Genomic DNA, 72,089 nt, shown 5'->3' with positions numbered 1-72,089 from the left:
TAGGTTAAAAACAGTAAAGCCCATAAACAAGCCTGATTTAATCACTCAGTCTTTGCCCATTCAACGCCTTACGCATGTGTTTGCCAAATTCAATTCATTTACTCCCGTGATTGGATCTCTTTTACTATAAAATATTAAATCAATTCTATTAAAATATTCATCTTCAGTCCAAAATTACAGAAAGAAATTTATTTTTATTTTTATTTAATTTTTTAATCTTTGAGATGCCAAATCAATTACCATTTCATACCTTTATTTAAAGTATCATCAAACAAAAAAATATAATATTTTTATGAATTAAAATGGTTTGTCTAACTTATATCACAAGGTATATGTTAAGAGTATTAATTGTCTCATTTGAGCAATTTCATCTAAGAATAATGTCTTAGTTATACTGTTGGATATAGTGATATTTTTTCTATACAAATTAATATAAATAAGAAAAAAAAGAATATTTAGAATAATCTTTTTTAATAAAGTTATTTAAATGATGTAATTATTAGTGACTCTTAATATATGACTTTGTGGCATTGCTTAGATAACCCTTATAAAAAATATAAATATTTAATTATAAATAAAAATATATGATAACATTAAAAGAAAGTGATGATTTATTATCTAAGAATAAAAAGGATATAATATAAATAGGATCCAAATGATAAATAAAACTTCTATTATACGAGTGAAACAAAAAAAGTACGTATTAGCCTTTTATTGAAATAAATTTAAATTATTAGACATTTTTTTTCCAATTGCACTCTTATTCAGTTGGATTATTGCTTTGACTTGATCGGCTTGCCCCACATAGAGATGGCAATGGATTGTAGACCCGATTTGGATCTCTACAATCGAATCTGTTTTGGTGGGTCTGATTTATATTTTTTAGACCCGTTGGATCCGAATTGGTCTAGATCATAATATTTGATGGATTTGACCCAAATTCATGGATCTTGAGGATCCGTTTTGGGGAATTTTTATTTTCCACAAACTGATGTATTGCAATAATAGGACAAATTCGTTTACAAGACTGATTGTGGGAATGTATAGAAAATTATTTTGGTATTGACTATTGAGTACTTGTTTAAGTTTTTTTCACAATTAATTAATAAGTGGATTGTTTTGGAGTTGTGGGTTGAATGATCTCTCAATTTTTTGGCTATCATTAGAAAGGTATAGGAATATTAGAGTTTATTATTAGCTCTGCTGCTTTATGTCTACTTTCATTTGAAATCTTAAGTATCACTCTATCACTATCTACGAAACAAAATTCAATTAAAACGCAAATATAATTTAAACCCATTTTATATTTAGACCCGATCTTGGATCGAATTTAGGGATGGCAATGGGTCGGACTTGGCTCGGATTATACATACTCCGACTTTGCTCCGGATTTTAGTCGAACTTTTTTTTTTCAGTCCATCTCCACTCGGAGTCGGATTATGCATACTCCAACTTTGGCCCGACTCGGACTCTCGGACCTCTAACAGAGTCGGATTATTATCAAACTTTATCGTTTTGATATTGTACTAATGATTTAAAGCATACGAAGTTAACAGAATATATATTTCAAATACAATTTAACAAAAAATTATGTACTTTGAATTCAAGTTTAACATGAGAAATATTCATAATACTACAATCTAACAAAATTTCTCGCATTTTGATTTGGCGTATTTTAATTCTCTTGATCTGATTTGTCGTATTATGATTGATTGATCTAAATAAAAGTACCAAGTAGTATTTCAAAATCAAAAATTACAATTAATATGAGAGAGAGCTTGAATTAGTCACATACAGAGTTTTAAAGGAAACAAAATATTGGGTTAAAAGTCAAATTCAAAGTCGGATTTCCTTCAGAGTCGAAGTCGGGTCGGAGTGTCGGATTTTTAATAAGGTCCAACTCCGGTCCGTCTCTAATTCGGAATCGGATCGTGAAGTCGGAGTTGGAGTTGGATAACCTTTTCCTCAGACTCGAATCGGATTATTTTCCTTGGATCGAGTCGGACTAGGATCGGATTCGGACTGAATTGTCATCCCTAATCGAATTTGGGATTGAGATTGAAAGTATTACTGAGTACTATTATATTTACAATATTATTACATGAATTGAACTCCATTCTTTAAGATTTGAAATTCTAAAACCAATCCTTAAACATCGCCACCCTTTTCATTTTATCGCTACTCCCAATGAAATTACGAATTTGCCCTTAAACTTTAAAAAATTACAAATTTACCACTGGACTTAAAATTTCTTATTTATACTCTAACTTCACTAAATAACTCCTTTATCACACTTAAAAAACAAAATTACAACATTATATTTTTGTAGCAAAAAACTAAGAAATTCAATCCGCAAACAAATAATCGAGGTAATTTTTATTCGAATTGTATCATTTTAAATTTAAAAAAAAAATGGGCCAGTCGCACGAAACCCGGGACTCGACCGCGGCTCAGTCGCACGTTTTCGTGCGACTGAGCCGCGGTCGAGTCGCGGGTTTCGTGCGACTGACGCGCAGTGGGCTCGCGGATTTCGTGCGATTGGCCCATTTTTTTTATTTTTTTCGTTTTTTATTTAATTTTAAATTAATTTTATTTATATTATTATTATTATTATTATTATTAATATTGTTATTATTATTATTATTATTATTATTATTATTATTATTATTATTATTATTATTATTATTATTGTTATTATTATTGTTATTATTATTATTATTATTATTATTATTATTATTATTATTATTATTGTGATTGTTATTATCATTATTTTTAAATTTTTTTTGTTTTAATTATTATATTTAATTTATTTTTTTAAATATTTATTATTATTATTATTATTATTATCATTATTATTATTATTATTATTATTATTATTATTATTATTATTATTATTATTACTATTATTGTGATTGTTATTATTATTATTATTATTAAATTTTTATTTTTGTTTTAATTATTATATTTAGTTTATTTTTTAAAATATTATTATTATTATTATTATTATTATTATTATTATTATTATTATTATTATTAACTTTTTTATATTCTTTTAAATATTATTTTTATTATTTTTGTTGGTGATGTTGTTGTTATTGTTATTGTTAATGTTAGTAAATTTTTCTTTAATTTTATTTTTAAATATTGTTTTTGTTATTAGTGTTATGATTATTATTATTGTTTGTGTTATTATTGTTATGATTATTATTAATGTTATTATTTTTGTTAATATTATTATTATTATTATGATTAGTGTTAATTTAGAAATTAATTACAATAATAATAATAATAATAATAATAATAATAAATGTGTTCTTACATTATATTTGTTGAGAATGATTAGTTAAATATTGTTGTTTCTAATTAATTATTGTCTTTTGTTCATGTGTTTAATTTAACGTAACGTTAGATTATGTTTATTTATTAATAGTAGTTAATTAAATTATCAAAAATTGTAGTAAATGGCTGGTACTCACAGGAAAGGAAAAGGTTTTTTTAGAAACTTGCTGAGCGGGAATAATTCAAGGCATACCCTTCTCAGAGGGACCCTCATGAGAGGGGGGTGATGGATTCTACTAGGAGGGCTAGGCAGGAAGAGGCTGCCAGACACAGTGAGGCCCAACGGTCGAGTACGCTGAAACAAGTGCGTACTCGTTTCGATGACCAGGCTAGCAGCTTCCATAGTAGTTGGGGGCTTTCTAGTGATGATGATAATGATGCTGATGATGTTCAATACCAAGGTCCTGATCTTCGCCCAGTGGACTGGACTGTTGTCCAGGGGCCCGACGAGAGATTCGCACGTGCCGACCCTAATTCTTCAGGCGCATCTGAGCGTCCGGACATAGTCTCGTTGATAATGAGCCGCCACGGGGGCAGAGTACAATGTCATCGGTGATCCATCCAGTGAATATAAGGAGCAGATCCATTGCCGTGTGAACCAATTCTGAATATAGCATCGTCTAACGACTCCTGCGATAGATACAAACTTAGGTATTGGTCTCTGTTCATTTGCATTTCCATACACATAGCACGTCTTAAAAGAGGCTATGCCTCCTCGCCTCCTAACTCTGTGGCGACAATAGCTCTAAATTCACAGTTACCATCATCTAAGACATCAGTCCAATCAACAAGTAAGGAGGAAGAATGTGCGAGATGTAATTAGGCCATAGAAACAGTGAAAAATCACGACCTCCTGGATCATCTGAGGTTTGTGTACCGGATACGTTGAAGCTAAAATTAATTCCAACTGAGGCTTGTGTTTCCCAACCACTAGATCTACCACTTGATCTCTTGCGGGATAAAGATTTAGACCCTCGATCACGAGAAGATGATCTACTATATTCAAACACTCTTTTATTTCTTCTAAGGGTTTTGCTTGTGGTTGGTCTTCCCTTTCTAGGTGGACTTGTGTAAGGCTCAGGTATATCGGCTCCATCAGGGTGTAGTTCATACTCAAGTACCTGAGACAAGCGTCGTAACACTGCGGGATCAGATTTTAAGAATTCATCGACAAAAGATAGAAATTACTCTTTGTCATCGGCGTTCGCGTGTCGTACTCCTTCGTTGGTGTCATCTCCAACCTCTGTGTACGTCAAAGTACTCCAGAATGGATGAATGTCATCCAAATACAAAGTATCTTGTGAACCGATGGACATATATAAATAACAAGCACACGACAATCATGGGTGCGTTGAAGTACACAACCGCATTTGTTAAGTACATAATCACCCAAATCTAACATACAGTTATGCTCAAGCCGCATCTGCTCCAAGGCATAGATAGATACATGGTGATATAAAGGTCTAAAGAAATGTTGTCGCAACGACCTTGCTACAGAAAATTCATGGATTCGTGTAGCACTTGTCGAATCTTGGCTTGCTGGTTTGTAATTTGTACGTGTGCCCTTTTAAACAGGGTATCAAATGAGCTATTACCGCTACCAAGATAATACTTGAAAGACGAGTGTTGGCTTTCAACTCTGCTGTTAGTCTGGTTACCCATGTGTAAACATTCATTCGTCCACGCACGCACAAATTTCTCTCTTAGTGGAATCCATGTTCCAGCAAAATACCGAACGACCTTTTTTTTCCTAACCGACCAGGTAGTTACGATCGATTGCCATCTCTGTTCAAATTCGTCAATTGTAGAACTTTCAACCAAGGGGTTCCATCTACTTTTCCTGAATACCTGCCCTTGTTGATTTCTTTTCCCGCCACACAACTTGTCCACCATGTTCTCAACGTCGTTTGCAATATGCCAAATGCATAACAAATGTCGCACATCTACATTAAACACAACATTGAACGTAATTAAGACATATTCAATAAATAGAACGAAAATAATTAATCAACAAAACCTTTTTACCTGTGAAGACGTCACGAATAGCTACAGATAAAACTTCATCTCGATCAGTTACGATGACGCTAGAAGGATGAGCTGTGCAAAAAATATCTCTCAATCCCTACAACACCCACGAATATGACACAACTGCCTCATCTCGCATCAAACAGAACGCAACCTAGAAGTTGTGATTGGTTGGCTTCATTCCGATAACTTCACACAGTGACCACTTTTGTTTGTTTGTTTTGTACGTTGTATCTATCAACACAACATACAGTCACGTACGTATCATTTGGATAGAGGTAGAATTTGCAACTAATAATCTGCTCAATCCCCCTTCACTCCAGACCACGTAATTAAGTTCTGTGGCCATATAAAGACAGTGTTGAAGGGGAGTCCTACCCTCCATCTCTTCCCTCCTTATTGATTGCCTAGCATTATAAATCTGATTCATACTAGTAACAAAAAAAGAAAATTTTCTCTAATAGAAGTCATGATAAAGGTCGGTTGCACTAAGTTGTCGTATGTGCTCTCGAATATCAACATTGATCCTATTTGCCCTTACATGACCATCTCTGTACACTAAGAACGGGTGATTATGTCTTCCTTTTTCACCAGTACACACCTTTACCGTCCAAGGTCTTTCTTCTGGTTTACTACTATTTGCTACAATTAAAAATTTACACCCACAACTTCTACTTTTAGAACCAGGTCTGACAGCATTATCTAGATTATGTAAATCACCCCTAATATTACCATAGCAGTGACATCTTAAATACACACTAACTCTAGAACGTCCTTCTTTTTGTTTATAAGAAGCACGTGTAAATTGAAAACCAATTGTTATTGCTATCACATCGGCCCAATTATGTAATTCATCTAAAGAATCAAATTCCCTATCCGTAAAAAATCTACCGGAGTAATTTATGTTGTCTTCTATGTTTTCAAAGTCCTGCAAATTTGAAATATGAAACAAACCATACATAAGGTTATTAAAAAATTATATACATACAAACATTAATAATAAAAACATTCAATAATAAATAAAAATTATAAATTACTTTAATAATTAATATTTAAATATTAGTAATACAAATTAATATTAATTAAAAATTATAATTTACTTAAATAATTAATATTAAAATAATAACAATACAAAAAATATAATAATAATAAAACAAATTAATATTAAATAATAAGTAAATAATAATAATAACATATAATTATAAATTATTTAAATAAATAATAACAAAATAATAGTAATGTTAATGATATAAATTACTTTCATAAATAATAATAATAATAATAAAAATAATAATAATAATAACAATAATAATAATAACAAAAATTAATAATAAAAATAATAATATTACTAAAAATAATAATAATAATAATAATAATAATACAAATAATATTAATAATAATAATAATATTATAATATTATTAATAATATTAATAATTTACTAAGACGTATAATAATTTAAATAATAATGTAAATAAGAAAAAAAAAACAAAAAAAATAAGAAAAAAAAAACAGTTGCACAAAAACCGCAATCAGACCACGGTGGAGTCGCACAAAACGTGCGAGTGGACCACAGTCCAGTCGCACATTTTGTGCGATTGAACCGTGGTCCACTCGCACGTTTTGTACGACTCAACCATCGTTCACTCGCCCAGTTTTTGCGACTTCCATTTTTTATTAAAAAAAATACACCGATTCAAATCAATTAAAGTACGTACCCAATCTGATTCATAGTCGCTTTTGTTAGCCATAGTTAATCGATTCCAACTAACAACTTGTTTAAAATCGAAGAATGTTTTTAGAGAGTTTTTAGAGAGATAGTACCGTGTTTGAATTTGTATATCATACAAGGGCGCGTCTGAAAATTTAATATATATATATAAATGTTCGGGATTACGTTTAAACTTTAAATTTAATATTTTTAAAATGATAATAGTATTATTAAATGCGAGTTGCATTTATTAAACAAGTTTTAAGTTTAAAGGCAAATTCATAATTTCATTAAAGGAACGAGGATAAAATAAAAAGATCCACAATATATAACAATTTCCATTCTTAAAGGGAAACTTTTATTGGAGTCAAATCATGCAGAATTTATCTTTAACTTTTGAAACTGAATAGTTAGCTACTCTAACTACTAGGCAGTAGGCGTACGTGTACGTTTAAAATCCGATAACAGAATGATTTGAATTTAAAATTTTGATATTTAGTTTTTCAGAGAACGAAAATCATTTGATTATTCAAAAAATTGGATATTTGAAATTTGGATATTCAGTTTAATTGGGATTGAAGACTGAAATTTGGGTTTTAAAATTTTTGTACTTTTGCCTTATTTAAAAAAATGCGTTCTTTTACATGTAAAATATTTAAGTTCACTTTGTTTTCTTTCTTTAATCAAACTCATTTTTTTAAGTTTCAAAAATAATAAATTATTAATATTGTTAGATTTTCAAAGTCTAAATCAATTAATAATAGATTAATTATGCAATTTAGTTGTAATTGAAAATTTTAAATATTAGTATGTTCAACAACCTAAATATCTGAAAAATTGAATATCCGATCCAAATTGTCCGATTTCTAAATTTGGATAAATTATATTTTTGCAACCCCCAAGTCTCCAACTACATATCATATGAAAAATTAATATATTAAAAAAGTTATCGGTTGTAATTAATGGCTATGAGTTGATTTTTACTTTTTTTTTATTATTCAAAAATTACCAAAAAAAAAAATTAGTAAATAGCTTTCAGCCAATTAAAATTCGGCTATAAGACAAAGTGAACAAGTTAACTTTATTAGTTTTTTTACAGCTTTAATTAGCTTGTTGATTCCATGTTTTCTCCAATAAACAACTAATATAATACCCAATTTTACCAACATCTCCTATGGCAGCTGACTCAATCAGCTTGCTTAAAATAAAAACAACCAATACTTTTTACTTTTCAAATAAAGTCAACTTAAAAAGTTAATAAATATTTGCAAAACAACCACAACTATAAATTTTAAAAATAAGAAAATAGCACAAAAATTAAAGAATGATAAGGAAATCTCAATCATGTGAATGCTATTAGAAGAAAGGAAAATGTGTGAATGAGATTTAGGAAAGTGATAGAGACAAATCCACAAAAGAAAATATAAAATTAAAAAGACTGATGAAAATAGATAATTTCGTTAATTTAAGGGATTAAAGAAGTACAACATTGGAAATTAAAAAAAAAATAAAAAAAAATAAAAAAAAAACTAACATTAAGGTTTTGTCCATTTTAGAAATTGAGTTTTCAAGCAATGTAAGACTTTGGTGGAGATTTAAAGTTATATGCTAATGAGAATATTGAGAGGCAAGATATCCTAACGTTGACACCACAACAAAGTGGTGTTGCAAAACCGCTAACCAAACCTTTTTAGAGAGACTCAAGTACATGCTCTCCAATACATGACTTGGGATATGTTTTAGTGAGAAGCTGTGATGATGTAGTGAGTACGCTTTTATGAAAGATATTAACACATTGTCTAAATTAATAAGAAGAGGCTCCTACAACCATGGTGATCAACGAGATGTGGATTGTGCTCATTTATGCCATCTAAATCTATAGGAATAAGTTTGTTTTTGATAATATTTCCCCTTCTCGTGTAATTATCTCCAGAGATGAGATTTTAAAAGTTCTTTCTCATATTACTTATAAGATGAGAAAGAAATCATTAAGGATGTAATCCAAGGTAGGTGTATGTTTCAAGGTTTGTCTTTTCTGGTGGCTTGATGATAATAATCAAGCATTGTGAGGGGATCTTTTTTAGGTTAACATACTCATTTTTACTTGCTAAAAAAATACATTTTCCCTCAATATTGAAATTTGGGAATTTATTTACCATCCTACGCCCATAGAACTTACGGTGTGCTATGATATTTGATTGCTATTTGCTTAGCCAAGGAGCATATTCATCATGAACGAACTAAGTACATTGTGGTCATGTATCATCAATTACATATGGACAAGAGAATGAAGGTAAAATATATAGGGACTATTTACAATCATATTGATTTGTTTACTAAGTTGGTTCCATTCGACAAGTTTAAATCTCTTGTTATGATCATTGTTATGATCATGAAGCCTCGATGAACCGTCGAGTACGGGCTCAACGATACAACAAGCAAGCGGCGCATGCCTCGTCGATTTCTTCATATCTTGGTTTGCGCACTTATATTAAACTGCCTTAAATTTATTTCCGAAATTAAGCTCTTCTAAATTTAAAATTCTTTGTAATATTTTTCTTTATATGAAGACTACTTGATCTAGGTTTAGAGGACATCTGAGTTTAATTATTAAGAGATTCATTTTTAAGAGTTTCAGAGTTAAATCAAATTATCTCTTTATCATCTTGTAATTCGTTCTCCATAGATAGTGAATATTATTATCTAATCTGATAAACAAAATTATCACTTTAATAGTAATTCAGTAAATTTTTGCGTCTTCTTTTAACTATTATGAATTATTTATAATCTATTTTATTATATTTTCTATTTCGCCACCACTTTTGGCATCTCCAATTGGTGACCAAACTACTCATGTCAAGTTGTAACAAACAAAATAACATGAAATGAAGTACTTTAGGAAGAGTAGGCTCTACCAAATACTCTAGAAGATTTAACATAAGGTCTACCAAATAGTGGTTTACTACTACTCTACCATTCATGTGATATCCATCCATAGCAAGGACAGTCAAACTTGGAAAAAGATATATCTGCTGTTAGGTCTCTTTCAATTTCAAATGATTTATATTCAAAATTAAAATCGTTGATTTATTGTGTTACTTCGTCCTTAAGAATTTACATCATATAATCAATCAAAAATACTTTCATAAAAATTAATTAATGGATAAACTCAAAGATACGGAAGATAATACGATGTTTGGCAATATAGTTTATTGGCAATTTTAGCTTATTTTAATACAAATAGATAATTGAGTCGTTAAAACATCCAATGCGAATGTTTGGTAAATTATCTGGTTGAAACAACTTGTTGCTATGAATAAGTTGTTTTTGAACTAGCTGCTCATAGCAGTAAGTTCAAAATTAACTAGTCAAATTAGTTATTAAAATCAACTATTGTAATTAGCTATTACCTATCAGCTATCAGCCATTTGTCAAATATTATCGGCTTTCATTTTGTGAATTTGGATTTGTTTGGTTGAAATTGGAGAAGGGTAGAACATAAAGACAATAACTAAAAGATAAAACAAAGTAAAAGCAAAGGCCATAATTATTTGACAAGGGGGTCATCACTCTTCCTATTCCACAAATTATCTCATATTCTTGCCCTACAATACTATAAATCACCCCTATATGAGTTGTAATTCCCTATCATTTCTTAATAACAAAATGTCTTCCTCCTAAGTTTTTATACTATTCATTTCAACTTTAACTAACAAAAAGGAGAACTAGATTATGAGACTAATTCATTATGGTTCCATTTGAGAATCATAATTTTATTTGTAAATTTGCTTAAAGTCAAATTTAAATTTAAGTCGATTTTACTTTTATTTTAAATGATTAATTGTCAATATTAGCCTTTAAATTTAGGCCTTTTAGAAAAAACAGTTTTGAAGTTTTTTTTTGGAACAACAACCTTCAAATTAATTAACACGATATCGATATAACCTCTTCATTGGGTTCAGGTGAGATGACCTGTTAAATGACCGTTGACTAAGTTATGACCTTTGATTTTCAATCAAATTCATTAATCTAACCTAATTATCAGATCACCCAATTGGACCTTTATTCCCCAGCTTCTTTCTACCCCTCCACCAATTACCCCCAAATTGTCGCTAACCCAATCCCTTAAACCATGAACCAACAACTCTTATTGTAATAAACGCATAATTTAAAAACCCACAAAATATACCATACAATCTTCTGATCAGGAGAAGACAGAATTGAAATATAAGTAATTTAACTGAGACCAAGTTAATGACTGGTTTATGGTGATTGTGTTGGGTTGGGAAAATGGTGGTATTAGAGTGGGAAAAAGCTGGTGATTGGAAAGGGAAGAGAGGGGTTGGAAAAGAAGGGTCTAATTGCGGTTAATTGTGTAATTATGTTAGATAATGAATTTTATGAAAAGTCAAAAATCACTACCTTGGTCAACTGTCATTTAGCAGGTCATCTCATCTGAATCCGGTGAAGTGGCCGTATCAATGTCGTGTTTATTAATTTGAAGCTTCTTCTTTGCAAAAAAAAAAAAAAAAAAAAAAAAAAAAAAAAAACTTTGATTCTTTTTTCGTATAAGGCCTGAACTTTAAGACTGTAATTGTCGATTAATCTTATTTTACAAGTAGTTAAGCTAAGAATTTGAGACTGACAATCAACACCTTGTCATTCTTAATTTGACTTCATAATTAAAATCTATAATGTGAAATTAATTACTTATTTTCAAAACGCTTATAAAACTTAATTTTATGACTATATTGAACAAGTACAAAGATGATTAGTTGGGATTATTGAAAGGAAAATGGTACAAAATAAGAGCGACGAGTAACTCAATACATACATACTTCATCTATTCTCAAATTCTTGTTAATTAGGGTTATTAATACTATTAATTATTCAAGTTTATTTTATATCTTGCAATTAATATGTAAGAAAAAAATATAATTAAGTAGAAATTCATTAGATTTACATAAAAAAAATTAAATATAATATATATATATATATATATAATGGAACAACAGAAATACAATTATATGGAGTAGCATTATTTTGTGAATAGAAAAAGAAGGTTTAGAAAGGTAGTATAACAAGATGCAAAACAGAAACATATAAGAGGATAAGGAGAGCTAAAAAGTAGATAGAAAGAAAGAAAGAGATGGGGAAGGGTCCCACTTGTGTTGAAGCAACAAGTCAAGGTAGCTAAGCCAAGAAAGAAGGGTTTAACCTTTTTCTATTTTGAACTTTTTAATTAATAAATGTAATTCGTAAATCACCATTAAAAAAATATAACATTAAAATAAAAGAATTTTAAAAAGATAAATTAAAATAACAAAACTCTCACTCTATCACATCATACCATATAAAAAGAATTTTTTAACATTACAAATAACCATTATTTATTAAAATCTTCTATTTCCAAGATATGGCTTAAATAAATTTGTACAATCAGAAACCACTTTGTAAAACTTATTACAATCCTGCCATTATGAATACAAACAAGAGAAGTTAGAGAACAATCAAGCAAACATTGCCTAATTTCTCTCCCCAATAATTATAGTGAAGAAAAGGAGGGAGAAGATGAGCACATGGTAGTCTTGACAACTCTTTTTATGGAACATACAACATATTACATATATATAATGTTAAGTATTAGATTACCATTATTTCCACTATTTAACAATCTAACATTATTGAAGGCTCCATCAACCAAATTGACCTTTGGATACTTCTACTACTATTTTCTTATTCACATACTTGGCTAATTTGGATCTTCAAAGGTTACATTTGGTAACCATCAAATTTCACTATTTCTTCTTTCTTCTCTAATTAAATTATTTATGGTTAGACTCATTTTTGTTTCCCATAATTTATTATTTTTTTATAAGATAAGCTAACAAAATGAATGAATTGGGTGAAATCGAACACAAAACCTCATTTAAAGAAAGTAATATTTATTTCAATTGAAACAAATTCCAGCTTATTTTAAATTAATAGTCCATTAGTTTGTGGCATTACTATTAACAAATAATGAGAAATTTTGTACTAGTACTAAAAAAGTGTACTAACCAAATGTTACTAATACTATTAGAAATTTCAAATTTTTCTTTGTTCAAAAGATCTAAAGAGTGTTTAGTAAATGATTTTTGGTTCATCAAATAGTCAAAATGATTATTTTATAAGTAACTTTTAAATTAATTGAAAGACCGCTTTTAAGCCAAAATCAATAGACAGTATTTTCATTGGATTTTAGCTTTTTAACTCATTTTTTATCTTAGACTTAACATCATCATCATCATCATCATCCTACTCAGTATATTCCCCGCATAGAAGACTAAAGCCATGGACGGCAGCAACTCATACCCATAAAGGAGAGCGCGACCAAAGGAGTCCCCCGGCTCGAGGAAGATAAAGAGACGTGATAACACGCGCAAGATAACTTAAAGACCTAAAAAAGGGGAGCTACTACAGAGGAAAATATCTTAGACTTAACAACCAACAATAAATTTTGCAAAATATCTTCGTTAAAAGTTGACATATAAGCCGACAACTTTAACCAACAAACAATTATCAAACACATCCCTAGTTTAGCTACTCCAAAGTGCCAACTAAATAAATGAAATTTACCTATCTTTTTTGTTTGGTCTATCCCATCAAATATAGCTCATTTTGATTTTTGGCTATTACTCATAGTTCTCAAACTTCTCATCCATAATTAAACATACTTTTTTATAAAATATTATTTTATCTACTTTTCTTAATTTTCTCACTAAAACCAATGAGACAATTTTCTCGAGATAAGGGAAGAATAGTTGAAGAGCAATTAGAGATATTTGGGTCATCGAGTGGATTTCGAATTACGTGTTTCGAAGCAATTTAATATCGGACCTTATGTCCATATTGATTTTTACATTATTTTCATTTGGAAGTCGGATCAAATCGAATTCGATTACAAGATCTGATAAATATCGAATCATCGAGTCTATTTTGAACACCGCTAAAGGAAAGTCTTATGATCAAAACTGAAAAAAATATGAATGTAAATGACTAAATGAGCATTGAATATACTACAAGTACATGAAAGATTAAAAAAGAAATTTCAAAATTTCAGAAAACTGTTAAATAAACAATAATGGAGGGGGAGGAAGGGGGGCCAGAAGCCTGTACTTGCACAACACTTTCTGAGCATCAATTAATGGGGGCTCAGCAATCAAATTTGATCATTCTACATCTAATGAAAATGAAAAAGAGACAGATACCAGGCTCTCAGCCTCCCACTACTCTTAAATCTGGTCCATCCCCATGAATACTTCTGACATTTATTTCCCATCTCAACATAGCTAAATTTTAAAACATTTAATTTTAAAAGTCAGGTGCTACTAGTCTACAATACAATGAACACATCTCATCCTCATCTCATCAACAAACTGTTTCTTTAACAAAAGGGAAAATTGAAAGACCCCCATTATAGCATAGCAAACCACCATCTTTGAACCAAAATTTGAAGCTTTAGGTCATTCGAAGCCTTAATCGTCCACCATCCTCATCGTGCTATAATCAATCCCGAACTTATGAATTTGTATCACGAAAAAAAATGATACAGCTCATTAATTCAATCGGCCTTTCACAGTTCTAATCTTCCATCTCTAGTAGAGCCTTGTCTCATACAGTGAAAATGAATGCACAAAAGAGTAATAAAACATGGAAAAATAAAACTAAAAACAAAGGGGAGGGAGTACAACAACCGCGAATGGTTCAATACCTCGAGAATGACCCTTCTACTATACTCTGCAGGGTTAACCGAGCCCTCCACTCGTGACAATTTGGCAATTGCAATAACAGCTCTATTTCAACGCTGGAATTCAAATCTGGAAGAGAGCTGAAAGCAATGAGCTGCATGTTGCAAGTGTGTAGAAGGGAAGCTGGTCATTCTTCAATGCAGTCAGAGTAACCAATACATTTCCAAATATCACCCTACAATATCCTCACATGTGCCGGGGCGTCATCTCTTGGACCTTGAAGAGATCGATACATGTACAATGTATCAACATATTCATCTTTATCTTCCACCGGCAGCATTTCACTAGTAAACACTTCAACTACTAAATGTGGCATTTCTTTTGCAATCTGCCTACAAGCAGGAAGGGTCAACCTACAAGCCGACATCCAAAGAAATCTCATGTTGTAGAAATGGTGCAAACCAGCGCGTAAAACTGAATCGCCAAATGGGCTATCCCGGACCTCAAGTTTCAGCAATTTGGGGCAACCCTCCAGAACATACTTTAATGCCATGTCTGTATCCCCAGCAAAAGCAACCGACAATGTGCGTACCAATTTGCCATATCGGCCAATGTACTCAAATGCCTTATCAGTTAAAAGCCCCGAAACTGCAAGACGGGTGAGTTTCTTGCAATTCATTACGATGGCTCCGAAGCCTTCATCCATAGGCTCATTTGTGACATGGTCAGGACGGTGTCGGCCCATGATACAAAGCCGAAACACTACAAGATCGAGACAATTTTTTGACATAGCAACCACAGCCGCGTTTGTCATCCTTTGACAGAAATATAAAATTGATTGCAACTTTCTACAGCCTTCTGAAACAGCAAGTAAACCCACCTCAGACACAAATCCTTCACTATCTTCCCTAGCATCAATTGGAAACACTCGAAGCTCACGAAGATCTTTGCAAGTTGCAGAAACAGCTTGAAGCCCTTCATCCCCGACTGTATCGAGCACCTACAAGGAGCAAACCAAATGAGTCTTATATAACAAATTCTCTGTTGATACACTATATTAGCCAGAAAAAAGACAACATAGTAGGAAACTCACCCAAAAAATCTGGAGTTTATGGCAGTGAGAAATCACTGGTTTCAACTGTTCTGCAGTTATATTGGCATAGCTAAAGTTCAGTGAGGTGAGGTTGGCACACACAGGTTGTATGGAGGGCAAGAATGTCGATACAACTTCTCGAAAACCCGATAAACAAACAAGGGATTTACAACCAGCAAAAGCAGCTCGGTAATCAAAATCTTCCTGAGCTGGTAGCCAAACCTCAGAAGGACTAAAAGACCCGGTTCCTAGATGGGTTAGCTGAGGTGCTCGAGCCATCAAGCGACGCAATTGATCAATGGACACAAAACGATTCACCCTAAGCTTCTTAAAGTTAGGGGATCTGGTTAAAAGCTTCTCCAATGCATTGAAATTAATAGGGAAATCAATGCAATCAAAGCTAAGAGATTCAAGACAGGTCCCAGATTCAGGGAAGCAAGATATCCAATCCACTTCATCATCATTGACTTCAGCCTCAAATAGATCCAGAACTCTCAATTGTCTGAACAAAATTAACAAAACTAATTTGGAAAACTAATTTCTAAAACAATAATAAATCACATCATATTTAGAAATCACATATACTAGTTACTACACTTTTCTATCATTTTCATCAATTCACTAAAAAAGCTACTAAACGTTTCCTTTTTAATTCCCATTTTCAGATCTAGGTCCGTTTTTGACAATATTACCAAATCAAAACACAAAAGTGAACACATACTCATCTAGAAACAAATTTAAGGACCACCCAGATAAACAAATACAAAATGCAAACAGAATAGAAACACAAACCTGCACTTGGAAGCAAGAATAGCAAGGCCACTAGTACCAAAACCCTCACAACAAACAAGTGTAAGATCCTTGAAAGAAGGAAAAGACATAGAAATGAGCTCAAGATCATTATCAGTAATAGACATACGCTTGAGATGAATCTTCTCAAGCCACGGATAAGCTTGAGCAAAAGCAGAAAGCCAGCGAGTAGAGTGAGCTCCCCAGTTAATAGGCATAAGTCCAAAATCAGCAAACCTAGGCTTACCCTTGATCATCACCGATCTAATCCTCCTAAATCTCTCTATTGCACGGGCGGGACCCACTGCATAACAGTTCCCAATGAAGAGGTCGGATCGAGTAAGCGCCTCCGCACGAAACCATGACCTACAGACCAAGGACGCAGCGTTTCTGTCCCTCCGGCAAGTCAAAAAGTGAAGAACGTTCTCAAGAACATTCTCTAAAACTTGATCCGGACATGGCGGGGTGTAGAAAGAAGAAAGACCCAAACCACCGTGCCCAACAACAGACCCGGACCCGATCGAAGGATCTTCGGGAATGTTATTGTCACTCATCCTCCGAGATCAGTCTCGGGGAAAGGGGGAGATTTCAAATGCAAGTAAAAAGAAAATTAAAATTAAAATTTAGGGTTTTAGGAGAGAGAAAAGGAGGAAGAAGAGGATTGGTGGGATGAAAAAGAGGGAAGTGAGAGAAAATGAAGAAGAGAGAAGAAAGGGAAAGCGGGTTTAATAATGGAAAATTAGGCAGTTGAGTCAGGTGTCTGCTTCTTCTACTACTGAATAGTGAATACTACTAGCCTACTAGCTTATTCTGATAGCTCATAATTTATTTTGAATTTTTAATTAGCTTAATTTAACTAGTTTATTTTATATATGACAGCGTGTTTAAAATTAAATACTTTAACTAAATAATTTATCAAATACTAGAATTAAATAATTTGACTATCTAACCGTCGATTTGTTTTAGTTCATTAAGTTCTTTTGCCAAACAATCATGATAGATTAATTGACTTATTTTATATTAAAATAGTTTAGATAAAAAATTAGGTCATCTTAAGTGAAATTTTTTTTGGATAAAGTCTTAAGATCAATTCTCGTGAATAATACTCCCTTCAATTCGCAGCAACTGTCTCATTTAGTTTTTGCTTATATCTAATACATTAATTTAATCTTAATATCTCTAATTGTTCATAATAAAATATTATAAAATTTAAATAAAATTTATATTGAAAAATCAAACAATTATGTCACTTGATTATATTTTGACAACTAAATTAAGAATAAGAGTGATCGATAAATAATGTTAAAAACAAAACGATACATTTACTCTGAATCGGAGAGAAAAATCTACACCAATTTTAGACTTAGTCACTAGTGGAAAAAACCACATTTGCTGCCCAATATGTGCTGCGGTTAAACACAAATGCAGCATAAAATAATTAGGCAAAAAAACTATAGAGCATATGCTACGGTTCACCGCAGCACATAACTGTTTAAAAAATTTGAAAATTTTTAAAATGCTGAGTATATACTACGATTCCTTAAAAACTGCAGTAAATAAGCTTACAAATGTTCCGGTTCCACATAGCCCACAACATAAAGCGTTTTTTTTTCTAATGAAAAACCCGCCTTTTAACGTTCATAAACCCACAAAGCTCTATTATTGAAACAGTCCAAACCAACGTAAACAATATAATAATATTGTATACAAAGCATAGCGGAAGACTTATAGAAATCTGGGCTGAATCCAACCTGTAGCCGCAGTAAACCAATGTCGGAGTATTTAAAACTTTTTACATAATTAAGTGATTATTTACAAAACATTATAAAATCATTACAATTTAATTATACAAATGTCTAATTTACAAAATGTATTTCCAAAAGAAGTCCTCGCCTCGTCCGAAACACATAATACATGCATCCTTTCCACTACAGAGCTAACCTGAAAATGAATCTATCCCCCGTAAGGGATAGTCCCCATCAAAGACTGTCAACAATTGAATTGTTGAGTAATCCAACAAACTACTATATTTTATATACAAGTTGTTAACAGACATCTTCAATTAAATTCTTTATTTGCTCAATTGGTAACTCTTTATAAAAGATGAATTTATCAAAACCCAAACTCTTTTAAAAGACCGTTTGGTATCGACATAAATATGACTAAGAACCTTTGGTTCATAGTGAATCAAAATACGGCTATAACTTTACAAGTTAATAGCGAAAATCAAAATGCGACTATTACTTTACTAGTCAATAGCGAAACAATACGACAAATGAAACATATGATTTCATTTGTGAAACAAACAAACCTTTATATACCAAACGTATTTATTCAAATCTCATATTAAAACTATGATATAACAATACTTAAAAATGTGGGAATATATGGACCGTCAGGAAGTAGGCTTGATCTAAATCCTAAGAATACGGGTGATCATCATCACCGAAAATACGGTTATTGCAAGAACGAAACGGGAACGGGGTCTCGAGACCGATTCGAATAACCATTACCTATTATCAAGCTATAGGATTTCACAATAATCCGGATATAATTATCCGTTGCCAATTTCTAAAAACGGACATTTTTCAATGTCGAACATTTCAATATAAAATGAATCAATAAATCACTTGATTTTCTTTGAAATTAATAACCATAACTCATTTTCATAGTACAATATATTTAAAAGTTCATATTTATAAAGTTGTGAACTTACAAAACATAATTTTGATCAAGGACTAGAAGCAAAGTCAAACGAAGTCAAAATCCAAAATTTCGAACACTAAAAATCAAATTAGAAAACCAAAGAACTTCATTGATGCATTTGAACAAACAACTTGTGTACATCAACTTATAACGCCAAAAGGTAACAATCCAAGCTTCCTTTTTCATCACCATCAATAATACTCAACAAACTCATACTATCCATAATTACCCAATAAAGAAACATAAAATAATCTTAAACACTTGATTAAAGAAATACCCAATTGAAATCCCAATTTAAACAATTAATCTCATGATTGGTTATTCTCGATTTTCATGACAGTCTATTAGTATTTTGGTCATAACTCTCTCATACGAACTCATTTGGGAGTAATTCAAGTGGCTACGCGACTCTGACTCAAAGCTCTACAATTCTTATGCAGACAGTAAAACCTAGAAACAATCAGAACGGCCCCGAAAATAGAAAAACAGAAAGCTTATTGTCAATTTTCATGACAGCCTGTCAGTATTTTGGATATAACTCCCTCATACGAACTCATTTTGGGGCGATTCAAGTACCCACGCGACCGCAACTCGGAGCTCTACAAATAGTATGTAGACACCAAAACCAAGAAATAATCATAACTGACCCGAAAATGGCCAAAACAGAACGCTCAGTTTCTGTCAATATCCAAAATACTAAATTTTATACCAGAAACCAAATAACCCAATCAACCAATACTAATCAACACTAAAAACAACCCAATTACTAATTGAATTCATATACTCATCTTAAAGTTAAGTTGATACTTAAATTTGAATCAAAGACCCAAATTGAATCAACAATTACTAAACTACTTTAAAACATTCAATTAATACTTAAATAGAATAGTTTGTGGGTTACCTTTGAGCAAATTCTTCTCAACACTTTGTAATCCACCCAAAATCAAAGATCTACTTCAGTAATCCAACCAAAAAGAGCTTCTACCAAAAGAACCTAACAATTATACTACAAATATCAAATTAATGGTTCTATTAACCTTTAAATCAACATACACATAAAAGGAGGAAGATGAATATGAACTCACTATTACAAAAAGAGGATGGAGATGAGGTTTTACTTGATTTCTTCAATCCCAGAATTTCTAATTTCCAAAACAATCCCAATTAGTTTCCACTTGCTCAAGAAATCAGATTATTCAAGAAGAGTAGCTTGAGTTTCTTCAAACCCTAGCTATTGGGGATTTCTAAAATGCTGATATTCTATGTTTTTGTTTTCCAGAAACTTGAGATGGTAGAAGAAAGAGATGAGTATTGCTTTGTAAACTTTATACAGATTTCACTTAACTTGAGATGATTCATGAATATTAGATGAGTCATAGGTTTTGGTGGCTAAATTAGGAGTGATATGGCTTCCTACACATATTTATCAAGTATGAGATGTATTATACACCCATATTTTCCGTCGTATAATTTATTTTGTCCCCAAAAATAATAAATCTAATATCTAAAAATCGTAGTAAAATTTTACTTTTAAAATGACAAACTCATTTTACTTATTAAAATAGTAATTTTTAACAAAGACGTTTTTATAATTGTTTCAATTATACTTTCATAAACCACAAATAAGTTATTGTTTCATCTCTTGTTCATCTTCTTGTTCATGAACCCTTTGAAACCCACGAATAGGCTGCTCTGTTCATCATCTTCTTCTCCCACACAAACCTCTACTGTTCACAAAGCTGCTCTGCTCTAGTCTTCATCTTCAAAAGGCACGACATTATATTGTTCTTCAAAACCCTTTGAAACCTTTAAGTATTTGGTCTTGTTCATCTTCAAAACCCACGAAATTAAGGTATAATTTCTCTTTTTAATTTCTCAAACCTTTAAGTTTTTGCAAGTTCAAAACAAACGAAAATTAGGGCTACTTTTTTATACTAATTTTGTTTTTGTTTTTCATTGTAGATTATATTACATAACCCACGAAATCAAGGTAATTTCTATTTATTTTGTAAATTTTCAAGTTCATATTTTTATTGTTTTACTTGTAATTTACTAATTTAGTGCTAAAGATATCAATTATTTGTGAATTTTACATTTTTCAAGTTTATGTTAATAATTTGTTAATAATTTGTGTATTTTGTTAAAAATGTGCGTTGTTATACTTATGTCTTTACTTATTAGAATTAGAATACATATATTTTTAGGGTTAAATGATTTAATTTTATTACTTATATTTTGAATATGGTTTTATTTACAAATATAGTGCTTAATATTGAAGTATGAAGTATAGAATTAGAATATGTTTGGTTATATAGAATTAGAATATGAAGTACATGAAGTATGAAGTATACAATGTTAATTATTCTGAATGATTTCAGTTTTAGAATACAATAATGTAGTGCTTATATAGAATTAGAATATGCAGTATGTAAATTTAGGGTTAACTAGATTTGTTATAAATAAGTGTATATTTTAGGGTTAAATATGTTTGGTATAAATAAGTATATATGTTAAAAAGTGATTATTAATTTTGTTTTGAATTAATTAATCACGCTTAGGATGACAAAAGATTGTTCTTGGATGTATGGCATATTAGAATTTTGTAGTATTGTCGTTGAACATCAAGTTAGAACGGGAGGAGTTTTGGATTTTATTGCCCATGTGTCAAGTGTGGCAATGTATCAAAGGTAGATAGTGTTGATATCCTTAGGGAGCACATACTTTGACGTGGGTTTAGGCCTCAATATGTTTGGGTTTGGCATAGTGAGGAGGGAATTTACAAAGAAAAAAAGTGTTGTTGAGGATGTCAATAATGTGGATGTCAATGAGGATATAGTAGATTGTGTTGATGGGTATGAGACAGATGAAGAGAATGTCGATGAGGATGTAGATCGTATTGATGAGATGTTGGAGGGAGTCGAGGGTGAGTTAGGAAAACATCCCCGTGTTTTTGACTTGTTGACAGAGACTTCTCAAAAGCCTTTTACCATGAATGTATAAAGTTCACCAAACTAACAGCCTTGTTGACAATTTTCAACTTTAAGTCAAAGTTCAATTGGAGTGACACTAGTTTCACAATGTTATTAGAAGAGTTAGGTGAGATGCTTACTGAGGAAAATGAACTTCCAAAGTCGACATATTATGGCAAAAAGCTCATGTGTCCTTTCGGCTTAGAGTATCAGAAGATTCATGCGTGTCCTAATGATTGTGTATTGTATTAGAAGGAAAAAAAGAACTTAGAACAGTTCTCAACATAATATTTGGCCGGTACTGTTAGTGATCTATAATTTGCCACCTTGGTTGTGTATGAAGCGTAACTACATTATGCTTTCGCTTCTTATCTTGGGTCCTTAACAACCTAGCAATGATATAGATGTATATCTTGCACCTCTCGTTGAGGATTTTAAAAAGATGTGGGATGAAGGCGTTTCCGTGTTTGATGCGCATGCTAATGAGGAGTTCACCTTACGTGCAATGCTCTTATGCACCGTTAATGATTTTCCGGCATATGGCAACTTATCACGGTATAAGAACAAAGGGAAGAAAATGCCCAATATGTATCGATGACATGGAATCCACGTGGATTCCTAAGCGCAAGCATGTTTTCATGCACCATCGAAAGTTCCTCCCACAAGATCATTAATATCGTAAGAAGAAAAAGATGTTCTATGGGGAGGTTGAGGACCATGTAGCTCATTGACTGGTTATAAGGTTTACGAACAGGTTAACAGAGTTGAAACTGTATTCGGTAAAACAGGGCTAGTGCAAGGGGGTGAAGACCGACTATGGAAAAAAGAATCAATCTTTTGGAAGCTTCCATATTGGAGAGATCTACAGGTTAGGCACTGTCTTGACATTATGCATATAGATAAAAATGTATGCAATGCCATACTCGGGACGCTCATGAACATTCCGGGTAAGACAAAGGATGTTAAGTCGTGCGAGATTACTTTGAATGTAAGGGTATTCGTCCGGAGTTGTGGCCACAAGTTAAGGTGAGTACGAAAAAAAATAGAGCTGATGAAGTTGGTGGCAGTAACAAGGAAAAGGGCAGTAAGAAGAAGATGAGTAATGAAAAAAATTATTTGCCTCCAGCTTGCTACACATTGTCCAAAGCAGAGAAGCGAGTATTTTGTGAGTCTTTGTATGGCATTAAGGTTCCGTCCGAGTACTCATCCAACATGAAGAGATTTGTGACCCTAAATGGTGAGTTGAAGTTGGAAAGCATGAAATCTCATGATTGCCATGTAATGATGCAAGTGTTCTTACCAATTGCAATCCGTACTACCAAAACATGTGAGATATGCTATTACCGAGGTATGTTCGTTCTTCAACACAATTTGTAGAGAAGTTCTTGATCCCTTTAAACTTGATGCTCTTCAAGTCGACATGATTGTAACTTTATGCAAATTTGAGATGTATTTTCCACCTTCTTTTTTTGACATAATGATTCATTTTATTGTCCATCTCGTTCGTGAAATCAAGCTTTTGGGTCCAGTTTTATTAAGGTGGTGTTATCCTTTTGAAAGGCACATGGGAGTTTTACAAAACAAAGTGAGGAACCCAGCACAACCCGAGGGGAGTATGATTCAAGGCACTGTGAGCGATGAGATTAGTAACTTCATAGCCAAGTATATGGCCATGGCAAAGCCTATTGGGCTTCCCACCTCTCGACATGAAGGAAGGCTTGAAGGATAAGGAGCAATTGGCTTTAAATCGATCACACCTCCTCGAGACAGTCTTCTACAAGCACACTTATATGTGTTGCATCATATTCCAGAAGTCCATCCTTTTTTGAATGAGCATTTTGATATATTGCACGCCAAATATCCTTCTAAAGGGGATAGGACATTGATGCAGTTGTATAATAAGATGTTTATTGATTGGTTTCATAATCGAGTAATATGTGAAGAACTCAAGGGTGTATCTGAAACTGTTAAGTGGTTAGCTTTTGATCCTCATGATGATGTCAACAAACATGAGAGTTACGATGTCAATGGGTTCACATTTTGGACTGAGGGTCAAGATAAGAAGTCATCTTATCTGCAGAATAGTGAGGTTTCTATTTTGGCGTCATCTACATTTTACGCGAGTGCCAAGGATCAATCACATGTTGATGCTAAATTGGTATACTACGGGCAGGTACATGAAATATGGGAGCTTGATTACTCTAGTTTCACTATTGGTCTTTTCAAATGCAAGTGGGGTAGCTAGTAATCGACAATGCGTAAAAAATGATGACCCTTGTGGATTCACTCTTGTAGACTTAACTTGTTTGCATGATAGTGAGGAGCCATTTATATTAGCCATACAGGCCAAGCAAATATTCTAAATTGTAAACCCGTCTAATAAAAAATGGTATATTGTTGTACCGGAAAAAAGAAGTATCCTTGGTATAGATGATGTTGAGGATGGAAGAATATGATGCTTTTGAAGACTCACCGCCCTTAATCCAAAATCTGTGGATGAAGATGATGTAAATGTTGGTTATACGCGTGTAGATCACACAGAAGGAATACATTTGAATTAAGTGACTCACAAGGTATGAAGTATTTATGCTTTTTTGGCATTTTCTCGCTTAAATTAGTTCAAACTTGGTTTGTTTGGCATGAAACTTGGCACACAACACTATTTGGTATATATTATTGTGTTTTAATGGTTAGAATTGAAAACAATAGTCATATGCTTGAAATTACGTGCTAAGTTGAGTTTTTAAGGTTTTTTAAGCTTTTTTGACACTTTCACGTATAAAGTAGTTCAAATTTGGTTTGTTTTGCATGAAACTTGGTACACAACACTATTTGATATATATTATTGTGTTGAAATGTTTAGAATTGAAAATAATAGTCATGTACTTGAAATTACATGCTAAGTTGCGTTTTTAAGGTTTTTTAAGCTTTTTTGACACTTTCTCACATAAAGTAGTTCAAACTTGGTTTGTTTTGCATGAAACTTGGCACACAATATTATTTGGTATATATTATTGTGTTGAAATGGTTAGAATTAAAATTACATTCCTATGTTGTTCTAATATATTTCTATTTACATACATCCAGGTACTCATCTACAATGCACCTTTTTAGAGATGAAATTGTCCCCGAGATTGAGACTTCTTATAATGAGCACCATTGTGAATCGAATAAGGACTATGATTCCGAGATGGAAAAGGACATAATTGATGATGATCATGACTCCAAAGTGAGGGGTGACAAAGAGGATGACGACCCATAAGTTAGACACGAGAGTATGGCTGAAGACGCCCCACCATATCCCTCGGATATAGAAATAGTACCAATGAATGTTACCACTACCACTACTAGCGTTGGTTCTAAGAAGAGAAAAGGAAGAGGTCCTACGAAAAGCCTCAAAGTCACAGAACTCATGCACTTGGAATACAATGCATTGGGTCAACCCTGTGGGCTGTGGCAAATAGCGTAGACAATATGGAAAACAAATCGGCATATGTATCCGTAAGATTTTCATATTGTACGCATGGGACGAGGTTCCAAAGGGTTTGAAGAACTCTCTATTGAATGATACTGTGGTAAGCAACTTTACTATTTTTATTTATTTAGTTTCATTTTAAAATTAATTTAATTGACACTAATAAATATAATTTTTCTTTTTTGTAGAATCTCTTTCATATTGAGAATGACGAAGAGAAAAAGAATGTTTTTCTTCCAGCTGTTGCTGAAAGATTCAGAGATTTTAAATCTAAGCTTGTAACTGGCTGGATGAACAAAAAACGTGCCCGTAAGACCAAGAAGATCAAAACTAGAAACGAAGGTGGAGATCAAGCACCTGCAAAGATGCCTATGAAATATGGGGTCATATATCGAAGAATGAATAGGAAGCGTTTATTGGCCAAAAAAACAACTCCCACCGTAGTTGTAAGTATTCTATTATATTATAGCTTTTGATTTAATTTTACTTGTTTTGAATCAATCATTAAACTAATATATGACATTTGATTTCTATTGATTAATTAGGAAAAGCGTGGTAAAGCTTCTGAATCAGCAAGCAAAAGAAAGTTTTACCATCGCTTAGGCCCAAAAACGTACGATGAGGCCCGAAAAGAGTGGGTGAATGCGGGTTTATACCCCAATCAGAGTCCCGCGAACTCATCTACGGCTAGCTCTACATCCGTGAATACTCCTGCTGGAGATCGGGTGCGAGATTGGTACTGCGGACTTCATTCACGAGATTCAAGTGGTATTTTTACCAATACTGATCTGGGAATGAAAAAAGTTGTTGATGCTGTGGTGAGTTTTGAAATTATTAATTATATGCTTGATTTGTTTTATATTTTTTGACTTTGATTTACTATAAACTAATTGTTATATATGTCACTTTTTATTTGAACAGATGGGCTGGAAAGAAATGTTGATGCATTGCATATGGTGTTAGGGAAAGACCATAAAGGGCGGGTAGTCGGAAAAGGAGGGGCCCGCGTGGGGTTAAAGAAGGAGTTCGGCAAAGAGTATGTCGCTACTCAATCAAGAACGATGCTACCTGAAGAAACTACGACCCTCATAAGGGAAATTATGAAGGACGTACTCGGAAAAGTTGTATTCGTTTGCAGAAGATGGGAGCACCCACTGTAGACTTGGCAAATATGATTGTCGAGGATCAGCAAAGTCAACATGGGGATCCTAAGGCTTCGGTTGAGCGAACACCCGAGCTTGTGGTAAAGGTACATAGTTTTTTAAACATATAAGCACCTATTAATTTAAATTGCAACGTGTTTTATATATTTTGATACTAAGTATACTAAACGACACCATTTTTAGGAGGTGACTCCTTGTTCTCTATTGCTACCTCAGTTAGGTGTGGTCAAATGTGGCGACTTAACTGAGGTTGTATATGGTGTGGTACAACCAACCAAAGAGAGCCAAACAGTACATTCCATGCCTATTACAGGTGGCCACATAAGTGTGACCGTAGAAACTATTTTAAAGGGGTTTGAAGATTTCTCAGTTCCGGTTCCAATGCCAAAATGAAGCCTTGAGAAACTATCAGACGCCTATGGTAGTTTCGCCACATGGCCATATGCTTGGGTCCGATTTACTACCAAGGTAATAATCATTTGTATCTTATTTATTTTTATTATTTTAATTGCATGCTTACACTAGTAAATTGTATAAACTCAAATAGCAAAAGAGTCCAAAGGGCTCTAAGAGAGAGATCGGTTCCCCATCAAAGGCATCGGCTGGTTCAAAGTCGACGGCAACCAATCCAATTTTGACTGATGCGGAGCTAATAGATCTCTCTCTAGATTGCAAATGGCGACACACATGTGCATCTCGCATGTGTAAGGAGAACCCAATCATGCTACCCCCTACAAAAGGACCTAATTCAGCTTTGTTGAAAACCCTTTTGTAATTATTGGTCCTAGTGATATTGGACAACTTTTTAGAGGAGACTTGTTGAATATAGCTCTTATCCATGTTTACATGAGGTGATGTTCATTATCTTACAATCTGGGCTTTATTGTTTAATTGTTTTCATAATCGAATTACTAACAAAAGTTTCTTATTCGTGAGTTTAGTGTGGCTTTTGAGGAGCTAAATTGTTTCGAACCTCCAATAAAAATTAGATGGTTTTGTCCAGAAACGATTTCAGGTATTAGATGCGTAAAAGTGCCAGATGATGTCAAAGCATACAATGAGGTTGTTTTGAAAAATTCACTTGCATCAAAACACATGTTCATTCTGGCTCCATATGTGGAAGAGTAAGTTTTAGTTTTGACATTGAACTTATTTTTTAATTTTTATCTAAGTTCACATATTTTCTAACTTGTTGATTTTAAATTTACGTTTGTAGTTTGCATTGGATACTTTTGGTCATATGTCCTTTGACTAATACCGTGCACGTCTTCGACTCATTACATAAAGCTCAAAGCACGCCTCGCAACACAAGATTCAAAGCTTTGTTGAATACGTAATTTTATAAACTTTACCAATTTCATTTAAGTGTTATATATATATATATATATATATATATATATATATATATATATATATATATATATATATATATATATATATATATATATATACATATATATACATATATGTACATATATATACATATATATATATATATATACATATATATATATATATACATATATATATATATATACATATATATATATATATATATATACATATATATATATATATATATATATATATATATATATATATATGTATATGTATATATATTACATTAATATTATTACATACATTGATATATAAATAGTTATAATTTTCCTATGCGTTTCAGCACAAAGAAGAAAGTGCGAGGAGAAATGGAATCTAGTTCGAGAGCCACATATCCGAAATGGAAAACAGTAAAGGTACACAACACTATTCGAAATACGTGTTTTTAAGCGTTTTTGGCACTTTCTCGCATAAAGTGGTTCAAGCTTGGTTTATTTGGCACGAAACTTGGCACACAACACTATTTAGTATACATTGTTGTGTTGAAATGGTTAGAATCGAAAAGAATAGTCATATGCATAATATTACGTGCGAAGTTGCTGTTTAAAGGTTTTTTTAAGCGTTTTTGGCACTTTTTCGCATAAAGTGGTTCAAACTTGGTTTGTTTGGCACGAAACTTGGCACACAACACTATTTGGTATATATTGTTGTGTTGAAATGGTTAGAATCGAAAAGAATAGTCATATGCTTGATACTACGTGCTAAGTTGCTTTTAAAAGGTTTTTAAGCGCTTTTGGCACTTTCTTGCATAAAATGGTTCAAACTTGGTTTATTTACCACGAAACTTGGCACACAACACTATCTGGTATATATTGTTGAAATGGTTAGAATCGAAAACAATAGTCTTATGCTTGAAATTACGTGCTAAGTTGCTTTTTAAAGGTTTTTTTTAGCGTTTTTGGCACTTTCTCGCATAAAGTGGTTCAAACTTAATTTGTTTGGCACGAAACTTGACACACAACACTATTTGGTATATATTGTTGTGTTGAAATAGTTAGAATTGAAACAATAGTCATATGCTTGTTATTACGTGCTAAGTTGCGTTTTTAAGGTTTTTAAAGCTTTTTTTGTTACTAACATCTATTTTCTCTTAGTGCTTTCAACAAGATAATGGTGTTGATTGCAGATACTACACTCTTAAATATATGGACGATCTCTTACAAGCCGTGAAGAACGTTGAAGTCGAAAATATAGATGCGGTATGTATATGTTACGTTTCTTAAATTATAATATTATATATTTAATATTGGTAAAATCTAATGTATATGTATTCTATAAACTTTTTTAATTATTTCATATCATATTTACGTTTTATACGACAATCCAAAAGAAACACGCACTTTGATAGAAGGGAAAATGCGCGAATTGAATAATAAGATGGTCGTGTATCTTTCTAATTTATGTGTTTGGTAGTGTGATTAGTTTAGATTTTGCACTTTTATTTTTAGATTTTAATATACATATACTTTTGCCATTACAGACACACACACATGCATATATACACACACATACATACATATATATATATATATATATATATATATATATATATATATATATATATAACTGCAACATATGGTGAACAAAAAATAGCAGTATTTGAAGTTAAATCCACTAGTAGAGTAGAGAGTAGCTTCATTTTATTGTGATGATGATGGTGGTGGTGATGAAAGGGTGGTGTAAATTGCCATACATTTTGACAAGAGTTGAGTTTTGGTTTCTCTCTCCTCTTTTTATGTTTTCCTCCAGCTCTAAAGAAAGGATGAATAATACTCCCTTCATGTTCCTCCATTATTTGAGGTAGTTTATATTAAAATTTTTTTTTTTTCTTCATTGCTTTCATTTTCACTTGAAGTGGTTGTATGAGTTGACCGTTTTTCTCTTAATTTTCTTTTCTTCGCAACCACTAAAGGGTGATTGTTACTTTGTTTTTAAATTTAGCTTTTTAGTTGGTTTTTAATTTTTGACTTATTGGTTTGTGAAACAATAAAAAAAGTATTTGGTAAATAACTTTTAAATTAAATGAAAAGCTGATTTTTAAGCCAAAATAAAAAACTTCTCTAATTAGATTTTTTTTTTGTCTTTTGGCTTATTGGCCTACTTTTTCTCTAATAAAAAGCCAACAGCCAATACTTAAATGTACTAAACATCTCTACAAATAGCTATCTTTTTTCAGCTAGTTTAAAAGCCAATAAAAACAACCAATATTTTCAGCTGGTCGAATAAACAAACTAAAAAAGCCAATATTAACGGCTTACAGTCAGTTGCCAAATACCGCCGTGTGTTTATAAGTCATATACGTAAGCTCTACAATACCTAAAAATAACCTTAATTGCAGGACTTTTTAGAAACAATTGTGATCCTAATTATTTGATGATTATTAAATTTATATATATATAAAAATAGAATTAGATTTTAGTAATCCAACTTATTATTTGTTCGAAAATAAACTTACCTCTTAATTATTAATGAACTCAATTATTAAGAGTGTCTACTGAAAATGTATCCACCAGCTTGTTAATCAGTTGTTGTACGTAAAGGTTAGTCGTTGAAATGTTCTTCTTCCTTATATGTTAACAACAATCATTAAATCAGCATCAAAGCTACCAAATTTTTGAATAATTTTTTTTATTTGTTTTTAAAAATGTGAATCCGCTTAATTTTATGTGATTTATTCCACTATTTACCATGAAAATGGGAGTTTATTTTTGTTGTAATGCACATCTATAAGATCTTTCAAAGTCGGATTCTATATAGTAAGCTCATGATATGTTTCTTTTAAACTCAAAATTAGAATTCCCACTCACTTTGTTAGACAATTAATTAGATCACTTTTATTTACCTTTTGAATCCATAATTTATAGATATTAAGAGTTATTGTCAATATAAAAACCGGTAATTCCAAATATCTTAGACTTTCCATTATAAACTTTACATCAAATTAACTTATAGTAATTTTTAGTAGTTTAGATATAAAAATCCACTTTTTTTTTTTTTTTTTTTTTTTTTTTTTTTTTTTTTTTCTCATTGTGACATATTGAGTAGCGTAACTACACATATACTGTAAGCTTGTTGTAATTATTGTCATATAAAAATTAATAATTTTTGGTATTTGACCCGCAACTACACATAAACCATAAGCTTGCTGTAAATAAATTTTCATATTAAGTTTTTGGTGATGTTCCTTTATCAAGATTATTGTATTTTAGTTTGGCTAAACTAACAATTGAACTAAAACAAGTCTAATTTTCAGCGTTAAAACTTTTAATTTTTAGAATGAAATTTTAGATTATAACTAGTGAAATAAAGCCAAAAACAAATTACAAGAATATAACAAGTAAAAAATAAGCATGGAAATTCAATAACCAAGCTCAAAATAAATTACTACAACTTTTAAAGTGGTTAGTGGCGAAGATTTCCACAAAATGGAACATGTAAATGAAACTAATGATTGACGTACGGAAATGAATAACTTCAATTGAATATACCTAACTTACAACTTGGAAATCCTTCATGGTTCACAAAAATGTCCCTAAGACCTATAAATCTATTTCTAATGTTCTTGTTGTTAGACGTGCTTAACGAGACGGGTCGACCCAACGATTAGGATTGGGTCACTTTTTAACAGGTCATTAATAGGTGGGTTAATAACGGATCAAGACATTAACAGGCTTTGGTGAAATGGGTTGGACCGAGTCGGGTCGGATAATTATAGAAATTGGTTGCAAAACAAATTTACCACTTTTTTTTAATATTTTTATATAATTTTATTATATAAATAGGTGGATTGACTAAATGGGCCACAAAGTGCAATAAAAACATTATTATATGAACTTTTTAAAAACCGTTCAAAGTGGGTCGGGTTTAAACGGGGTTTGATCTGCCCCGACCCATTTAAATTTGACATGACTCGTCCTAACGCAGCACATTTAAATTTTGCCCCAACCTGGCCGTTGAATAATAATAATAAAAATATCCAAGTGTTTCTTAATCTCAAACATAAATTCGATTACAACTCTTGAAGAAACTAAAGAAGAAGGTCACTATCAAGAAATTTAAGAATTAGGGTTGGACGAAATACTAAGAGATAAAAGCTAGTAGAAAAATGATCTTTATTTAAAGTGGTGTGTTGTGTGGTGTATCTTCTCTTCCACCAAAATGTTGCTTCTAACAGAGCTTGAAAATTAAGATTGTTGCACTAACTAATTATTCTTATTCAATGCTTTCCTCCAAAATCCCACCAAATCAGTAAAAAATGAAGAGAAAAGATGTGGAAATTAGGAAAATTGAGAAAAGGATGGAAATTTTAAATTTTCTAATATGTTAGTGTCATCTAATTAAGCCGATTCATGCTCAGGTGCAAGACTGACACTCCTCCGTTGTTACATGCTTTAGGTTAAGGCTCAAATATAGACTCGCTCACTCAGGCGGGCCACTCCAGGGGAGATTCTCAAAACCTTCTAGAAGATCAAGGCAAAATGCCCGATTGAGCCACGTATGAACACAATTTGGGTATCCAACGTGAACATCTACCTATAATGTTAGCATACCCATTATTTGGTAATTTGAAATTGCTATGATATTCAAAATTAGTTAGTGACAAGCAAATAATTTTTGTGTATTATTAGGAATTCAGTCTTTAGTTGTAATGCAAAATGTTATGATTGGTGTGACTTGAGTGCACAATTGGTGTGTGCATTCATGTGGTGACTCTTGGGATGGAATCCCATAAGTATGTCATGAATGGGTGTATTAAGATGAGTCTTAATATTTGTAGTTTATGATGATGATTAAAGTATGAATTAATCAAGGGAGTTGTGGAATCCAAAAGGGTTATGGGACTTACTGAAGAAGTGCAAAGGGCTCCTAGGATGCTGTTTTTTTTTTACTCTTCAAGTGCTAGGAGATGTTTCATTATCATTTATTCATAGCTTTAATGTATTTAATATTACTTAGTGTGATCTCTCCTATAAATAGAGAGCTTTCATTCACATTGTAATTGGTGAACATCATCCACATCCACAAAAATATACCCCAAGCCAAACACTAGCCTATATCTCTTCTCTATTGTAATTCTCCATATTTGAGAGTTCTTTGAACTCCTTTTGATAATATAAGAGATACTACACACCGGAGGACGTAGCCTTAGTTGGGTGAACCTCGTTAAATCTTTGTGTCGTTTTATTGCTTTACTTTCTCTTACAAACATCGATATCATTGATAGCGTAATTTGTTTGTCACTAAACTTCATACACTCGATCTTGACAACATTGGAGTTTGAAACATATTGTTCGAACTCTAATACATCGTCGTTTTCACAAAACTTTATGAGATTTTATTTCTTACCTCAAATTAAAGTTAGTCGTTGGTGGGATACCTGTCAAGTTAAGTTTACCCGAATTGAAAAATGGGTAAATTTAAAAAACATTTTTAAAAAATTCAAGGGGGTCAAGCCCGCCTATTTAAGATCAATAAACGAGTAATGACACAAAAAAACTGTAGGTAGACCATATATTTGCTTATTTTCAATTTATATACTTATATTTTTACTATCCTATGACTATTATTGAAAATATGTGAGCAAATTAATCATATGATAATGTTAAATTTTTCTTAAGTTATAATCTGAAAAATAAAAACCTAAAAATATAGTTATATACTTAAATTAGTTATAAAAAAATTCATTTGCCCGCGAGTTTTGCCAGCAGAGAAAGGGCAAGCAACGAAAAATAAAGTAAGCTTTTAAGCAGGTGGACTTTTGAAATTTTAAGCGTTTAAGTAGATTTTAGAGGCAAGTTTAATTTGCCACCTGTCCAAATCCACTCATAAACACTTTTACCTCAAACACCTCAAAAGGGTTATTTTGATACAGGGTAAATTAAAGGTGTTCAAAACAGACGCGATAACTTGATATTTATTCGACCTCGTAACCAAATTCGGTATCACCCGACATCAAAAATGGATTATCAATCATGTAAAAACCAATATAAGACATAAGATTCGATTTTAAACCGACTCGAAACATCTAATTCGAAATTCATTTGATAACTCATAAGAACACCTCTGTAAACTGAAAAGAGGTACAACGGGAATCAAACCCAAATCATATCGAGTTAGGATCCTCTTTATTACGTAAAATGTAATAGAGAGTCAATTATCAAATCTAATAATTAAATTGCTTAATAATGAAAAAATAAAAAGATTTTAAAATTTTATTTTTAATTATAAAATAAATGTCAAAATTTTAGCATGAATAATGAAAAAAAGTAACGGAGAGATTCTAATACTATCATATCATATTTCATATTGATACTAAAAATAGTCTCTATATCAAATGAGACAGAATTCACAAAACACCTAAAAAGTTGTCCTTTACTTCAATTTCAATTAGTTGAAAGATCACAATCGGTCTTGAGTAGACTCTAGACCAGTTGTTCAATTTGACTTGTAATTCCATCCCCATTTCCTCTCCACCTGTTTGGCATTTGCTGTCTGTTCCCTGAGTAATCATCCAATCAAAGAAAAGATCACCATGGATGAGCATCCTCCAAAGTCCACCATGGATGAACATCCTCCAAAGTCCTCCATTGATCAATCAAAATCCATCAACCCAGATCTCCCACCTCCACCATCAGATCCGGAACCGAACCCAAAATCATCATCAGAAACTCACTCCACCGACTATGCACCATACCCAAAACTCGACCCGAATGACGTCGTTCCACCGCCGGACCCGCTTTTGTCTACTGCTGCTACAACCGAAGCAACCACTATGCTATCTGAATCAAACCCTTATGTTTCCGCGCATCCTGCTCCTCCTTCTGCTCCCAAAAGTAACATTACCTCACTTTTCTTTCTTCTTCCTGATTTAGTTAATCTAATTGAATTTTAGTTTAATTTGATTTGATGTTATTGGCATTTAATTTTATTTTTGAAAAAAAAAAAAAACAAATGTAGAAACGATCGATACCGTGAAGGATGTTTTAGGGAAATGGGGAAAGAAAGCTGCTGAAGCTTCTAATAAGGCGCAGGATCTTGCTGGCAATATGTGGCAACATTGTAATTCTTTCTTCCTTAAATTTTTATTTCTTAGCATTTGTTATTATATAAATATAGTTTCTTATCATGGGATATGAATTTTTGTATTCAATTCTTTTGAGCAATGTTTGGTTTGAACTTTGAAGTATTATCATTTACTAGGAATTTAACAAATTATATTGTTGACTTGAGAAGATTTAAGAGACAACAACAATGTCTTTTAAGTGGCTTTGACATAGGCGGTGTTTAGGGGTTGGATGACAAATTGACAACTTTAGCCTTGTTAGTGATGTCCTTGTTAGCAAAACGTCGTTTAAAGGAATTACTTGAATTCTTGAGCGGGAGGGGATTATTTTGAGTTTAGATTTTATGATAATTTCAAGACTATTAGTCTTATCATTTACACTTTGGATTACAATTTGGAAAGGAGGAGAAGGGAAGAGGAGGAAATAATACCCTTTTTGTTTAGGAGGAAAAGAGAGGAAGAGAATTTGCGTTTACCTTTCAATTTTTTTTCACATTTGAATGAGATTTGGTTATTAACAAAATTATGAGAATTAGGCCTTGCTTGGATTGGGTATACTAAAGGGTAATTTGTATCCCTTGAAACTTTTCTGTTATTGTTAATAGCCTGGATTTCAAGTAAAAGCTTGAACTAGTAAATATTTATCCCCATATTGGAGGTACTAGAGTACCCTACCCTCCCCCTAGGTGAATTTTACAGTGAGAAATCAAAGTTCTTATCTCTCACATTATCTCTTTCATCATTCCTTTAATCCTCATATCTACTTTTTATGTTGACAATTTTTATTACTCTGTAAATTTGCCAAACCCAGCATAATTTTTCTTCACAGTAATATTTCCCCCTTGTTATTTTCTCTGAAATTTATTATGTCAATAAAAATTACCCCTCAAATAATTCAAGTATTCTAGAAGAGCCATTAATCCCTTTAAATCTCTTCCTTCCAAATTCATCCCCTTCAAAAATTGGCATCAAAAAAAGAAAATGATATCCATCCAGATCCTTCCCTTCCTTTTCCTCAAATTCCCTTAAACTAAACAAAGTGTTTGAGGAATTGCTTGAATTGGTTGAAGTTCCTTGGCTTGGAGTTTGAGATTCTAGAAATATTAAATATAGTGGATCAATAACCATCTGATACGGAGGGAACACGTAGGAGTTTGAGATTCAAATTGCACGTTCGGTTTGAAATTCGATTAAAATGACTATTAAGAGATAAATTTTAGTCTAGACTTCACAAGCTAGGCTGAATTTTTTGATTATTATCATTATGGATTGTTTCTCAATGTGCATGTTATCTGATCTTGACATTTTTGGCTTTGCTACTTGTGTGACAATAATGACTGCTAATTCATATGGGTGATGAAGAAGGTTGTTCTAAAACATGATTTTAATGAATACTAGTATCATAGTGAACCTTAGAGAAACAATTTGTTCATCTTGGAAGTGCATCAGCAAGTCCTTTCCTAGGCCAGGGTGTTATTATAATGCATAAAACAAAGCAGACAATATGAGAAAAACCCTTTTCATTTGTCACTTGTGTTACAAGGTGAAATCATTTATGCACTCTTTTTGACCATGTTATTAGTAAAGTCCCCTCACATGCATAAACTTAACTATGTTCGTTGGATTCTTCATTTTTCCAACTTTTTATCTCGTCAGAGGTTAACCTTTAACCCTTTTGACATTTTAGTATGGATGTCAGGATGTGTTAACTTGTACTTTATGATTGATGTGAAAAGATATATTTTTAACAAAAATTGGATCAATCGTGCTATTGAACATTTACTTGTATACTCATCAACAAGCACATGAAATTAAGTACAACAAGCACATTAAGAAGAAACATGATATAACTTAATCATACTATTCTTCTGAAAAGACGACCCAACGTAGTTGAGGGACCGGTCTTAAAGACTTGAATCTATATCCTTCTCTGAAAGACTTCTAAAGTAGAGTAAAAGGCTTTCCTAACTCACTATAACACTCTTAAAATCGTAAGCTTCGGATAATTAGCTATATCACTTGCAAAAATTAAAAATTTTCATGACACATTAATAACAAGCATTTCTTAATTTTATTACTAACTAAAAGATTAAAGCAAAAGAAAAAGACTAAAGAGATAATAAACCAAACTATTAGCTAAAATTTAAAAGATTAGAAACTTAAGCTAATATTATAAGTAATATATCCAATGATTTATATAGTGTTGGACGTGTACAATCTTGGACGTGTACAATCTTGGACGTGCATTGCTCAAACAACTTTCTTTGATCATCGACCTTCTATTAGATTCGTACGCATGATTACTTTGGCAACTTCCTTCATGGAAGCTTAAAAGCATCACCTGTACTTGGACTCACTCTAGCACAAACACTCAAAATTTTCATTGCCGTAACTCTTTGAGGAGAGTACATGTATTAGGATTCCATTAGTATGTTGGTAGGTTTAGGAGCCTTCAAGATGCGAAACATCTTATGCGTTGGATAGTTTATTCCATGTGTGGTCTTTCGAGTTCTGACTCTTGACATATGTTTTCGAGTAGGAGTGTCTTTGAACATCTAGCACTCGCACATACACGGGAATTCGGAAACTACCAAATTTCATATTACTACACTATAGACTTGTTAACTAGGACTATTAAAATGTTTCTAAAGGGAGTAAACTAATAACAATATACTAAATAATAATCACTTTGTTCCTTTGAAGTTTTTAGTTTGTCCCTTTGAATTTGCCATGTTTTTTTTACAGCTCTTAGAGTACATGCTTTTTTTTAAAATAAATCTATCTAGAAGCTTATTTCCTTTTTATCTTATTAAAAATATTTTTTTTTCCTTTTACTTGTTCTTTAAGTCTTATTCACCAACTAATTCTTGATAAAAAATACTCAATCATTTTGTTGCAATATTCAAAGGGACAAAGAATGTAATATTTACGATATGTGCATTTATTATCGGCCTTCGAAATACAAGTACCCGACCCTAGAATAGGCATTTAGATACTCATCGATCAACATGACCAATATAACTCAATCATGCACTATTATTGGTAATATTGTTGGAAATCCGAATGGCAGATGCAAGGGGTTGGCTTAATGCCTATGCAACCTTTTAAAAAAAAATAATAAACTTTTCTTAAAATTGTTACTTTTTAAAAAATTTAACGAATTGTAAAATTGAAATTACTCTTGCATTATATTTGAAAACACATTATTTTTTGACTAAATTCTAAAAGAATATATAGTACCTTCAAAACTCATTTCATCACCTTACCTTAATCTCATTCCCTTCATAAATTTGTTTCATATCACTATAAACCCGAGACATTTCACATTAATTAGATTAACATGTAACATAGAAAGGACATTTTTAGAATAAATCACATCAAAATTAAATTGTGTAGGAGTGTGGGAGATCAGTTGTCAAACGATGTTTAAGTAGAGAGAGTTTTGTTTTTAGATGTTAACTTAGTTATAATTGTTAGTCTATTTCAAAGTATGGGAACTCAACTAATATAATGCTTTGATATTAGGTGTGTTTATTAATTTTGAAATAGAATTAATTGCGAATTACCCTTAATGTTTGATGCTTTTGCAAATTACAGCCTTGATGTTTTTTTTTATTTTCTTTTTTTGCGAACTACAGCCTCTAAAATGGCCTTTTGACCAATATTCAAGCTAAGTAACCGGTTCTGTACAATTTTAACCGTTGACCACATTTTTTACCCTTGGCTTTCCTTTTTCTTTTTGGTTTTAATTTTTTTTTTGTGAGTTTTAATTTTATTTTTCTCATTTAATTTCTTCTTCCCCCAACATCGATGAAACTCCATCAAAGCTTAACTCCAAAACCCCTCCTCCTTCTTCTCCTCAATCCCAATCACCTTCCTCTCTTCTTCTTCTTCATCCATAAAATATTCAAGCCAAACTAAATGGGTAACTTTTTTCTTCCATTAATCTTTCAATTTTTTTCAGAAAGTTCAGTTCTTACTCTTTTTAATTCAATAACAAATTTATCATCATTTTCTACAATGGGTTTGTTTATAGAACCTCCAATTACAGGAAACCCACCTAAAAGGTTTCCTAAATAATTTGTTTGTAGACCCTCCAATTACAGGAAACCCATCAAGAAGGAATTTCACTCAAATTCCAAAATATTATACAAATTCTCAGTTATTAAACATTTTCGATTATACACAGAATATTAATTGCATGAACGAAATTTTATATTTTAATTCAGGGTATTTGAGAAATCGAAACGAAAATTAGAAAATTGAAAGAAGAAAGTGGAAATGGGGAAAATTAGAGCTTTGCTAGGTTTGTCCACCATTAATGTCTTTCTTTCTAACAAAAGCATATTCACAGGTGGGAGTAATTCTGAGGTGGGTTCCAATCAGTAAAAAACACAATTAAAGGCCATCTTTGAAGGTTTTGAACAGAATAAAATGTCTGAAACAAATGGGGTTTTGGGGATCTGAAGCATTGTCAAGATTTTTTGCAATGGGTTTTAAAAACCTTGCAGTTCTTATGGTAGGAGTTTGATTGTTTTGGGGATACTATTGCCTCCGTTCTTGATTCACTCAATGAGTTCATAATCGTGGGTTTGGGAATTTTTGATTGGGATCAAATCAAATGGGTTTTGTTTGATTTTGATTTTCTCTGTTTATTCAGTGTTTTTGAACTATTTTCTCTACACTCATTTTGATGTTACATTGACAAAGAAAGACTTGATTATGGATAAAAAAAAAGTACAGAGAAAGTTTCAGAAACAATAATGATTCATTTAGAGGAAGGTGGTTTGGAATTGAGGAATGTGATCTGGGTTAATGGGTTAAGGAGAAGGAATTAAATGAGAAACAAAAATTAAAACTCACAAAAAAACAAATTAAAACCAAAAAAAGGAAGTCAAAGGTAATGATCAACGGTTAAAATTGTACGGAATCAGTCACTTGGCTTGAATACTGGTCAAAAGGCTACTTTGGAGGTTGTAATTCACAAAAAAAAGGTTGTAATTCACAAAAGCATCAAACATTAAGGCTGTAATTCGTAATTAATTCTTAGAAAATTTTTGAGCTTTATTAATTACTCTTGGAATTTAGTTAAGGTTATCCTAACTCATTATAATACACCTAAGATTGTAAGCTTGTGGTACTAAGTAAAATCACGCAAACGCTCACTCTTCCCACCGAGTGGATCGTGATCTCAAAATAGCAAAACTGATTGATTATTTCCTAAGCCGAAGCAAACCCTCATTTTCTCCAAATACTCTTGGGGGTGTTTGGCACGTGAGAATGGGAATTAAGAGACTATAGTTGAACTTGAGAATTAAAATGAGACTTGAATTGAGACTTTGAAATGATAAAAATAGATAAGAAATTAGATAAAAATTGATTATATTTGCAAAATTGTCCTTATAACTCTTACTTTTCTTTAAATTTATAAATTTTCCAAGTCTCAACCTAAAATACCACCCTCCCCTTGACTTTTTTTTTGTGGGATTTTTCCTTCCCAAGTCTCAACTCATGTCGAAGTCTCAACTTTTACCAATTCACATTCAAACAAGGAACGTTCTATGAATCTACTCCCAAAATCCCAATCCCTAACCTCAATTCCCTCTTGCTAAACACACCCTTGGATTATTGTAAAGGCTTTCCTAACTCAATATAACACTCCTGAAATTGTAAGGTCGGGTACAAAGTAAATTCACTCAAACTGACACAAATACTCGGTTTCCCTAAAAGAATTAAAGTAATGGCTTTCCTAAATCATCATAACAGTTCTGAAATCATAAGGCTAGGGTAGTAAGTAAATTCACTCACAAAAATTAAACTTGAAACATTCTCTACCCGAAATATTGGGCGATAGTATATTGTAAATTAAATTACAATTATTTACTAAAAGATAAAAGATAAAGACTAAAAACATAATAAACTTAACTAATAATATCCTAATTAGCTCTCGAATAAAAGATCAGAAACGTAAGCTTATATCCTAACTAACAAATCCAAGGACGTGTACTTGGTTGTGGATTGATCAACAATTTTTCTTGGTCTTCGTCTTTGTAGTAGCTTTCCATGTAAGATTCCTTTGAAAGCTCTCCTTCACGCATGTTTCAAGATTTTCACTTGTACTTGAATTCTGGCACACACGCACACAATGTTTCTTGCCTAAGACTTCTTCAAGTACACTATTTGTAATACTATTAGGACTTTCAAGTAGTATAGTAGGATTAAGACTTTTGAAGGTGTTGATCGTCTTATGTGTCGGACAGCTTATTCCATGCGTTGTATACCATTTTTTCACATACTGTTTGTAATAACTAATCAGATCATCTTGAACATCTAGCACGCACACATGCGTGTACTCACTTTTTTACTTGATGCTAGAAGCCTAGAACTACTGGAATTACTAGAATTAATATTGAACTAGAATTATAAACTAAGAATACTAAAAATGCTACTAAAAGTAAAGCTAATAACATATGTAATAGGTACAATTGTCATTTGATTCTTCGGGTAAAGGGTACCTGATCTGGCTTTGGAATAGACCTCTGGAATCTGGATACTCACCAAAGCTCTTACTGTTCATGAGTTTGTGGCTTAATGTTATATCTTTTGTCCAGAATCAGCATAGTATTGACATGTGTGCCATATTCTTGAATCAGTAAAAACAAGCCCCAGTGTTGCTGATGCTGCAGTTACTAGAATTACACAGCAAACTAAAATAATTGCTGAAGGGGGTTATGAGAAGGTATTCAAGCAAACTTTTGAGTGTCTTCCGGAGGAGCAACTTAAAAAATGGTTTGCTTGCTATCTCTCAACATCTGCGGGTCCAGTCATGGGAACTCTATACTTGTCAACAGCAAAGCTTGCATTTTGCAGCGACAATCCTCTTTCATACACTACCAATGACAAAACTGAATGGAGCTATTACAAGGTTTGTGCCCTTCAGTATTATTTGTCTGCTCTTCCTTGCCCCCCAGTCCCCCACCCATTCCGGAAAATATTATTAGATGATTAGGTCTTTACAATGATCATATATCTTTGATATTCCCAGAAGTTTGTGTTGCTCCTTGTTATGCTCTACCAGAGTTCAAGCATTCTCAAGGTTCTGTTGTCATCATAAATTCTAATATCATAAATATTGTTATTTTAGGTATAAGCGTATAAAGAACCCACGTTATCTGTTATTACAATACCACCGACTTTTGATGGATACTGTTGTGTGCATCTAACCAGTCTATGCCCCGTATCCTTCAATTTGCAGTAATCTTGTGTGTAAAAAATATAACTGGATTTTATCGATATTTCCTTTGCTGTTGCAGAACAATATTACTAGTCAAATAGTCAAAATGTTTAATGAATCTTTTACTTGTCACATTGTTCTGTTTGGGGTAGTCAGTTTAGTTCTTATAGTTCATTTATTTGCCTGCTTCTGCCTGCTGGAAGAAGAGATGGTTTTCCTGCTCGCCTGGAACTGTTTTCGCTGTTATTCTGTCGTATGCTTATCGTGATTACTGATTAGTCATTTGTCGTATTTCCTCTTGAAGGTAGTTCTTCCGTTGAATCAGTTGAAAGCAGTTAATCCATCAACTAGCAAAGTAAACGCCGCTGAGAAATACATTCAACTAATCACTGTCGACAAACACGAGTTTTGGTTCATGGGATTTGTATACTATGACAAGGCTGTCAAGTATCTGCAAGAAGTAATTCAGGCTCAAAGCTCTTAATTTATGCCAAAGAAGCTCTTCAGAGACTACCTGTGTCATTGTAGTTTGTAGATATAATATGTTGTTTGCAAAATATATCCCTTTTTGCTTGTTGGGTTTCTTAAAAGTTTTTGTTTGTTAATTATTGAATATAGAATCTTGATGTTTTTATTTTCCAATTTCCAATATGAATGCAATGGTTGTTTATAAATATTCATTTGTTTTATTTCAATAAGAAAGTAATTATGGTTGTATTTCTTGGATATTCATGTAAATTATATTGATAATGTTGATTTTGGTGTGCAATTCTGCGTGCAATGACAACAATAATGACAGACTTAATTTTAAAAGGTTGAAGTTGACTACAATATAAATAATGATTTTTGCTATCACCAGAACTTTTGAGTGAACAAAAATTCAAGCATTCTAATAGGAACTTGATAAAATATGGGATTTTTTTTTTTAACAAAAATAGCCATATGATTTTTAATCAAACTATGAGTTAGCCCCACATATTCACAAACTTTTTATAAAGTTTAACTCTAAAAATGAATTAATTATTAATAATATTAAAGTTTGAATCAAATTTATTATTAATAAATGTAAAATTATGTACATTTAACCCTGTCAAACTCTATTTTAAGTGGAAATTATTTAATAACATTAGGCCTTAGGGTAACAAAATATTAATTAAAATTTATAATTTTATCAAAAAATAGTTCAAAACTAAACATAAAAATATTAATATTTTATCATTAAATTAATATTTTAGACAACGAGGTGATAAAAAATCATTAAATTAAATTTAGTGATTTTTTATCCCCCTCATTGTGGTTGCTTTTAGGGGGTGAACAAAACATACATAGCTTGCTGCTAACAAGCTTCTTTGATGGATATGAAAAATATATAGAAAAATTTAATTCCAGATGATATATTAACTTTGTTCCGTGTTATGCCTTTAGGTAGGCGAGTAGAACTTTTTTCTGGTCGTTATCTGGACAAGTTTAAATTAAAGTTTATGTTTTACCATCTAGGTATATTACAAAGTAAGTATAGTGGGGTAATATGAAACACAAAATAAATCCACTTAGTTTCAGACTTTGTACATCCCAAAGTCATTATTCCTTTTGGTTTTCACAACTAAGAAACTACTTAGAGGGTCTACACGAAGATCAAAAAAATAAGAGATTGTATCAAAAATTATATACAAAAAAATACAAAAACATCCCCATGTGTCGAAGGAATTGCACGTATCGAAATTCAAAAAAGAATCGATTTGATACTGGTGATAATTCATACGGGATTTCCGAAGTTATTAATAGAAAATAGACCAAAAGGGGGGTTGAAGACTTAAAAATAAATGTCCAAAATAAATTGAATTGTGTGAATCGAAAACTACTTAGACGGTCTTTTTGAGAGATCATCTTTAATTAGACCGGCCCATTATATTTTTTTAAAATATTTTAAGTAGGTATTAAGAATGATGTAAGTAGACATTTAAGATATTGAAAGTAGGCATTAAGGATATGGTAAATAAGCATTAAGGATAATATAAGTAGGCATTAAGCATAGGGTAAGTAGATATCAATCTTTAACAGGTTAGGCTTAAGATACATCTCTCAAAGAGATGGTCTCTCAAGAAAAGAGACGGTCTCTCAAGAGGCTAGTTGTTACAAGAATTGCAAAGCCTTATGGAAACCTTAATATTCTTGCCGAATTTATAGCCGCACAACTAAAGATTAGGGTTTTATTTCGAAAAGCAATAAAAAAAGCTATCGAATTAACTGAACTGATACAAAAAGAATTCAAATTCAAATACAAAAGAAATTTAAATACAAAGGTAAAAATAAAAATATTAATATTTTATCACGAGTAGAATAGAGATAGTTTTTTAGACAGTGAGGTGATAAAAAAATCACCTCATTGTGGTTGCTTTTAGGGGGTGAACAAAACATATACAGCTTGCTGCTAACAAGTCTGAACAATAAAAAAAACACAAATTTTACTGGACTTACAGTGAGACGTTCCTCATAAATGAATTAAATAGCCTAATTAATATAATTTTTAGCATCTGGACTCCTTGTTTTATGGTCGTCTCAACGAAAGACGATCTCTCACCAAAATAGCTATAAAAGAAAATTTTAAAAATTTCTTGGCCCTAAATGCATGGTCACAAGCTTGAAATGCTTGAAAATTTGGGTTGTGGTTGGGATGACTATGGGCTAATCAACACTGCTTGAAACGAAAATTTTTTTAAAAAAAATTCCCCATTCTTAAACTTCGTTATCCTTTTTATTATATCGCCACCTTTTTAATAAAATTACTAAAATGCCCTTAAATTTATTTTTAATTATAAAATCAACCATTATTTTTACTAATCTTAATAATAATTAAATTAAAATAAAAAATATTAGTTTTAAAAAAGAAAATAATTTTTTGAAATCGGAAAATAAACCTAATCATACGTTTTGTGTTCAAATTTGATACATAATCACTCTTTTGGCCAAAATTTTTGATAGGAAAATCACATTACTGCAATATTTGCGGCATTAGAACCTAGACATCAAGATCTTTCCAATGATATATTATATACCCAACTCCGATAACCGAGCGAGAATTGAAGATCATTTAAAGTTTGTTTGTGCTGAAATTTGATATATGTTCAATCTTTTGGGCATAACATTTTATAGAAAAATGATATTAACGCAAGGATTGTGGCGTTAGAAACTATACTTCAAGAGCTTTGCAACGACATATTGTATGCCTAATTCTGACAATCGAGCGAGAAATAACAACCGTTTAACTTTTGCAGTGATGTCTAACATTCAGTCGCACGCGACCGTACTACGGTCCCGTTGCGCATTTTACGCGATCATACAGCGGTCCAGTCGCACATTTTATGCGACCATACCGTGGTCTGGTCGCGCACGATTGAATGTTAGAAATCAATGCTAACTTTAAACGGTCGTCATTTCTCGCTCGATTGTCAGAATTCGGCATATAATACGTCGTTGAAAAGCTCTTGAAGTCTAGTTTCAAATGCCGTAAATCTCGCATTAATATGATTTTTTTATAATATATTATTGAAAAGATCTTGAAGTCTAGGTTCTAATACCGCAAACATTGCAATTATATGATTTTTCTATTTAAAGTTGTAAATGGGTTTTGCTAACCCTATGAACTGCTACTCGCAGTTTTGTATTTGAGGGTAGCTAACAATTGGCTATTCCTTCCCTTTGGCTTGTCCCATATCAAATTGGGTTTAAAGCTTGCATTATTGTTTATTTGGCTATGAAGAAATTTGTGGATATATTGTCTGCTCTTTTTTTTATTCAAACGAAGGGGTTGATTTCGGAGCACTCAATGCTGTGATATTTGCCATTGAAGTGAGATTTATGGGACTTCACGCCACCACTGTTCGATGTCCTTTTGAGACATTGTATTTCTGTGTTTGTGGGTAGTAAGCAATGTGATTTTCACTGCTTGCTGCACATTCTGCTTGGTCTAGCGGCGTGTCTGGTGGGCTATTTTTTCTGTTGGCTGCTTGGTTCGAATAAACTGCATCTGAGACGGGGTTTTGTTTGCGAAGGTTGGGCCTGGCTGGTTCATGCTCCGTGGTTGTTGGCTCATCGTTTTACAGATGAAATCCTTTGTCTATTGTTGTCAATGGGTAGATGAAGTTGCATTTCCTTTGTATATTGGTCTTTTTGTAGCTTTCGGGTGTTGATGGTCAAGGATGTTCTCCATGGTATTGAAGTATTCGGTAACAGATAAGCATTCTGATGCTTAGCGTGTTTCTGCCTTGGTTTTGTCATGTTAGTTTTTTTTTGCTATGTCTTTGGAAATGTTCTAGCAATGATGTATGGGATTGACAACCATGCTATGTATGGGATGTTTCATAGCTTAATCTTTTGAGGTGCCGTCTAGTGTATGACGAGGGGCTTGTTTTGACACTTCAGAGCTTTAGGTGTGTTGCCGCGCTTAGGTCTTTTGGCTTGAGACGTATAACTTTGACTTTTTTTTGACATTTTATAAAATTTACTTTGCCAAAAAAAAATCTAATTTTAAAATTAACGTCTTTATATATGAATAAAGAGCCTAAGATCAAGGTTTGTACGGTATTATAACAATGAATTATTATTTTTAAATTATATTATTATCCACCGTTTTCGATGGATTATTATTTTTTTATTATATTATTTATAATAATATACTCCCTCCGAACCATTATAGTAGTCCCATTTGCTTGGGCACGGTTATTAAGGGTTGTGTGGGGTCTATTAAAAAGGTGGTAGTTGGGTATTTTTAAGTAATTGGATTAATCGTTAATGATTCCCTCCTTTTGCTTAATAAAGTAGATAGAATGAATTTTGGAGGGAAAATTGGGTTTCACATTGTTTGGGAATTAATTGAAATTAATACATTTTCGAAATTGTTATAATTAACCAACCATTAAACTACTTAATTTAAATTACAAAAAATTACATCAAATAAATTACAAAAACCGTCAAAATCATAAAATAAACTAAGTTTTCAATTCTTCCTTGATTTCTTCAACGTTTTTTGAACGGCTATTGAAAACGAGCAACCCTCTCGCCACATGCGCATGCGGATATTAAATTTTTCGTTGACTTCAGATTTATAAAAAAACAAACCCTGTTTGCATTTAGTGTTCAAAATTAATTAAATAACTACAAAAAATCTAAAGGTTTTGATTTTGAAAAGAAGCCATCAATGACACTGGAAGAAAAATAAACTGATGAACAGAAGCCATCAATGAAACTGGAAGATAAATACAGTGATGAAAAGAAGCCATCAAACCAAACTGGAAGATAAATACAGTGATGAAAAGAAGCCATCAATCTAGTGAGTTGAGATGATTTTTGATGGAAAGATAGGCATATTTCCTTTTACACATGAAGTGGCAGCACAAAGGAGTTCAAAAAACAGGAAGAGAGGAGAGCCAAAGACCAAACCAATACAATCAATCACTAAAGATCACACAAGAGACATGATTGTGCACAAGATACTACCAGCAATTAGAAGTAAATGGCCACCACATTTAAGCAAAACAATTTTCATTCAACAAGACAATGCTAAACCACACATTTTAGATGATGATGAAGTGTTTAGAGAGGTGGCAACACTTGATGGATTTAACTTCCACTTAGTGCAACAACCTCCTAACTCACCAGATATGAATGTGCTTGACTTGGGGTTCTTTAGGTCAATACAATCGTTACAACATCAAAAATCAGCATACAACTATGCACAATTAGTAAACGCAGTGACTACAGTATTTGACAATCTGAAACCAAATGCATTGAAGAATGTATGGATCACACTACAAGCATGTAAAATTGAGGTTATTAAGAAACTAGGTGGTATCAATTATGACATTCCACACATGAAAAATCAAAACTTGAAAGGGAAGGGAGACTCCCACATTGTTTGGGGGTACAGCAGGAAACAATTTACGAGGCAGTAAGATATCTGGACACAAAGGTGGATGAAACTATATTTGAGGTCATTTTATTTTACTTGGGGATCAAAGACGAAGCGATTTTCCATCAACATCATTTAACAACAGCAAGCACAGAAGTAACAACAGAAGCAACAACAGAAGCAACAACAGATGCAGCAACAGATATTCCAGCAACAAATGAAGCAACAGCACCAACAAAAGAAACAAGTACATTAACAGAAGCAGCACCATCATGAACACCAGGAACATGTAAATAGGACACACATGAGTATACTTTTGGGTTACCTTTTGTACTCACTTTTGGGTTACATTGCTAGGTAAATGTTTAGGTCTAAACACGATGTAGAAATTAAATCATGAAGTTGTTTAGCCGTAAACATTTAGAAGGAAATGTCATATAACAATTTATTGATGGCTTCAAAAACAAAATGAAAAACAAATTCATCTGAGAGAACAAATTGAACTCATCACATATAACCCAAATCCCATACTAATTGCCTCCTACATCTGGTAAGAACATAGCCTCCTAAACATAATGTTTGGTGGCTTATGAACTGAAAACCCTAGATTTGTGGCAAAATGAATGGATTTAGGGATTTTGTAGCTATAATCAATTGTTTACCCTCAAAAAAAATCATAGGGCAACAAAAACAGAACATGAAAGACATGCATACCATACAAACCACATAAACAAAATCATCATTAGTCATAGAGGAAAGATGTATCCATACGAGAAAATGGGCTTCGAACATCTATATCAGACAGCAATTCATCATCATCCAATGATTCTTCATCTGAGGAAGGGAACAAGTTCTCAATGTATAGATCTTGAAGATCCAGTTGTAAATCAAACATACCCTGTATTTCTTCATCTTCAGAAGTTATACTTCTTCCCCAGTTAGGATCCGTTTCATCAGAAGTCGTAGAAGATGCAGGTAGGCGATTGTAGAAATCGAACCATGGGTTAGGAGATCCAATCGTAGGATCACTTTCTTGGGACGAAGACAACCAAGAAAGACAAGACCTTGGTGACGCCATGTTCGAAAAACCAGAAAAGTTAAGAACAAACTCAGATTTAAAAAACCCCTAAAATTATTAGGGTTTCAAAGAAGACGAAGATGGTGGAAAAAAAATGAAGATGAAGATAATAAACCGTAAACAATAAGAATGAGGATGAAGATGAAGATCATTGAAGAAGAGGAAGAAAAATACAGACATTGAGGATAAAGATGAGAGAGAAGGAGAGGTAGGATTTCAGAGTAAATAGGAGAATTAAAAAAGGGTGGGAATGATTAAGATTATTGATGTTGGGTTATATTGTTAATTATTTTGGGTTAGTAGAATTTACGGGGATAAATTCGTAATTACGTGTGTGAACTAAGGGTATTTAAATAAAAAAAGATTGACAAAAATAGAAATGGGACAACTAAAAAGACTTTGCCAAATAAGAAAATGGGACATCTATAATGGAGGGAGTATTAAAATTCATGTTTTAAGCTTTTAATATCAATTTTGTAAATATTGGTATCCTACATTGCTTGTTGCACAAAATAACTTTTGTCTCACATCACCTAAGGAACAAAATCCAAGTGTAATCCTCTCCCGTAAAAGACAAAGGAGAAAAACAAAATATAAGAATAAATTAGTTAAAATTGTTTTATAAAAAATTATATTTTAAACATTCTGAACTAAAATTAGTTGTAAGTTTTGTTAAACTTATTTAAAAAATACTAAATGATGAAACTATTTGATAAAATCGAATTAGTTATAAATTTTTGGGAGGTTTAATTTGTTTTTTTAGTGTACGCAATTGATTCGATTTATAAGGTATTGCGGGTGAAATCATTTGATAAATTTAAAAATAATTTAATAAATTTAAATAAATCATGAATGTCTAAGAGGATTGACTTATTCTCGAAGTACAATTCAGTTTTATCGAACACATATAGAAGTATATAACACCTAGTTTAAACAAGAAGCTTAAATAGCTAACTTAGATAGCATAGCTTATCAACCAATGTTTTTATGGAAAAATTATAAAAATAATTCAATCTCTTTCAATTAAACATAAATAATAGTATCAACTATACGGGGTGCTTGCTGAGAATGCACTAATGTTCTTGGGTAAGTGATCCTAAAATTGGAATTATTTATGATTAATCAAAGGTTAGAATTATTGTAGGGAAATCAGTGTAATGTTGAATTATTCTAGGTAAATTTTCTTATTTTTATTTGGTTATGTCAACTAATAGCTCCTGTCAACAACCATTTGACTAAGGGAGTGTTTGACCATTAGCTTTTAGGTTGACTTTTGACATTTTGATTGGTTAAAACAAAAAAAATGTTATCCAATTATGTTCCTTAAAAAGTTCTCATTTGTCATTTTGGAGTGTTTCATTTGTTGTTCTAATAAAAAAAAACTTTATATTTATATCACAAACTTTGAAAAAAAATAATTTTGTTCATCTTCATTTTAAAATTTGAATAATGCTTATGGTCATTACATATCCTTCAGTTTAAGATTTTTATATTTTTATGGTCTTTACATGTTTCACAATCACTTTATAAAAACACTTTTATTAGTTGTGTTTTATATATTTTTTTCATTAACTTTCTTTTAATATTTCTTTTATGTTTATAGTCTCCACTTTTTCTCTATCAAATTTGTTGTTCAATAAATAAAATAATATATATCCAATATCTAAACAATTTTACTTTTCTTAATTTTCGTGAACATTTCTTATGGAAATATCCTTAAGGAACGAATGAGTATTTGATAAATGACATTGCAGCTAGCTAAAAAATTGGCTTTTATCCAAAAACATAAAGCTATTTATTGTTTTAAACTACTTTTTCTCTAATAAACAAACACCAAATAGTTTTTACCAAACATCTTCATAATAACTGGCTTAAATAACTTAAACAATTGTCTTTACAGCTAATAATTTTAATAGGTTAAACTAGTTAACATTTGTCATTTGACAGAGACTTAACAAAATTAAAAACAGCATCCCCACGCAAACAAGTCATTGATGCCTTAAGAGTAAGAACAGACACACAGTCAAACAATGCTCCGACTGCCAGTGTTCTGCTCTGCATAAAGCTGATATAGTCATATTAATTCATCCTTCTTACACTTAACCCAGTGCTTCTTCTTCTTTTTTTTTTTTTTTCTTTTAATTTTTTCAAGTGTTTATTAAGCCTACTCCCACTTACTCGGTTATTCTAATATAAGGGTGTTCAAAACAGATCCAATAATTTAATATTTGTCCAATTTTATAACCAAAGTCAATTTGACCCAAATTTAAAATAAATTTACAACTACTAAAAACCAATATAGAATAAAAATCTAATTTTAAACTAACTCAATATACTTTACCCAAAATCAACTTGATAACCACCTAATCTAGTCTATACCACCGGAATTTACTAATTTTGTCCACCACAACTCATACGTACATCACATTTATTTGAAGTAAAAGTGTCAAAATATACCTAATAAATTTTTTTTCAAAAAGTACCTAATAAAAGTTTTGTCAAAAATACCTAATGAAATTTTTTCTTTTCCCAAAAGTATCAATTAATGTTTTCATTCCGTTGACCGTCAAATATAATGGTTGACTGGTTAAAATCGAAAATTTTTCTTCCTCATCTTTAATTTCTTTTCCAATTCAATTTCCTCACTGTCTTCATCCTCTACTTTTTACTCAAAATTAAAGTTAAATTGAAAAAAAAAAAATTGATTCTTTTTATCCAAATTATGAGAGTTAAGAATAAAAATCGAAAGAACCATAACATTTTATTCAAGATACTTCTTATTTAACATTTTTTTATAATTTTTTCAAAAAATTTATATATAATTTATAAATTATAGTGAATTAATCTAAGACGCCTTAATACGACCGTCATCATGATGATGTAAAGATCAAACGTAAAGGTAAAGGACACTCTCAATATCCCGCACAAGGCAGGGTTTGGATGGGGAGTATTTTTCCTGAAAGATGCGAACAATTCATATCTATTCCTCTCAAGGAAGGAGTAAAAAGGATACACGCAGTCAAGTAACTCTTCAGCTGATACCTGCCCAGTAGAGATCAAATCCCAAACCTTCTGCTCAACATGCAGATGTTCAATCTATTGAGAAACGAAAGTTTTTGGTTAATCAAGTCTTGTACTGATTTCCTTATAATAATCTCAACTTTTAATTAAACATTAATAATTCCAACTATAAGGGGTGATTGCTATTAATATGTCAAGGTAACCTATTACTTATGCAACAAGTTATTTTGCATATAAATTAAAAATTAAATACAAAATGAAATTATAAAAAATAAAAAATTTAAAAAATTTAAAAGGAGAAATCAAGTAATTTTTTTTAACATTTTTGAGTTTCTATTTTATTTTTTCTATTTATTATTGCAATTAACCTACAAAAATCAATCATTATTTAGATAATAATATTCTTGGATAAGTATTCCTAAAATTAAAATTATTCATAAGTTAAAATTATTATAAAAAACTCAATAAAAGATTGAATTATTCTAAGTAATTTTACCAAAATCTAAAATATATCTGAGTATGATCCTTTCTAATTTCACTTGCTTCATGGAGTACCAAAATCTAAACATAATTTACTACACTCAATAAATTTATATATTTAATAGCTAAAAACTAACCAATAAATTATATTCTATACTTTTTTAAATTATAAGATAAGCTGAAGAAAAAAATTAGACTAAATAAAATTTAATCTCAATACCTTATCTAAAAAGATAGTTTTTGCTTCAAATAAGACAAAACTCAATTATAATAAGCCGACAAATTATTAAAACTCACTTATAATGAAAGTATTCCAAACAATTTTCTTCTTTTTTTCTATTTTCTTTGTACTAAATGTATTGCCATAAACACACCCTAAAACAAAGGGGAAAAAAAAATCCCCTTCAAACTTTTTTTCTCTTTTTTATCTCCTAATCATCGGAGGACAAGTTTTTAACTAGACGGCTCCGTTTAGCTTCCTTCTCTTAGGAGGTGGAGCAGGACTACAATGAGAATTTGCACAGGATACCGATGGAGTAGACGTATAGCTCAAACATGGAGCATCAAGCACACCAACCGGACTCTGAGGCACAGATAATGCGCCACTCCATCCATTACATTTGCTTATCATTCTCATATCGCGCATTTTTTCGATACACTTTATCACTTTCTCCTGCACATAGTGAAATTGTTAAAAAACAGACTTAATCAAAAGCATAAGTTAACAGTTATAACTCTTTAATACTCCTATGTTATATACCCTATCATGGTCCCTCACAAAAAAACCTTCTGGCTAGAAGTCGAGATGCATCATAGGCACACTTCGTATCTATTGCCTAATATTCCACTTAAAAAGAAAGGTAAATGAGATTCAAACTCATAACTACGCATTTAATACAACTTCAAGGAATCAAGTAAACCAAAAGACCAATCTTTTAGTTGTAGCCCTGTAATATGTTATACTATAATAATTTGAATCATCGTTCAAAAAAAAAACCAAACAATTAACATAACATCATCATCACACCCAATATATCTAGCTTACGAAAGCTACGATTCGGGTTTGGAAAAGAACACATAGAAAACGACAAACCATATCCTAGTCAAAGGAGGTTGCAACAAGTGAATCCCTCGGCATGAAATAAACAATTAACATATATAATCAGATTTAATATTAAGTCCAAATAATCTCGGACTTCAGATAACTCTAAATCCTGAACCTTGAACCCTGAATCGTTGTTTTAAGAAAACAAACCACCCTCAAAGTCAAATGAACGAGTTACTCAAAAAGTGGTAGAAATCCAAGAATATGCTTCAAAATTTTGAGAATTCTTTTCTTTTTCCTCCAAAGAAGCTTTTAAAAAAAGGATAAAAAATGCAATGAGATTATAAATCCTTTTTAAGAGGAATCTATACCTTTTCAACATGATCAATAAGTAAACAGAAAGCTTTATGGGTGAGTTCTACTATTTGGGTGTCTTGTGTAACAGAAATTGCCACTGCCGCTGCTATTATTGAAGGTTTGAATTCCATCAACTCAATTTCTGCATTCAATACTCTCAACCAATCAATACATAAAACCCTTTTTATACTTGTTTCACCAACTAACATTGAATAAACAAGGGAAGGTAAATGACCAGGGGCGGCGCAAAGATTTTGGAGGGCCTATTTGTTTTGCGACGTCTTTTAATATGGGGCCCTTCTATTAAAAGATAAAAAAATTTCCATTTAAAGAAATAATTCAAGACAAAATGTATTGTAACATTATATTACTTCAAATATAAAAAAGGTTTATAAACAAATCATTTAAAAAGTGTTGGCTCAGAATCGAGCCTAGATAGCACCATTTAATATTTAAGGCCCCTGAGAACTGGCCATGAGTTAATCTTAAGGAAGGTAGTAAGTATTAATTATACCTTTGATTGTGCTTAGAATGAGTTGGATGGCTTGCAAAATTAGACTCTTTGGTGGCATTACATCCCCACTTAATTTATAGAGGAAGTAGTCTATGAATGAAAATGGGGTCACTGATTGCATTCTCCACTTCAATGTGCTCAATACTAATAGTTCCATTCTTTGTATTGTTTTGGCTTCAAATACAAACTTTCTATCAAACACCTGCACATTAGGGTACTTATAAGTTGCAAAAGACATCAATGAGTAAATAATAGTAATTCCTATAGTAATATGAATTCATGTTAGATTATGATGTGTTAACTCAATCTAGATTTAGTTCTCACATCATCCCTCCACATTAGCAGGTCTTGTTTTATTTATCGGATCATTATATCTTTAGCAGGTCTTTCCCGAGCCGAGGGTCTTACTGCCGCAATTTCCTTATCTTCCTAATGTGTTTGGTTAAGATATGATCTAGCAAAATATTTATGATATGATGAAGACAATCACCCATCTACATTACAATATGAGAGTCACAAACTCAATCTAGATTTAGTTGTCACGTCGCATTATCCATCCACATTACTTAAGTCGTTTTTTTTCTTGTTTTCTTTGGCCGGTCTTTAAATATTTTGTTTTCAACATTATCCATCTCCTTATGTAATTTGATAAAATGTGATATATCGTCTCTCTATACTCAATGACCATGATTATAACTTGTACAAGCAGGATATATCAGATATGATGATCTATTTATTTTATGACTATAGAGGATTTGACATAGGTACTTGAGAAAAAGAGGTTGTTTACAAAAGGTTTAGAATCACTCACTTGAAAATCTAAGGAGAGGGGAACATCAGTTTCATCCACTTTAGCACCTAGGGATAAACAGGCAACAGCCAGCAACTGCATCATCCAATATTTACCCTTCTACAAAACCAAAACCATAAAAGTGGATACGCCATCTTAGGTAACCAAACAACATTACTAAATAGTTTAATCAAATCTGCAAGATTCTTACTGGTAATTCATATGCCGAAAGAAAACGATCCAAGTAGTTTACAGATAGATAAGCACAAAGAGGACCAAAGTTGTAATGGGATTGAACCTGTTCAACCAATACAATGTAATTAGCACCCCCAATCAATGAATACAAAAATATGTATATACAATCCATCATTTAAGAGATTCATCATACCCGACATATGAAAAGGGATGAATGCATACCATACCCTTATCCAAGAAGGTTGTGATCATTAAAACCCTCGGCCCGAATTTAGTTTATTTCATTAGATCAAAGGTAAGATATGCAAAGCTTGTCAAGTAATATATCCAACTCAAAGAAGATATAATCAGGGTCCTTATTCAAGGAGATTGTGACCATTAAAACCCTCGGCCCGAATGTAGTTTATTTCATTAGATCAAAGGTAAGATATGCAAAGCTTGTTACGTATTATAAATCCGACTCTTGGAGATTGCGACCATTAAAACCCTTGGCCCGAATGTAGTTTATTTCATCAGATCAAAGGTAATATATGCAAAGCTTGTTAAGGATTATATCCCACTCATGGAAGATATATCACGGTATGGAGAGGGATGAAAGCCGCATACCATACCTTTATCCAAGGAGATTGCGACCATTAAGACCCTCGGCCCGAATGTAGTTTATTTCATTAGATCAAAGGGAAGATATGCATAGCTTGTTAAGTATTATATCCGGCTCATAGAAGATATAATCAGGGTATGGAGTGGGATGAAAGCCGCATACCATACCCTTATCCAAAGGATTGCGAGCATTGAGATCCTCAACCCGAATGCAATTTATTTCATTAGATCAAAGGTAAGATATGCAAAGCTTGTTAAGCATAGTGACTGATTTAAGTATCTAATCCTAACAAATAACAAAAAAACAATAGACAATCCATAATTAAAGCATTATTAAGAAGAGAATCACCAAAAAAAAAAAACCCACAAAAAAATATTTCATTAATAGTCTCAAATAGTGAAATAAAAAGGGCTAAAGTCATTTTAGGCAGAAATCCAATCAAAAAACAAAATCTGTCAAGAAAATGAAGCACCTTTAGAATCCAAAGAACAGCCTGATTTCTAGAAGTCAAACTCAAATCCCCATTGTTGAATCTCTTCAAGTAATCAAAACCCAGATAAGAATGTATTTCTTTGTCAAACATAGAGGCTAAACATTCATCAGATGGTACAGAAAAATTAGGGCCATTCCCATTAAGAAAGTTGTAATCTTGATAATGAAATGAATATTTTGGATTTCCAATACAAATCTCAAAATCATTCCCATTATAGTAATTACTATTATTATCAACTTCTTCATCAAAAACACTTGTGTTGTCTTCTGCACACAAGAGACTTGATACTTCATAATCAATACTTGGTGCCATTTAACACTCAACTTGCTCTTTTGTCTTGATAAATCAATGAATACCTAATTGCATCTACTCAAATTTTCAAGACAATAGCTTCAAATTCTTTTTTTTTTTTTTCTGTTTTTGGGTATTAAAATTCTTACTAATTTTGATGGAGTAGATGAATAGATTGAAGAAAAGACAAGATTTTTGATAAAATTAAAAATAAGAAATTAAGAACAAAATGAATGAAAAAATGAGGGTTTTGGAAAAATAAAATAAAAAATAAAATCAAATTAATATTACAAAGAAAAAAGTAGTGTCTCAACTCTCAATGTTTTTGGTTGAAGAGACTGGTGATGTGAGGAGAAAGTGTATATAAGGCACTGTGGACTGTGGAGAGACTAGAGAGAGAAAGACGAAGAAAGAGAGAGAAAGGATATAAATATTTTGTTCCTATTATAAATAAATCAAAGAGTACTTCACTTGATAGGACTATAGGAGTATTAGTAAGTAGAGTATATTTCCATATAAAATACTTACTAATTTATTTTTTAAGTCTATTTATATTTTGGGTTTAATGTGTAAAAATAACATAATAAATAAAATTTTGCTTGAATGGTTTGATTATATATTTTTATAATATTACTGGTTAGATATTTGTGCAACACACAATTTTTATAAAATTTAAAATTTATGAAAATTTGTACTCAAATGTAATTCATGATTATTTACGACTTATAAATTGAATTTAAGAAATTTGATGACCATGTCTTCAAAATATCCTTTAAAATAATGGATAAATTAGGTTATAATTTGAAAACTTAAAAAATAATAAATATTTTGACTGATCTTATTAAGTAACAATTCTTTTTTGATATAATAGAACAATTTTCAAATAATTTGGTACAATGCAAATATTTGTATAAGTAAATAAATTAAACATATGAGAAAAACATACATAAATCTAATATTGGCGGTAACAATTAAATATTTGATTTACAAAAAAATATCTTAGAAAACTAATATATCAAAATTTGTTTATTTATTAATAACTAATATTGACTTTAGTCACAGATTTATTTTTATTGATTTGGTGACTTTATTAGGCTATTATTAAAAGTGAAATTTTTTTTAAAGCTACAAGTCGAATATCTAACCCATTATAATAATAACCCTTAATTATTTTAATTAAAGCTAAAACATTTATAATTTTATTTTTAATTACTTGTCATATAATATTGCTTTTAGATTGGAGTAATATTAATACAATTATTTAGAAAAGTGATTAATAGCAAATAAATTAATATTGTTTATTATTCTTTATTGTAATTAGTGCATATTTAAATAATATAAAGAAAATTAAGATGTAAAAAAAAATTGAATTCATATTAATTAGATTATCAAAATGACGACCCTAATCATATATGAATGATGAACCTAAAAAATATGATCAAATCCTAAATTTTATTAAATGCATAAACAAACTTTGTTTTTCAATGATTTATACACTATAAGTTATTGAATGCTACATTTTCAAATTAGTTTAATTCTTTTTTATTTGGTTTAATTATAAATTCATATATCCATATCATAAAAAAATATATACAAATTCTTATATAAGTGCACTAATCATCAATTTAGAGCTAATTATTTTTAATTAAGCACATACTTAAATGACTTTGTACATTTAAATTAAACATACTTAATAAATATTATTTTTGAAATTAATTTTAGTTCATTCTTCATAACTGATAATGTTATATTATATACTAATATATGCGCCCGTACAATCTACATATATATTAATCTTTTGATTTATTTTATTGAAAAGTTGAAAATTGTAGGAATTTTTAATGAATCACATTGTAAATGATGTAAAAATAAAATTACCCCATAGTCATTTACGAATAGGTTATATTATTAAAATCAAAATAATTTAAGCAATATAGTAATGTCTAAATTCTTTCTTTTTGCATGCTTATATTAGAAGATTTTAACAATATGAGTTTATATATTTAATCCATGCACAAAACTTTAGTTTTTAAACACTAATTTTATTTAAGTACACGTGTAACACACACTAGGTTAGTTTTTTTAAAGCAGAAATATTAAAAGATTAATGATTATAAATAGTTATTAACTAAACACGTAAGCATTTGAACTTTCCATATAAATTCATTTTGATGAAAATTAATTGATCAAATAATATTCATTTATCTACAAAAATGGTTATCAAAATATTTAGTCAAAGTTGCCTATTTAGGTTTCGAAAATAGTATGTATAAGTTTTTAAAATTAGCTACTCTTGTGAGAGACCGTCTCTCAAAGAGACGATCTCAAAACAAAAAGCCCACATTCTTATTTTTTCTTTAATTTTTATTAATTGAATTATTTAACCCATAAATCTAATGCGTCTTTTGGAGAGACCGTTTCTTACAACAATTTGCGTTTTTAAATTGATATTGTTAATGAATACTTGTTTATTTCACCTTATATCAAACAAAAATCCAAAATAATATTTTCTTTGAGACAAATATTACATAGATATTATTTATACTTAACATCAAAATATTAATCTCATTTTAAATTAAAATCAAATTACATAAAAAAAGTAGATGTAATATGTTACAATGTTAATACTGGTTTTATTTTATCTTTCTTAATCAAAATCCCAATATAAAATATTAATATACTACACATCAATTTAATATAAAATCATTGCATATATCTTAACTAATATAAAAACTCGTGCAACGCACGAAATTGTTTGTATAAAAGTGTATATAACATAAATTTTAATAGAGATGCAATTACATATTATCAGTATAAAATTATAATGTTTCTTATAAAACAAATAGATGATTTTGGTATATATATATTGCTTTTAATGGAAAAAATTAGGTTGTTAATATAAGTATTGATTAAAATTTCCATATTTTGAGACAAATCAAGGTTCTTTTCCAACAACGATATCATAATAATTTTTTGTCATTCTCAAAATAATCTTTAATTATCATGCGTTTATCTTTGGTTTCTTAATGAAATATTTTAGAAATTAAAATTTTAGTGAAGAACCTTTAATTGGAAATCTTATGTAGCTTTTAAATTCAAAAATATAATATTTCAACAAAATTTAAAAGATAGAAGTATATCTTATTGTAATATAATATTTATATAGTAAGGATTAAGTTGATGTTAACTTTAGTAAGAATTATTCCATACTAGGATAATAACTCGTACAATACACAAATTAATTTTAATGACATGCAATAATAATCACCTTATAGTACTAAATATGAAGTAATAGTCATTAATATATATATATATATATATATATATATATATATATATATATATATATATATATATATATATATATATATATATATATATATATATATATATATATATATATATAACATTGTTTATATTATTTTATGCAACAAAAACTTTTAACTAATTAATTTTATAAAAATATTTAAATTATTTAGTTTATGATGATGGTTAATTTGAGGTATGTAATAAATTCCAATCAATAAATTATTTCATGTAGCTCATTCTAATCAAGCATCATTCAATCTAATCCGCTTTTAAAAATGATAAGTTGCTCAGTTTAATTAATTTTTTGGAAGAGTATAAATGACAGGTTGATTAATTTTATTTGCCGTGTAAGCTAAATCAACCAATAAAATCATTCTATCTAGCAAGACTCTATGAGAACACCATATGGATTTTTATAGTCTTTTTATTAAATTGTATGATGACAAATCACTATGAGAATGCCAAGTGGAATTTTACATTCTTTTATTAGATTGTATGATTATTAGATGGTATGATTTGAAACATTCTTTATTTAACATGTCATCAAATTAATCTTTTGATATGGAAAGATAAATGTCCTCTTAGATTTTTTACCCAATCAAATAATTACAAATGGCAAGACACTAAGAAGTTTGCCATTTGTCATTTTACTTTAAAATTATTAGTATGTATGATGATTTTTTAAAAAAGTTTTTAGTTATGCATAATTCAAGATATAAATGATCAAAATCTTACATTAAATTGAGTGAAAAAAATATACATAACTTAAAATTATATATAACTTAAATTATACATAACTTAAAATTTAAATAATTAAAATAACACATAAATTACATGTGTCTAATGTGTTAAATACATATACTTTTATGATACGCAGTTTTTATAATTTAATTAATACATAACATAAAATTTAAATAATTAAAATAACACATAAATTACATAAAAAAAAATAATGTAGTGTTGTAAGTACAACAAAACGAAAAAGTAAATGGGACGATTACAATTTACATTTTATATTTTGTTTGTATTTGTGCAAAAATGGTATTCTAATTAAAATATTGTGTATCTTTTCAAGTATTACATCCTCCGATAATAAAGTCAGTAAGTATTTGGGAAGGATTGTCTAACCTTTCTCTTAGAGTGTACAATGGTCTTTTGCTTTATAGAAAAAGACGTAAGGCTAGTTTACGAATGTGAGATCCTTAGCGAATGAACACAGAAATTGCTTAAGGGTGCTTGAATGCTTAGAATGCTCTAAATGCTAAGAGTTAACATACCTTTGGTAGTGCATGGCACTGTGTATTTATAGTAGTGGGCGTGGAGAGAGATTTCCAAAACCCTAGTGGCAAATCAAACTTTTTACCTTAATAAAATCCTTCTTGAGATCAGCAAAGAGGTGTGAAATGTTCTCATAGCATATGTGGAGCTTGATGATTGGTTGATTCTCACTTTATGGCCGTCCTTTTTTCCTCTTATGTGTTTGTCATAGTACAATACGAGGTAGGTGTGGTGCATCACCTTATACAAGTATGACAGCTTTTAGCACGTGATTACAACTGTCATCGGATTGCATCATTGCTATTGTAGCCTTCTTAGGGTGTTGGTTTTTATGTACCTAAGTGTGCTCTTCTCAGGGTTACTCTATCACTCATATGAGTCCTGTCACCCTGAGACCTTGATCTTTGGCTGTCTTAACCTTCCAGAGAGTCATGGTGTCTTTCTTAGGGGGTTGGAACCTCTGAGAAAATCTTAGATATTCTCATTTTCTTCTACTCAGGGGAGCATATAAGGTTCTTCCTCCGTGGGGGTTTCAGAGGGATTATTGTTATTCAAGGTTTGATATTTCCACGTGTCAGGGTGCTGGGACCCAAAACTAGATTCTAGCACGTACAATTTTCCCTTAAGACCTGTTGGATCATGGCAAAGTGAATCAACTGGTCTGATCTTGGTTTGTTTATTGACATAGTTGCTCTTTAGAGTTGGGGTGTTTAGTTTTCAGTATTCTATAGATTTTTGACAGAAAATTTTCATTTCTTTACTTATCTGTGAATGTAGTGTAATACCATCCCTATACATTTATAATGAATACTAATAGTAATAATTTATAATTTCATTTTATTATCAAAGGATTAAGGGAAATAACCTATGATGAATTTTAGGCTCGACATTGTAGAAGTAATATTATTCTTCACTCGTATTCGTTTCATCATCATCATACCCAGTGTATTCCGCCTATAGAAAAATTATGAGAGTATTTGTTTCATATGTATCAATTATCAGTTAGGATTTTTCATTATTCACTAATCTCTTTTAGTTTTTTTAATTTATAAATTAAAACATAATCAAATACGATTTTTTATGATTTTTCTCAATGTAAATTTTATTAATATCAATTTTATATAATTTTTAATGATTATGTACAATTAGAAATAGGAAAATTTATAAATAATAGTCTCAACTATTGCTTATTGACTCAAAATATCCAAACTATTATTTAACCTTGTATACTCCCAAGTATTGGGATACTTAACCTTATATAACCCAACTATTGCTCATTGACTTAAAATATCCCAAAATAATGATTAAAAATATTTGTGCATAGTGTTTAAGGCTAAGTATCCCAATATTTAGATTATATAGAGTTAAATAATATTTGAGAGAGAGTATTATTTACAAATTTTCCTTAAAAGTATTAAGGATTAAGTTAGTTCTCCATAAGCATGCAGAATCAAAAGAGACATAGTATAAAGTGAATAATTGAGAATAATAAGTAATATTTTAATTATTTTTTTTATTTGGTTTTACAATCTTTGAAACTCTTTCAAAATCCATATAGATTTACCTCTTTTAGAATATTCTACCCACTTTACATAATGAAGAAGTATATTTATTTCTTCTAAAAACCTATATCTCTATAAATTTTTTAAAAATATAAAAATAAAAAAAGTAAAAAAAATCTCTTCTAAAAACCTGAGAAATTGTGGCCACTTTATTTCTTATAAATGGTTAAACTTTAAACAAAAATAATACTCCCTCCGATTCACTACTAACATCTTATTTACTTTATATACTCTATCTAATGCACTTATTTAATCCTTAATATCTCTAATTGTGCATAATTAAAAATTATGGAAAGTTTATATGAATAAACTTGCTATTAGACGAATCAAACAAGATCTCACTTGACTATGTTTTAACTTATATATTAATAATAAAATACAAATTAAGAGTAAAAGATAAATAGTGTCTAAAGCAAATGGGATATTAGAGGGAGTAAATAACAACTGAAGCTTCACAAACTGATAAATAACTAGTACCAATTAAACACATATATCATAAACTAATCATCGTACAACTAATTAAAAGAGTTGTCAAATTCCAAATGACACTCTTTTAAATGTCCAACCAAATATCCCGGTTTAAGTAGTCTAAATATGTCCAAGTGTAAACTAAAGTACAACAAGGATAAAAAATTAGAAAAAAGAAAAAAAAAATTAAAAAAAAAACTATTTATAACAATATAAGGACGATTATGAATGATATAATCATACAACTAATTAAAAGAGTTGCCAAATTCCACATGACACTTTTTCAAATATCCAACCAAATGTCAAGATTTAAGTAGTCTAAATATGTGTAAGTGTAAATTAAAGTACAACTAGAATAAAAAAAATTAGGAAAAAGGAAAGAAAAAAAGAAAATGTTTATGACAGTATACGGACGATTATGAATGCTATAATAGTTTTGAATTGATATTGTTTGTAAAGAAATTTGGCAATTTAGGCCATATTTAACGTATTACAATATTTAACTTTTTAAATTTTAAAACTAACCTATAAAGAACCCATATTTAAAGAAATTATCAAATGCAAAATTGGCACTATTTTAATTGAAATTATCAAATGCAAAATTGGCACTATTTTAATTGTTAAATTCGTCAAATAATAATTTATTATTAACTAAAAACAAACATTTAACTGAAAATAATTACAATATATAAAAAATGTATAAAAGACGGATATTAATGACAAATATTTGTGATTGCAGCAAATTGCAATTACACTGAAATTGTAAGTTGTGTACAAAAAGGTGCTTCAAAACCTATAATTGTTAGTTGAGACTACATTTAAAAATTATATATATATAAATTTATAAATATTTAATTTTTGGTTAAATATATAAGTTTACTTGCAACATCATATACATCTAAATGTTTGTTATCAAATCTTTAGATATTGAAATTTGAAATTTAATACTGATAATATATAAGTCAAATATTTACATATGTCAATACTTAAAAGTCCGTGCAATATAAAAACAAAGCGTGCACCGACAAAAACTTATCTTATTCTTTCTCAAGTTGGAAAACTCTTTGGCCGTGTTCTTCTTTATGGGTATGATTGTCGCCATCTTTTCCTTCCTAAACTCTGACCATAGTTTTCTATGAGGGAGATACACTGATAATATTGTTGCTTACAACATCAAACAAGTTGATGATATTAATAAAAGTGTAACTCCAAAAGAAAATTTAAAAATAAGTTAAGGTAATGAATCTTTTACCGACTTAACAGGCTTCTGTTTTGACTGCTAAATACGGTGTTACATTAAATGAGCATCTTAGAACGCTCCTTTCCATGTTAGTCATGATCTTGCTAACCATAATCATGACCATCATTGTCTAGTATTGGGTGCCTAATCTTACTTTTTGACTCTCCCTAATTTCATACTCCACTTTGAAATTTTGTAATTTGAGTATCTTTGGAGTGTTTTAAGTACAATTTTGTTATTTATTTTAGACTAAATTTCAACTTAGTTGATTTGAGTTTTCCTCATTCAACTAATTTTTATCGATTCAAAATTAATTTATATTTTTTGATATTAAATTTTACTTGTAATGAAAGGCTTAAGGACGCAAAAGCAATACAAAAATAAAGCGTACACTAAGGAATAACAAAAGCAAGAGCAAAAATATAAAAATAATTAATGAAGTATCTTGGATATCTCTCCCTTAAACAATTGTATGTTGTTACTTTATCAACATTACATTAACGAAACAAATTATCACAAGTCTTGAGAACAACCTCTTAAGCACAAAGGTCTCACATTTGATGGAGATCACATACATTGATCACTATTACAAATCACTCTAGATTTTCCAAACCTCTTTTTCCTTGTGTCAATACAACATAATTTACTTTTAATGAGATATATTTAGCGACATTTAATTTAAATGTCACTACTTTAAATTTCTAGTAGTACATATAGACATATAGTGGATTTAGTGACATTTATTAAACCCTTTAGCAGCATAATAAAAAATCATACTAAATCTTTTCGCGACATATTATCTAGTAACATTTTTCATAAATGTTACTATAGACTAAAGTAATAATTACATATGCCACTAAAGGACAAATAGAGAGTCACTAAATCTGTAACACCTCGTCGTTTTTACGAAGTCATTAATTATTATTATTATTGACACAACAATGGCCATGACACAGCACAGTTGTGTCTCTTCTCCCCCTCAACAATAGCTGGCACACCAAAGGCCTCCTCCACCACCAGCAGCCGGTGCAGCCGACAGTCCTCCCTCCACCATCACATGGCTTGCATCACCACGCCCCTTCCACTACTTGTTTCTTTTTCATCCCTTTTGTAGCTTCACCTTTGTAAGTCATCACTTCTTTCTCTAATTAATTTTTCTAGTTTAATTGGAATCTTATTTAAGTAATGAGTTTTGGATTGATTATGTATTAATTTTATTGAATCTTACTATGAGTAATAATTAAAGGTGTTATCTTTGAATATTAAATAATTAGGGTTTGATTTAGAATTATAGAGTGCCATAAAGTAAACTATGCTATCAAATAATCATAATAGTGGTATAGGCAAGTAGAATTAAAGCATTTGGAGGCTATGAGAACAAATTTCTAAATAGCAGAGAACGCACTATGGTTATGTGTGGTATCGAAGTGATTCCCTTTATTGATCCTTGATTATGATTAGTTGGCGTGACACAACTAGATTATGTCCTGTTGATTTAGTAGTCCCCTAGGTGAGATCCAACGGGATCACCGTAAGGGGGTATGAGCCTTGACCGAGGTGTTACCATGCAGGCCTGCAAACCCCAATATGGTGGCCTCTTCACTGGATTGGTACCATAGTGTGTTAGTTTTCCCGAAGGTAGGACCCGAGAAGGTCAGCTGGAGGGAGTATGAGTTCATACTTTGCCATGGGTGTCGGATGGCCGATAACGCCCTTGGCTGTGTCACTATGCCATGAATAGAGAAACGATCCACTACTTTTGAATATACAACGAGGGGTTAGTAGTTTGAAAGAGAAATCACGAGTAAAAGAAGTGTTTAGACAAATAAGTAGATTTGTTATTGTTGTGCTATGTCGTCGCTTATCCCTTTTGTTCAATGATTCTAATTGTTATAAGTTCATTGATTACTGATGTGTATGTGTTTGTTATTGTTTGTTTATGACTTTCTATGATGTTCATGCTATGATACATTTGACTATGGTCATTATGCTGAGCAGCAGGAGGATCATAGCTTGGCATAATAGGTTTAGGAGCTTCTTTTGCTTTGTATTGGGAAAAGAGTGGAATACGATTAGAGCAATTACTATATGATTAGCCTGACGTTGTAGCTCTTATATTATTTGTTAAGTTTGGGGTTGTATAATTTTTTTGTATAAAACCATGTGACTCCTTGTATGATTCATAGTTCTGCTGCGTAGTTTTGGATGTATGCCCGTAAAACTACTTCTTTTGTAGCCGTTAAAACTGATGCGTTAACACTAGAATCACGATTCGTATTGGAGTTGATGATTTGAGGAGCCAACGACGATTCATTTCGTCGTGACATATTTTGGAAGGTATTGAGGCCTTGGATTGTTTTAGTTGTGTTATCTTATTTACTTACCTTGGTCACACCCTCAACATAAAAATATGTAAAATTATTTTATAAAAGTTTAAACGGAAAAGACAATTTTTTTCTCATAAAAAATATAAGCGATTTATATAAAGATAGCCACAACCTAAATCATATTAGAATTTAGCATTACATAAAGGTAACTACTAGTGTAAATAATGAAAACAAATCCTGATAAAAGTATATTATATTTACGATTTAAAAATATCCAATATACTAAATAATACTCATTTAATAAATTAAATTAAAAAGATATTATAATTAATTACAAAAAATAAATAAAATAAATAATTTTCTAATAAATTAAATGATGTGATTTAAAAAGTAAAAAAAATTAGTCATAATAACAATGATTTCATCTTTAAATTTCGAGGGAAATTGTTTGTTGAGAAAGTGACACAATTAATTTTAAAAAGTGGTGATGTTAGTGTTTTGTTTTAATACTATTTATAGTCTTATAGATAGATAGATATCTCCAGTGGCGGATGTATATTAGGGCCTACGAGGTCACGTGCCCCTAGGTGTTTGTTTTAAAAAAAATTTCAAAACAGACTTTTTTATTGGAAAGAGTAAAAATGTAAAATTAATATTAAAGTCTTTTGATGATAAATACTCCTTCATTTTAGTAATTTTGTCTAATTTATTTATATTGTCCTATTTTTTTATTAGGTCAGTTGATTTATTTTGTTTTATTTCCTTTTATGGTATATTGCGTTTAGGTATGCATATGATTAAGATAGCTTTTAATTGCTAGCATTCTTTTATTCGAAAACCCTATTTAATTACGAGAACTCTTTCAAAAATAAGATCATAATTTTGATAAATTTATTGTGTTTCTACTTGTCATTTTGCAGAAATAAGAAGTTAGTTGTTAATTTTACAAACGAAACTTTGCCGAAATTTCGTCCACTAATTGATACCCCTGGGATTCTGAACCTTGATTTCGCCACCGAATATCTTCGAAGTTTGATCTTGCCACGTTCCAAGGGGTCGAACTAAAAAGGAGTGAAAACATAGCTTAATGAAAACGGCTATACAACTAATTAATTTAGGGTTTTGTATTATTGTAATTGTGTTTCTTACATCATACATTCTACGCATATATACTACAAACAATGGAAAGAATATCCCTGTGATTGAGGGATTTGATTACACTGCAATATTATGTTGGGGGTATCGACACAAGTGGTATGGTGGAGGAGCCCCTGGCTAGCAAAAAACTCTTTCATTTTAAGGTTCACATATTTTTTGCCATTATCAGTACGGAGTATTCTAATACATGTTTGAAATTGAGTGTGAACCATGTGATAAAAACGAACAAACACATCATAAAGATTTTTGTTTAGCAAAATATATCCAACTCATACGGGTGCAATCATTAATAAATAAAACATAGTAGGAGAAAGTATGAGCCCCGTCATGTGAACCAGGTCCCCAGACGTCGGAGTATACTAACATAAAAGGTTTTGTTGCAACGACTAAAACTAGAGGAATTTGAATGTTTGTGACTATTTGCTAAAATACATGATTTGCAGTTAAAAACTAATTTTGAACCACGTAGGGAAGGGAAAAGATGCTCCAAGTCCCTAGGGATGGTTGACCAAGTTGACGAGGCCATATCCATAATTGTTGTTGTACCGATCCGCGAACAAATGATGCTTTGCCTTTTTGAGACACCTCATCCACATACAATCCATTTTTCTTAATACCACGCCCAATTATCTTCCCTGTCTGTAGATCCTGTACAATACAAAAATCAAAACCCATCAAAACAGTACAATTTCAATTCCTTAGTCAGTTGACTAACAGAAAGTAACTTATCAGACAACTTATGTATATAAAAAAAAATTTTAAGACATGTTTCTGGGAAGATTGAAATGGTCCCTGCACCTTCAACTAGAACTAATTCTCCATTGGTTGTTTGTACCAGTTTTTTATTTGGTGACTCTATGGATGACAAGTCTCCTAGATCATATGTCATCGTGTCTGTGGCACCATAGTAAAAAATCTATTGGCTCGTTTTGCAACTAAGCCTAATTCCCACACATTATCAACATATTTTTCCCTTTTACAAAGAGATTCTTTTTTTAAACTAGAACAATCATTAAAATTTGTTGACACAAAATAATTATTGTTGGTCAATGCATTTGAGGTGAGAGGAGTGAATTTATTATTTAAAGGGAGGGGAGTGATGAGAGTAGTGGTGAGAGGAGACATTTGTCTCGTGACCTCCCCCACACAAACTGATGCTTTACCTTCTTCATTTACTTTAGGGTTTGAAAAACCCATTTGTTCCTCACTACCTGCTATGGCTGCCGATGCTTCTGCTTTGGTTTCTCCCTTTCGTGAGTCCATCCGAGCACCATAAGTAGTATTGTCTCTCCTTTTGTCTTCTCCTCTCTTCTGTTCTGGGTTGTATCTCCCCTATTCTTTGTTCTTTTTTCGGGCTTGGAGTTTTGGCCACCATTCAAGAAAGTCGATGATTTTGAAGCAACCCTCTTTTGTGTGACGAGATCCACCACAATGAGTACAATGAAGATGTGACTTGTCCACCTCTTCTCGCCGAAATGATGGTTTTCCTGACCGCGATCTCACTACTAGTCCACTGCCAATACCAGAGGATTTTATCTCCGGTGATGGGGCATCGGTAAGGATCTTCCTCCTTGCAATCTCTTTCCTGATGGTTGCATATGCTTCCTCCACAGAAGGTAAGGGGTTTTTGTTGAGAAGATCCCTTCGATCTTTGTCATAATTGTCACTAATACCGGCCAAAAATTAGTAAAGCCTGTTTCTTTGTGTGATTTCATTATAGATGGTGATGTCCTCTATGTGCTTCATGGGATTTGGTACCCTCCTGTCAATTTCTTTCCATATGGTTATCAATTTCCCATAAAACACCTCAATTGTATCTTTTTTCTTGTTTCAGGGTGTTTGCTTTGACTGTCAAATCGTAAACCTGTAGCACATCTCGCCCGCTACTATACAATGACTCAATTCCCTTCCACAAATCCTTTGCGGTAGGATAGTCAAGGAACTGGTTAGCTAGGTCAGATTCAATGTTATCAATGATCCACAAGATAACGTTTGAATCATGTTGTGACCATCTTTTATATCATGGGTCTTTAGCTACTGGTGAAGAGGCGATGATGTGATTGAGCCTCCCTCGCCAACTAATGGCCAAATACATGAGCTTTGGCCATTTTGTATAATTCTGGTGGTTAAGCTTTTCGCTTAGGATGATGGGTTGGTTGTGGCCAGTTTTCTAACTAGGTTTGTTGGTGTTTAACTGTTGTAGCAGTTGCAACAACTGGTTCATGGTGACTGGCTGCTCAATCAATTGTTTACTGGTTTTTTCTTCGTTTTCCATCTCCAGGTAAGTTTGGTAGATGATGAAACTTTTTCAGAGTGGTCTACCAGAAAACCACCCTAAAGCTCTGATACCATGAAAACGACTATACAACCAATTACTTTAGGGTTTTATATTATTGTAATTGTGTTTCTTACATCATACATTCTATGTATATATACTACAAACAATGGAAAGAATATCCCTGTGATTGAGGGATTTGATTACACTGACATATTAGTTATCCGAGAATATATTGTTTCCTTTTCTAACACTTAATATAATTATGGAAGAGCAACATTTATACATTGGTAAAGTAATAAACTGCGGAGAAAGCAAAAAAGTGTGAAAGGCAAAATACGCGGTGGGGTTCCGTCAGCACTTAATCAAAATTATAAAGAACAAATTACTAAGGTTTTATATCTCACTACAAATTCCTAATCAATTATTGATAAAAAACAAAAAAAATAATAGTAAAATAAACAAAACTACCTCCCTATCAAATCTTACCACTTGAAGATAATTAGTCAAATTCACACCCGATTCGTATTTATTCGACAATTATTTTGGCCTTTCATTTTGATTGGGTTGGTAAATGCAAGATAAGTGTTAGCTTAGAGAATCTAATATGAGCCTTGATCAAGGATTGTGAGGGATTTGACAAGCCTTATTTTGTTTATTTTTCCATTATATTTTTTATCTTATTAATCGGAAATTATATTTGATTTCATAATATTTAGAGAAAAATTGTTTACTTAAATGTTATTATGTACTAATTATTCATGTTCTAAATTCTAGAATTATTAGTTAAGATATTATGTGAAGTTTCAAAAACGGGAGAAAGGAAGAGAGTAGACAACAATACGCTAGGGACCCACTAGGTTGTGGGGAGTGCACATCAATTGCTTTGTGGTTCTGTTAAAACTAAGGAGAAAGATTGAATAAACAGAACAAAAAAATATATTTCATTGAACAAATCAGATTACATGGGAGAGCTACATATATATAGCTTTTACAAGAAACAAAG

At 31.2% G+C, this 72,089-nt stretch overlaps 4 protein-coding genes and 1 long non-coding RNA gene across 5 annotated transcripts; 1 reads left to right on the top strand and 4 right to left on the bottom strand.

Moving 5' to 3' along the window:
• Nucleotides 1-14,140: 14,140 nt before the first annotated feature.
• LOC130810586 (transport inhibitor response 1-like protein) lies at nt 14,141-17,473 on the bottom strand. Its single transcript, XM_057676699.1, has 3 exons — nt 16,689-17,473; nt 15,897-16,398; nt 14,141-15,803 (listed from the first exon to the last, which is right to left on the bottom strand). Exons 1-3 carry the CDS (start codon nt 17,237-17,239, stop codon nt 15,039-15,041), a joined length of 1,818 nt encoding a protein of 605 aa, XP_057532682.1. The 5' UTR covers nt 17,240-17,473; the 3' UTR covers nt 14,141-15,038.
• An 883-nt stretch (nt 17,474-18,356) lies between these two features.
• On the bottom strand, nt 18,357-20,735 carry LOC130811043 (uncharacterized). The gene is made up of 3 exons (XR_009041087.1): nt 20,477-20,735; nt 20,293-20,385; nt 18,357-18,638 (listed from the first exon to the last, which is right to left on the bottom strand). It is a non-coding gene; the product is annotated as an uncharacterized LOC130811043 (long non-coding RNA).
• Nucleotides 20,736-34,722: 13,987 nt separating this feature from the next.
• LOC130810495 (GEM-like protein 1) lies at nt 34,723-43,353 on the top strand. Its single transcript, XM_057676578.1, has 4 exons — nt 34,723-35,229; nt 35,354-35,455; nt 42,113-42,384; nt 42,998-43,353. Exons 1-4 carry the CDS (start codon nt 34,929-34,931, stop codon nt 43,175-43,177), a joined length of 855 nt encoding a protein of 284 aa, XP_057532561.1. The 5' UTR covers nt 34,723-34,928; the 3' UTR covers nt 43,178-43,353.
• A 4,230-nt stretch (nt 43,354-47,583) lies between these two features.
• LOC130810514 (uncharacterized) lies at nt 47,584-49,893 on the bottom strand. The gene is made up of 2 exons (XM_057676610.1): nt 49,373-49,893; nt 47,584-47,812 (listed from the first exon to the last, which is right to left on the bottom strand). Exons 1-2 carry the CDS (start codon nt 49,677-49,679, stop codon nt 47,796-47,798), a joined length of 324 nt encoding a protein of 107 aa, XP_057532593.1. The 5' UTR covers nt 49,680-49,893; the 3' UTR covers nt 47,584-47,795.
• Nucleotides 49,894-53,371: 3,478 nt separating this feature from the next.
• Nucleotides 53,372-57,917, bottom strand: LOC130811100 (cyclin-D2-1-like). Its single transcript, XM_057677274.1, has 6 exons — nt 57,155-57,917; nt 56,098-56,184; nt 55,908-56,006; nt 55,097-55,298; nt 54,597-54,724; nt 53,372-53,853 (listed from the first exon to the last, which is right to left on the bottom strand). The coding sequence occupies exons 1-6, from the start codon at nt 57,485-57,487 to the stop codon at nt 53,638-53,640; spliced, it is 1,065 nt and encodes a 354-aa protein (XP_057533257.1). The 5' UTR covers nt 57,488-57,917; the 3' UTR covers nt 53,372-53,637.
• Nucleotides 57,918-72,089: the final 14,172 nt, after the last annotated feature.

This window comes from Amaranthus tricolor, chromosome 4 (assembly GCF_026212465.1).
Source record: "Amaranthus tricolor cultivar Red isolate AtriRed21 chromosome 4, ASM2621246v1, whole genome shotgun sequence".
In the NCBI taxonomy this organism is placed as follows: Eukaryota; Viridiplantae; Streptophyta; class Magnoliopsida; order Caryophyllales; family Amaranthaceae; genus Amaranthus; species Amaranthus tricolor.
This window is presented reverse-complemented; position numbering and strand designations above follow the sequence as displayed.

Coding starts and splice junctions, on each gene's coding strand:
- LOC130810586 (XM_057676699.1), bottom strand. CDS start 17,239: ATGAGTGACAATAACATTCCCGAAGATCCTTCGATCGGGTCCGGGTCT. Junction 16,399..16,688: donor ATTCTTGCTTCCAAGTGCAG/GTTTGTGTTTCT, acceptor AATTTTGTTCAG/ACAATTGAGAGTTCTGGATC. Junction 15,804..15,896: donor ATAAACTCCAGATTTTTTGG/GTGAGTTTCCTA, acceptor TGCTCCTTGTAG/GTGCTCGATACAGTCGGGGA.
- LOC130810495 (XM_057676578.1), top strand. CDS start 34,929: ATGGATGAGCATCCTCCAAAGTCCACCATGGATGAACATCCTCCAAAG. Junction 35,456..42,112: donor TGGCAATATGTGGCAACATT/GTAATTCTTTCT, acceptor TTCTTGAATCAG/TAAAAACAAGCCCCAGTGTT. Junction 42,385..42,997: donor CTGAATGGAGCTATTACAAG/GTTTGTGCCCTT, acceptor TTCCTCTTGAAG/GTAGTTCTTCCGTTGAATCA.
- LOC130810514 (XM_057676610.1), bottom strand. CDS start 49,679: ATGGCGTCACCAAGGTCTTGTCTTTCTTGGTTGTCTTCGTCCCAAGAA.
- LOC130811100 (XM_057677274.1), bottom strand. CDS start 57,487: ATGGCACCAAGTATTGATTATGAAGTATCAAGTCTCTTGTGTGCAGAA. Junction 56,185..57,154: donor CTGTTCTTTGGATTCTAAAG/GTGCTTCATTTT, acceptor TTGGTTGAACAG/GTTCAATCCCATTACAACTT. Junction 53,854..54,596: donor TTATTGATCATGTTGAAAAG/GTATAGATTCCT, acceptor CACTATGTGCAG/GAGAAAGTGATAAAGTGTAT.